Source organism: Propithecus coquereli, unplaced genomic scaffold (genome assembly GCF_000956105.1).
Source record: "Propithecus coquereli isolate 6110/MARCELLA unplaced genomic scaffold, Pcoq_1.0 Scaffold243, whole genome shotgun sequence".
Taxonomy (NCBI): domain Eukaryota; kingdom Metazoa; phylum Chordata; class Mammalia; order Primates; family Indriidae; genus Propithecus; species Propithecus coquereli.
Window position 1 is genome coordinate 4,854,123 of NW_012147986.1, and position 72,089 is coordinate 4,926,211.

At 39.5% G+C, this 72,089-nt stretch overlaps 3 protein-coding genes across 3 annotated transcripts in view; 2 read left to right on the top strand and 1 right to left on the bottom strand.

Moving 5' to 3' along the window:
* Positions 1-2,015, top strand: part of PPP3R1 (protein phosphatase 3, regulatory subunit B, alpha) — a 70,556-nt gene extending 68,541 nt beyond the window's left edge. Inside the window, exon 6 of the mRNA XM_012646501.1 lies at positions 1-2,015. This exon is cut by the window's left edge and continues 126 nt beyond it. The gene's annotated coding sequence lies outside the window, so the exon portion shown is untranslated.
* Positions 2,016-6,290: 4,275 nt separating this feature from the next.
* Positions 6,291-17,763, bottom strand: PNO1 (partner of NOB1 homolog (S. cerevisiae)). Its single transcript, XM_012646500.1, has 7 exons — positions 17,436-17,763; positions 17,070-17,219; positions 15,523-15,606; positions 15,264-15,324; positions 14,916-15,033; positions 7,818-7,888; positions 6,291-6,792 (listed from the first exon to the last, which is right to left on the bottom strand). The coding sequence occupies exons 1-7, from the start codon at positions 17,640-17,642 to the stop codon at positions 6,725-6,727; spliced, it is 759 nt and encodes a 252-aa protein (XP_012501954.1). The 5' UTR covers positions 17,643-17,763; the 3' UTR covers positions 6,291-6,724.
* A 294-nt stretch (positions 17,764-18,057) lies between these two features.
* On the top strand, positions 18,058-42,540 carry WDR92 (WD repeat domain 92). Its single transcript, XM_012646499.1, has 8 exons — positions 18,058-18,331; positions 25,660-25,760; positions 28,046-28,176; positions 31,296-31,397; positions 34,972-35,087; positions 35,794-35,928; positions 38,129-38,226; positions 42,031-42,540. The coding sequence occupies exons 1-8, from the start codon at positions 18,149-18,151 to the stop codon at positions 42,236-42,238; spliced, it is 1,074 nt and encodes a 357-aa protein (XP_012501953.1). The 5' UTR covers positions 18,058-18,148; the 3' UTR covers positions 42,239-42,540.
* Positions 42,541-72,089: the final 29,549 nt, after the last annotated feature.

Consider the following 72,089-nt stretch of genomic DNA (forward strand, 5'->3'; position numbering starts at 1 on the left):
GTGTATTTAAATGGAAGTATTTTTCTCTGTGAAGCCACATTTTCCAACATGAGCCTCATGAAGCCAACTAAGTGTTATTGAACTCTTACTCTCTCAATAACTCAGTGTAGCACTTTAAAGTCTGAAGGACAGCAACATGAAAAGAGCATATCAATGTGGTGGAGAAAGGGAAGGGGTTGGCTTTTTAATTTATTTTTCTTCATCTTTTATAACAAGAAAGTATCTATATATACATATGTAAATATTTATATATAGATATATGTAGCTTTCTATATATGTAGTAGGTTGGCTTTAATTTAATATACTTGATTCAGAAACAAAACAATAGAGTACAAAAGTGCCAAGCAGAACATAAAACATCCTTACTTTTATTTCACACAGTTTTATATATAGATAGAAGATTGTACAATTTGAGCCGGGTGTTAGGCCAGCTATTTTCCTTTCCTGTGCTTTCTCCTTTGAGAGATTGACAAAGCATTTGTTAATGTCCTATTATTTACCTTAATTACATTTTTGTAACAAAGGAGTCTGTAACTTTATTTATACTTATTATATTTCCAGGGACTACGTCTCATTGCTGAGCAGCTTTTCATACACCTCTGCTTGAGGAGAAAGTATAAGTTCAGTGCTACTGCCAAGAGCTAGTTCTTGTGTTCATATGGTAACTGCACAGTGCTTATGGCTGCTTCATTCTGTTACTTTGTAACTAGGAGCCATTGCATTTATTAAATGTCCCTGAGTAAATGTAAGTTACCAGTTGTGATTTTATACATAAAGGCCAGAAGCTATCTTAGGCAATCATGATTTATTGTATGCATTACTTAATGAAGAATACCTGAAGTAATCATGTAACTGCTTAGGATATCCATTTGTTTCATTATATGGGTAAATAATTTGTCATTAAACTCGTGTTTGAACCATGAATTTCCCTTCTGTGTTTCAAAAGACTTGCAGCAAATCTAAAAATCTGGTGATATTTAATGTGCATGTATGTATCTAAACACCCACATACATTTGTGATTTAAGTGGGAGAAGTCTTGCTAATTATATGTCACAGAAGAGCAAAATACTATTCAAATTTATACCTCTCCTTACCGTAAGGCATAGAGAATGCATGATGGTTCTTCCTTGATTTGCCCCTATAATTGGTCATGGATGATAACTTAATAAATTTGTGTGATATAAAAGTAGTGTATCATGTTCTACCACTTGATGTTATCCCTTCCCTTTTCTGCAAAGGTACTATTGGCTGGAAGAAAAACATTTTGGTTAGCTTTGTATGACAGTAGTCTTTCCCTACATAGTTTTTCTATAAAAACTGGTTTTATAATCACGGGTGGAAAAGGGCAGGTTGAATCAAGGTGAATGAATCTTAAATGAACACACCTGCCTGCCATCGCTGTTCCTTCAACTGAGTGCTGCACATCATGGGCTCTGTCTGTGAGAGAAAAATCCCGGTGCTTGGTGTCCTTGCATGACATGGAGTTTTGCATGTAGATCAATTTAAAATGTACCTCTTGTTTACATAATTTGCATAATTTTAAAAGATAATGTTGCCAAACTTTGGAAATGTTAATGTTCAAACTGAAAATCTCCACTACATGTAACTTTCTTCCTCTGGATCAGTACGTGGCTTATAATCCCAGCCAGTGGTTTGATCTGTTCCAGTGTCAACTGCCATGTGCTCTGCTTCAAGGGGGAACTAGTCTTTTGTGAATTTTTTGTACATAAGTATTTGTTACAAATATTTTAGCAAATGCTTTCTATTTCTCTTGCTTGTGCATATCTTGGCTGGCGTTACAGAAAAATAGTGCAAACATTATTTCCTTACTGGGGAATGAGGGGTTTTTTTTCTTTCCTTCTTTTTTTTTTTTTAGTTTGTGTGTGGGGGTGGGTAGGGGAGGGGGTGGTTTATGTTGAATGTTTAGTTTTTCTTCTGCATGATACGTCATGTTGTGGGATCTTTAGAAAACTTCATACTGTATGAATAAGAAAATAAAATATTTGAAACTTGCTTGCATGTATTCAGTTGTCTTTGATGGGCTTCCACAGCCATAAGATAGTTTTTATTCATTCTTTTAGGTTTTTTATAAACTGTGATAAAGTGATATTTGATCCTTCACTTTTAAGTCATGGGTAAAATAAATTTGCTTCATCACTGGGTTAAAAAACACAAGTCATACAAAAACATACAAAGCCCTGTAGGACTCTCTCCCCTGCCCCCAATTAGATGAGATTTTCCTGATCCCATCCCTTACTATTGACCCTTTCTCTGCTCCGGCCCTCTTAGCCTCCTTGTGGCACCTGGAGTCTGGCTGCTCCCATGTTAGGCCTTCCCACTGTCCGTCCCTCTCTGCTCCTCCTGCTCCCCCCGCCCCCCAAATCCCATAGCTAATGTCTTCAAGTCTGTGTTTAGTTATGTCCTGGCTCGAAAGAAACTCTCCTATTTAAAAATGCAGATTCACCTGGGTCCCTTTACCCCTATTTTTTTCCTTTACTGACACAATTTACTTACTTTGTCTTTCCTGGCTGTTGAATGAAATTAGTGCACCACTAATGTAGTGATTTATCTGTTGTCCACTGATAGCCCCGGTTGTCCAGAATATTTCCTAGCTGTTAGTATTTACTCATTATTTAATAAATGAAGTAACATGTGACAACCCATTTATGCAGGTTGTGATTTTATAATAAATGCTATTCAATACTTCGTCACTGCATAAAATGTAAAAATTGGCATTTTTTGAGACTCATTCAACTGTGATTTATTCAACAACTCTACAGTCCCTACGTCATGTCCAGCACTGTAATAGGCACTTGACATACTCGTGACACCCCTGGCCCAGATGAGTTGCAGGTTGTTGAGGATGTTTTATACCCAGAATACCCATATTGTCAGGTGTGCACTAGTCACAGGATATTATACACTAGGTTCTGTGGCTCCTTAAGAGTGTCCTACGAGTATAAATTTGTTAAGCCTAAGCAAGTAGATGGATAAGTTCCAGAGCTCCGTTTCTTTACCTACTTGTAACAGTTTTGAGAGTAGACAAGATGGCCATCCAGAGTGAAATGGCAACTCAATGGGGGAAAACAGTTGCAAATCATCTGATAAGAGATTGATGTCCAGAATATTCAAAGAACTGCAACTCAGTAACAACAAATCCTGATTAAAATCTGGGTAGAGGACTTGAATAGCCATTACTGCAAAAAATACACACAAGTGGCCACTAAGTACATGAAAAGATGTTCAACATCATTGGTCATTAGGAAACGTAAATCAAAGCCACAGTGAAACACCACATCCATTAGGATGGGCTAACGTGTTGTGGAGAGATTGGAACCTCTGTGCATTGCTGGTGGGAATGTAAAATGGTACAGCCACTGTGGAAAAGGTATGATGGTTCCTCAGAATAATCACCGTATGATTCAGGAATTCCACTTTTGGGCATATAACCAAAAGAAGTGAGGGAGTCCAAATAGGTCTTTGTACATCTGTGTTCATGGCAGCGTTATTCACAACAGCCAAAAGGTGGAAGCAACCCAAGTATCTGCAGATGAATGCATAAACAATGTGGAATATTATTTAGCTCTAACAACAGCAAGGTAATTTTGACACATACTATATATATAACATGGATGAACCCTAAAGACATGCTAAGTGAAATACGCCTGTCACAAAGGAACAAGTGTGTGATTCCACTTAAGAGTCCCAGAGTACACGGGCTGGGAAAGGGGGAAATGGAGAAAATTTATTGGGGACAGAGCTTCAGTTGCTGAAGGTTAACTTCTGAAGATGGATGATAGTGACGGTTGCACAATAATGTGAATGAACTTAATGTCACTAAATTGTATGTACACATAAAAAGAATGGTAAATTTTATGTATATTTTACATTTTTTTTTTTTTAAATCAGTCTTTCTAGATGGTTTCCAGGACTTACCCACAAAGAAAATGCTGTTCAGGCTCACACCTTCAAACATTAATCGTTGGTCTTCAAAAACTCCCATACATTTAAAATGCTCTCATTGCAGTAGCTGAAGTTTAAGTTAAAGTCCATTGCCATTTCAACCTTTCGCTTCCCTTGGGCATTAAAATCTGTGAGCTAACCAGATCAAATAGGTGAGTCCTTGCTCTCTCAAGCCTCCTGAAAACTTACTGGTTTCTTTGACCAAAGGAGTAATTTGTATTTGCGCAAGTATTTTACAAGTCGTAGAACGGCTGTGTACATGTCACAGCCTCATGTCACATATGCTTTCAGTAATGTTTTAAGCATGCTGTCCCAACCTAAACATGGTTAACATGGCTCTAGGATCAGGAGAATTGGTCTCTTTCCTACATGCTCAGTAAGCACAAGCTTTCTTCCCTACCATCCCAGTTCTAGGTGGCGTGGGAGTTGGAGTCCAAATCTTTCAGAGTGACCAGGAAGAAAACCCTACGATCTCCTCCCTTCTCAGCCACAAATACCTAAGAAAATACTCTTCTCTTAGGCTCATCCCCCAGGCAATGCACCAATGAATAGATAAGTGAACTGTTAGATGTCAGGAATGTACTAGATAGAGTATCCAAAGATCCCCGAGAGGCCTTAGAGTGGCAGGCAGATATAATAATTATAGCATGACAAATGCCACAGAAACATGGATAAGGTTTAAAATATTAGATTGTGTCTTGGTCACAAGACAGGTTTAATGAAGTTATTAACATTTGATCTAGGTGGTTAAGATCAACTACCAGTGCAATATAGTCAAATTTGTTACTTCTATTCCTTCTTAATCCTTTCCTATCAAGAATTATTTCGGTTCCCTCTAACATTTTCTCTTCCTTTCAAGCCCCAATTAGTACCACTCTCCAAGGGGGAAGGGGAGATATAACACTTAACTAAGGATAGGCCCAAAATAAGTCCTTCAACCAAAGTTCAGCATTAACAGCTGCCTGGGAAATACATTTGCTCTCTGGTATAGTTTTAACTATGTAAGAGAGCTTCAAAATGAAGTTAATTCAAACAATACAAAAATGTTAGTTGCCTTTAATACAGAGAAATCGTACTTTCCCAATCAAAGTTATGCTCTTAACTTTCTGCCTCAGTGCCTTAAAAATCAACCCAAAACATTTATGGTTAGCTAGCAACGGTTTCTTTCAGCCAAGTGTTTTGAAAACCTAATGAAAGCTGTGGACATTCCCCAGAAAAATACACATTAAGTAGTCCTAATTTTGAATGTACTTCCTAGGCAAAGGGTGAGGGTGGGCAAGTACATCTGGAAGCCTGGACAGACTGCAGAATGAAGCCCCAAATGTGAGTAAAGGGATCTGATAACACCATACACATACTTTCTCCATGCTGTTGTGTTGCAACAGGATAAAAAATTATTTGGGGCAGGATATTTTCAGTTGAATTCGTAGTTAGTACGTAAGTATATCCAATTCCATGTAATGTACAAACTAGCTGTGAACAGTGGCACATGTAGCTGATAAAAGCAAACAACAGCTTAATAAGAGTACTTTTTCTTTTAGTTCTTACATGAACTTTCTGATACTCTTCTTTAAAAGTTTTCAAAGAGTTTTAAAGATGTACAAGAGACTGCACTATCAAAATCATGTTTAATAAAGGTCCTTCCATTTAAAAATGCATAAAATAATCAGATAATAAATAGGCAGACCCTAGTTAAAAATCTATTGCACAATTTTTATTGGGGGGGGACATTCTTTTACCATTTCGTCTTTACTATGAAGAAATACAGACTTAACGACTTACGATGGTTCTACTTACGCTTTTTCAACTTTACAATGGCATGAAAGTGTTAGGCATTCAGTAGAAGCTGTACTTGAAGTACCCACAGAACCAGTTTTTCACTTTCAGTACAGTATTCAATAAATTATAAGATATTCAACACTGTATTGGCTTTATGTTAGATGATTTTGCTCAACTGCAGACTAAGTGTTTTGAGCATGTTTAAGGTTCAGTAGGTTAGGTGTATTAACTACATTTTTGCCTTATGATATTTCAACTTACAATGGGTTTAGTCAGACATGAATGTATCATAAGTTGAGGAGCATCTGTATACTCAATATTGGTAATGTCTGACTACTTTCACTAAACGCTTATTTGAAAAATAAAACTCTTTCCTCATATCAATCTTGTGACGACGTAGGTCTTTAATTTTAAAAACTGCAAAACAGGTATAAAAATTAGCCCTTATTAATTCATACAGTATAGCTAAAACTGCTATTTATGACCTAATACTAAAAAGCTCACACACCACATAGTATTTAAGAAGGGATGGGTTTCATAGAGAGGGTTTCTGAGATGATCCTTTTAATTACAATTTATAAAGAAGAAATGTTTATAAATTTATAACATTTTATAAATTTATAAATAAAAACTTACAAATTCACATAGAACTGTTTGAGCAAGAAGTTTCCTTCCAAATGAGAGGATTACAAACTATGCAGATCTGCTACATACAATTTAAAATGAAAAAAAATTATAAATTATACCTAATGTGTAAGTATAATAATGGTATTTGACTTTGATATTTAAATACTCCTAAAAGCTGTTAGGTGTGAATACTACTACACCTTTCCTTTCTGTTTATGCTCTGGCAGAGAATGGAAGAAGTGACCAAGGCTTAAAATGACTGAAATTCTTCACATGGTTTCTTGTGATGAGTTGTAGAGTGTAAGGTCTTTTTCCTAGAGTCCAAAGACAAAATAAAAAGTCTCTGATTTGAAATCAGAATCGGTCTGCTGATCTGCTAGCCACAGCTCGAATATTGCCATAAACTTTTGATGGAGGATTTCCTGCAAAGGAAAAAAAAAAGTAGTTCTATATGTATAATACATGTATACAAATATACTCACATAGACAGAAACTACAGTCATCCCTTGGCATCTGTGGCAGGGTTTCAAAACCCCTGCAAACAGCAAAATGCTCAGATGCTCAAGTCCCTTATTGAAAAATAGTATATGTGCATATAACCTACCTATATCCTCCCATATACTTTAAATCATCTCTAGATTACTTATAATACCTCATGCAATGTAAATGCTATGTAAATAGTTGTTATACAGTATTTTTTTATTTGCAGTGTTTTTTCTTGTGTTATTTTTTGTGTTTTAAGAATGTTTTTGATTTACAGTTGGTTGAATCTGCAGACGTGGAACCTGTAGATACAGAGGACCAACTGTACATGGAAAAGGGTCTACAACCCTAAAAAGAACAGGGACATTTTTTTATTGGCTCTACTTTAAACCAAAAAAGCTTTTAAGGAAATCATACCCAAATAGTCTCCAAAAGACATTTTAAATTTGTAAGAGCCAAAAGCACTGAGTTGTCAAAATACTTCGAAAAGAAGCCAGTTAGCCAGACCTGGGCACCAAAGTAAAATCCCCAGTACTTTCTGAGCAAGCTTTTAGGATTCTATGACTCTTATCATAAAGTACTACTGGCTTTGCTGCAGGATCCTGAAAATGGGATTAAATGGATCAATTGAATTGATCAAAGCTATTCAGCAGCTCCTTTTTTGTTGAACCTAAAATGTGATGTTCCCGGCTAGTCTGGAATGGCTCTGCTGTGTACCTCATTGGGAAAGCAGCACAGATCTAAGCAATATTACCCAGCAAACACTTTCTCTTCTCTAGCAGACAAATGTAACCTAAGCAAAAATATTTCTACTTTTTTCTCTAGGTCCACATTTGCCAACTCCCAAGGGTTTCTACTTGCCATCTTTAACATTACCCTAAACTGCTTTGCAGATGTGGTTTGCATCCCTAAATTAACTCCCTATTCTTTCCTGAGAAAACACCAAAAAATAAACTGCTATTACCCAGGATGAGGTTGCAAACGGCAGTTCTTGCCATCTTGATGTTTTGGAAAGAGCCAAGGATGTGAACTTTCCTGAAAGAGATAAAATGAGACAAGTTGGTAACAAAAAGCATTTCCTTACTGAAGTCTTATAAGCCAAAAACTGGAAAATGATGGATCCAGATTCCTAAATGAAGGTGGTAGTGACGGCTGCACAACTCTGTAAATATACTAAAGACCACCTTTAAGAATGGTGAATTTTATGATATAATGAATTATATCCCAATAAAAAAATATTAGAAAAGATAAAAAATAAAAAAACAAAAACAAAAAGTTCTTTAAGATTCTTGGTTAATACAGGCTGCCATCCAGTGAGTGCTTTCTCTGTGCTAGGGGCTTTATATACATGTTCTCATTTAATCCTCACATGACCTTTTTCATTATGTAGATGTTACTTCCATTTTACAGATGAAGAAAGAAGTTTACAAAAAGTTTAAAAAGCTGCCCAAGTTTACACACTGGCAAAGTTGATTATTAAACACTTAGAAATGCAAATAATACTGTATTCAATTATAACATATTTGGGTTTCAGCTGCAAAGTTTTCTAAAGATTATCTGAATTTAAGTACTCTGAGGATCATTCCAGACCTTTTAATGGGCTTTCCTTACTGAATTACTCAAATAAGATAGATAATCAGAATTTCGACTATTTGAGTCCATCTTCCAAAGTGTTTTCACTGTGCCCTCTACAATAGTTATCAGCTAAATCCTCCATATCTTCAACTTCTGTTAACATTCCCTTCACACCTTCTTACTTTAATTAAAACTCAGCTTTCAAATGGTGGCCAGTTTTTCCTTCACACACCACATACCACTGGTCCTGGAGGAGGGGCAGGTGCCTTCTGGCTCTTTATGCCACATCCAGACCAGCACTCCCCTCCTTCCTCCCTTAAAACACCTTCAGCTCTGAATCTGCGCTCGGCCCACATCACCTACCACGCCATCTGGTCCTCAGAGGCCCTGTGGATCATCCTCGAAGACTTTAGCTCCTGGCTGGCTTTCTCTCACTGTTCCCATCACCATTCTTGATAATTTCAATGTCCATGAAGGTGGTAATTCTAATGCCTGGTCTCTTGGTCCTTGACATCTTTTATACCAATATTGGATCTTGTTTTCTGCCCTACTCCAGCCTCTCACTGCCATGGTCACACCCTGGACTTGGTCATTACCAAAAACTGCAACTCCTCCACAATTTCAATTTCAAACATCCAACTCTCCCTCTACCACCTTCTGTAATTCCAATTCATACCACCTCATCTACCAACATCAATAATCTTTTGACCCCACCAGGACCTCCCAACTATTGACCCTACCCACCTGCACTGCCCTTCACATCCTGCCTCCCCCACTCAGCTGACAATTGTCCAATGACTTCCCATACTCTTGGAGTAAAAGCCAAAGTCCTTATGGTGACCTCAAGGCCCTGTTATTTCTGACCTCATCTACCACGCTGCCCCTTGCGTATCTTGCCAAGCCAGTCAGGCCCCCTCACTTTTTGCCAGACGTGCTCTCAGCTCAGGACCTCTGTGCTTTTTCTTCCCTCTGTAACGCTTTTCCTCAAGATACCTGCAAATGCGTTCAAAACACACATTTAGATATGCTCCTTCCCCAAACTTCACTAAAATAACAGTAAAGACATAAACTCAAAAGGAATAAGAGGAATCCAGAAAGGTGAAAAGCAGATAGATGGGCAGGAACTAACTTTGCAGACCCAACTACAACTGATGCATAATTTGGCACTGGGAATATTGAGAAGCAGAACTCCGAGAAGAGACTCCAAGAACCAAAGGATTCTAACAGCAAATGAGCTAAGGTGAAAGGTGAACCCACGATGGCCATAGTGTACCAAGGATGAAGGCAGAGAGGGCAGGGGTATGTTTGGAAGAAAATCCTCTAGGAGAGATTTCTAAAATGTCTGATACATCTTTAAGAGGACATAAAGGCAATGAATAGATTTTTACTGAATTAGTACAATGAAAATTAAGAAAGCACACAGACACACAAGAACTACTTCCACAAGCAGCACATTTTCTCAGGACTTCTTGAGGCCATGGGCTCCAGGCCAGTCACACACATTCAGCACAGAATAAACCTCTTTAAATTAAAATACGAACCAACCAACAAACAAAAAACAAAAAACTTCCTCAAATGAAAACAATATTGCAAAGGAAAGATAAAGTAATCACAGTATTTCACCTGGCTCAATTATAAACATACTGAGCACTGATTTTTGTTCGCAGGCAATATTGAACTCCTGAATACTGATCTACCAAGGGCACAGGTGACTATGGTGAAGACAGGAATCGGTAAGCTGGAGTGGTAGAAAGGCTGAGTGTATGTGGTAGAGGCAAGAGAGGGCATGAAAGAATGCTAAATCTTCATCTTTCAGGGTAGAAAGTCAATAGTGAATCTCAAAAATAAATCAGGAAGCTGTATATAAGCAAAGTATCTAGAAATAGAGACATAAATAATTTTTTAAAATTAGCTAAAAGAGTTGAAATTGGTTCCTCTAAAGAGGGTGAAATGGAGGCAGGTAGCAGAAACTTTTGTTTTCTTAACTATGTGTATGTCTTATTTTGATAAAAATGAAATTATTTAAAATAGAGCATGGAAGATGAGGAAATAAATACAACAAGAATAGATATTTAAGTGGGAGTAGTGTTGCTGCTAAAAGAACCTACTTTATAGTGCAATAGTTGGGAAAAGAATGCAGGTTTCAAGACACATAGGCAACATTACTTCCCATCTGCTACACTGAATATATCTGGGACAAATTGTTTTTAGTTTTATATCTTGCTCACAGTATAGTGTATTTTGGCAGGTTATTAGCAAGTCATCAAAAATAACACTTACAGGGTGGGCGTGGTGGCTCATGCCTATAATCCCAGCACTCTGGGAGACTGAGGTAGGAGGGCTGCTTGAGGCTAGGAGTTTGAGACCAACCTGGGCAACACAGGGAGACCCCATCTCTACAGAAAATAAGAAAAATAATCTGGACATGGTGGCATGCACTTGTGGTCCTAGCTACTCAGGAGGCTGAGGCAGTAGGATCACTTGAGCCCGGGAGTTTGAGGCTGCAGTGAGCTATGATAGGACTGCACTCCAGCCCAGTGACAGAGTGAGACCCTCAAGACCATGTCTTGGGGGGGAAAAAAAAAAGAAAGAAAGGAAATCATTGAGGAGAAGGAATATCTGCCTCAACAGGTTTTTAATGCAGATGAAAGCACTGTGTTCTGGGAAAAAGTGCCAGAAGGACATTTATTAATAAGGAAGAGAAGCAAGCACCAGGATGTAAGGCAGGAAGGGATAGGCTAACTGTTGTTTTGTGTAAATGCAATCAGGTTTATGATCAGGACTGCCTTTACCTACAAAGCTGCTAACCACCAAGTCTTAAAGGGCAAAGACAAACACCAGCTGCCAGTCTTTTGGTTGTAAAACAAGAAGGCCTGGACAATGAGGACCCTTTTTCTGAACTGGTTCCATTGAGGCTTTGTCTCTGAAGTCAGGAAGTACCTTGCCAGTAAGGCTGACTTTTAAAGTTCTTTTGATATTGGACAATGCCCCTGGGCACCCAGAATCCCATGAGCTCAACACCAAAGATGCCAAAGTAATTTATTTGCTCCCAAATACAATGTCTCTAATTCAGCCTCTAGATCAGGGAGTCACAAGGATCTTTAAGGCTCATTACACAGTACTCTATGGAAAGGATTATCAATGCTATGGAAAAGAATCCCCATACAGTTCAGAACATCACGAAAATCTGGAAGGATTACACCACTGAAGATGCCATGATTGTTATAGAAAAAGCCGTGAAAGCCACCAAGACCAAAACAATTAATTCCCACTGGAGAAAACTATGTTCAGATGTTGTCCATGACTTCACAGAATTTTTACAACAAAGCCAATCCAGGAAATCATGAAAGATATTGTGGATATGGCAAAAAAGGTGGGGGGTGAGGGTTTCAAGACACAGATCTTGGAGAAATTCAAAAAAGCTGACAGACGTCACAGCAGAGGAATTAACAGAAGACTCGATGGAGATGAGTGCGGTGAACCAGTGCCAGACGAGGAGGAGGAAGATGTAAAAGAAGCTGAGCCTGATAACAAATGGACACCAATCTGCCAGAAGGGTTCCGATTATTCAAAACTGCCTTTTGACTTCTTTTACAACATGGACCCTTCCATGACACAAGTATTAAAGCTAAACAAATGGTGGAAGAGGACTGGTACCACACAGAAACATTTTTAGAGAAATGAAAAAGCAAAAGTCAGACAAAAATTACGATGTATTTCCATAAAGTTAAACAGAGTTAACAGAGTTACCTGCCTCTCCCACCTCCCCTTCTACCTCCTCCACCTCTTCTGCCTCCGCCACCCGAGACAGCAAGACCAGCCCCTCCTCCTCCTCCTCAGCCAGCACTCAACACGAAGATGATGAGGATGAAGACCTTTATGATGATCCACTTCCACTTTAATGAACAGTAAGGATATTTTCTCCTCCTTACTATTTTCTTAATAACATTTTCTTTTCTAGAGAAAGCTAGAGCTTACTTTAAGAATACAGTATATAATACATTTAACATACAAAATACATGTTAATCAACTGTTTATGTTATCCATAAGGCTGCCAGTCAACAGTAGGAGTAGTCAAGTTTTAGGGAAGTCAAGTTGTATGTGGATTTTCGACTGTATGGGGAGTTGGCACCCCTAACCTCTGCATTGCTCATTCAGCAATAAACAGGAACTACTGACATACCCAAAAAAGTGGAGAAACTCAAAATAACATACTAATTAAAAGAAGTCATACACCCAAACCTACATACTATGCATTTCCATTTAAATGAATATCTGGGAAAGGTAAACCACAGTGACACATAGTAGAGCGGTGGTTGCCTGGGAACACAGTGGGGGCAGAGGACTGACCACAAAGATGCACAAGAGAATTTTCAGGGTGATAGAACTGTGTAAGTGTGGTAGAACTACAGGACTATATGACACTTGCCAAAAATTCATTGAACTAGATACTTAAAACAGGCAAATTTTATTGTATGTAAATTGTGCCACAGTAAAGCTATTAAAAATTGGTTCAACTTGTAAGCTAACACTTATAAATATACAAATTATAAATTTAATGACATAGTAACCCTAATCTCATTGCAAATTAGTTGACAGTTTTGGATTTCTAAAGTCACAAAAGCTTTTAGGGCTATTCAGCCAGTCCTGACTTACGATGATTCCGCTTAAGATTTTTCAACTTCAGGATGCCCCGAAAGTGACACACTTTCAGTACGCTCCTCAACTTACAATGAGGCTGCCTCCAGACAAACCCATCATGCGCTGAAATATCCTAAGGCAAAAACACACTTTGACTTATGATATCTTCAATTTATGACGGTTTTATCGAAACACAATACCATTGTAAGCTGGGGAACATCTACATATAGTATTTTAAAATGTAGTGTACATTTCCACATTTTAAAAACTTCCAGTTCCAAAAAGCTTTTCACATGGCTCCATATTTCTAACTCTAGCGGTCAATCCATAAAATAAAAAAATATTATACCCTAGTTTTAGGTAAAGAGGACCATCAACATAGTATTACAATTATCCTTAAAGTATAAAGAATGTGTAAAATACAGATTCTAAATAATGCTGTGCCTTTCAGTTTAGAGCAAAAATGAGATGATATTAAATGAAATTATTTCTGGATTTAATCTAAGTCAGAGCCCTCCTCTCAGTCAACTGCTTTGTTTCCCAACTTCACGGCATGGCATTATATCCTCTGAGCCATCTGGCTGTAAGACCTCCAACTTGGAAACAAAACAGTTCCAACCTCAGAGAGGGATAATCCCAGCTTTACTTCTGTTACCCTTATTTTAAGCCAATATCATCTTATTTACATTCACTCATAACTGCTCTCTAGTTTTTTTTTTTTTTTTTGCAACAGGGTCTCACTGTCACCTGGGCTAGAATACAGTAGTGTCATCCTAAGTCACTGCAACCTCAAACTCCTGGGGCTCAAGCCATCCTCCCGCCTTAGCCTCCCTAGTAGCTAGGACTACAAGCGAGTGCCACCACGTCCGGATAATTCTTCTATTTTTTGTGGAGATGGGGTCTCACTACATGGCTCAGGCTGGTCTCAAACTCCTAGCCTCAAGTGATCCTCCTGCCTCGGCCTCCCAAAGTGCTAGGATCATAGGCATGAGCCACCGAGAGTGGCCCATGTTCTCTAGTTTTTTATCCAATGTGCAATAGTCACCTTTCTTTTATATATGAAAGCTGTTAACATACATATGTATATATACACCTATATGAAAATACAGATATATAAGTAAAGCATATATTTTTTAAAAGACTCACAGTAGCATTTGAAACACCCATTGTTTGGTCTCCCTTCTGATTTATTAGATTCATCTGAGATACTATCTAAATCTTCATCAGTAATATAATTTCTTTTAACAATGTTTCTAAATATTTCCCTTATTGCTAAATGAGAAAAAAAAATATAATTTCTGGAATTTTCTCAACTAACTTAATCTCCTTTCAGATCAGGTGATGATCTAGTCACGCAGAACCATATACAGACAGTCCCTAACTTAAGATGGTTCAACTTACACTTTTTTCACTTTACCATGGTACAAAGGGGATCTGCATTCACTTTGCTGTACTTCAAGTACACAAATAACCATTCTGTTTTTCACTTTTAGCACAGTATTCAATAAATTACATTAGCTATTCAACATTTTATCATAAAATAGCCTTTGTGTTGGATAATTTTTGCCAACTATAGGCTACTGTAAGTGTTCTGAGCACGTTTAAGGTAGACTAGCCTAAGCTATGATGTTCAGTAGGTAAAATAAATGCATTTTAGATTTAACAATATTTTCAACTCATCATGGGTTTATTGCAATGTAACCCCATCATAAGTCCACGAGCATTTGTACTAACAGAGATTTAGTGGCAACACTGTACATAAAATACCACTGTTACGACTTTTTTTTAAAAACTAACAAGATCAAATACAAATTATGACAATATTTTATCAAGAGCAGATACTTACACATCAGCCAAAACTATCCGAGTCCGCGTCACATTCTCTATGGTGAATTTAGTTTTTCCTCCTTTACCAGCAATTCTTCCTATTGCTCTCGACAGATGGTCTCCCTTTAGTGGCTTAACTAAATGAGAAAAGTAGACCTCAGAAGGCAAGCTATTCCAGGGCACCACCCACTTCCACCAACAGTTGAATCACCAAGTACATTTACCTATAAATGACACAAAATACACATTTTTTAAAAGTTGCTAATAATATAGCTCAAGTGATGCTATTAGACAACTGAGAGTCCAACATAACAGAAAGTCAGCAGTACAAAAAGAGTATTTCACAGGAAAACACCATCACACTCACCATCTGTAATTTCAAAAGACTCTAGAAAGAGATCATCCAACCTGATGAGGGCAAGTGCATCCTATAATATAAAAATGAACATTGGGAAGGTCCTTCCATTTAGACACCTGAGAATCAGTGAAGTAGAAAGCATTGTGAAACTAAAATTTATAAACTCTAGAGCTAAAAAGCTCAAATTTTTAAAAAATGCCCAATCCGCTGAAATGTTCACGCTGAATATTTTTCAAGTCCCCATTTAAGGTGTTATGAAATCACTCACCTCCACCTGAAACCCAAGAATAAAGGCTTTCACAAAATCAGCTGCTTTTGTCAGAGCACTAACATCCTTGGTTTCTTTACAAGTCTGTTAAAGAAAAAAAAGGAGGGGAGGTACAAATTATAGCTGGGAATGAAACAGAAAATGTCCTAACAAAATAACAGGAATGACCTTTCCCCAGTATATTATATATGACCCAGGTTTGGGTGAGACAAATCCTGTATTTCGTTTACAAAACAAAACCTTTCCAGCTCCAGAGCTGGGCAGTTCCACGCAAAGACTGTCAAATGACTGACTGTACCCCACCGTTTGACTGATTAGACTCCAGGGCTAACAAGAAGACACTCTGGCACAGCCCAATCATGCACACTCTGAAGGACTTCTATCCTTTGTTCATCCCTTCAAGGCCCAACCTGGTCCTATTCTCTTCTCCCTCAAGGCAGTCTTCCCTGGGAGTCTTGACCTAATCTTCTGACTTTATCATTTATATGTTGATGTTTTCCACATCAACAACCCCAGTCCTAACTACTTGCATGCCTGGTACTGAAGGAGAAACCAAGAATGGTTTAAGCAGGGATCTGCCTTGAAAGGAGAGCGAGCTACAATTTTCCATTTTCCCTATGGACGGTGACTTTTGGGACATCCTGTATTAACAGAGATGAGTCTACAACAGTCTTGATGATCGTATAAAAATCCTTAAAAAGGAAAGTATAATTAATTTTGGTCATTGATTCTGGTATAAAATTGGCACCCAGAAAAGAAAGCCCCAAGTCAATTAATTTTAAATGTCTAACTCCTGGATTGACGCTATGGAATAAAAACATATATGTATGTAATTTATATTTATTCTTAAAATAATAACATATTTTTTCCCCAAAAAGAGTACCATTAAAACACAGTCATGCACCGTGTAACAATGTTTCAGTTAAAGACCCACCACATTTGTGACAGTGGTCTCATAAGATTATAATGCAGCACATACAGAAACCTGATAAATGGTACTAGATAGCAGAATTGCAGATCAAGTAGGAGAAATGATTGATATTCAGTAATGGTACTGGGAAATTTGTTTTCCATATGAAAATATATGTAAATAAATATTATACACCATCTAGGTTTGTGTAAGTACACTCTATGATGTTCACATAATGCCTAAGGATGCATTTCTCAGAATGTATCCATGACCCTTGACTCTATACAGTGTTTCTAAAACACCGAGTACTTATGTTCATTACTTACATACTTCTGTCTAAGACAATCTCTTTACTTGGCCTTTTCTCAATTCAACACACAACATTATACAAGATACACACAAACATTAAGCCAGTATTTAGTATAATTTCAGAACCAACTTAGGAATTCAATTAATATTTGTACTGAATGAAGATTTTGAAAGCATTTGGGAAGTTCAAATTCACTGTGATAAACTTAAAAACTAGAAGGAAACCACTTAACAGAATAAGTCCCATTAAGGAAAGTCTACTCATGCCTTTTCATCCCTGTAGGGGAGAAAACCTAGTATATTCGGATATGGTTGAGATTCTCCTTACCCTGATTTCTACATTCCTTGATTTCAAGTTAAAGCGTATCTGAAGTCCCAAATGTTCTACTATAGGAGTAAATATCTTCATCCAGTTTTCCTTTAATGGTGTGTATCTGTTCGCTGGGACTGGAATTTTCCTTGTTTCTTCTTTCCCACTCTGCAATAAAAGAACATACAACTCAGGAGACGTACGGAGGAATGAGAGTGGAGTTGTAAAATGAAACCTGATCCACAGAAACTAGTTCCTTTCACTGAACTAAACTTCAGAAGAATCACAGAACAGTCCCCTGCAGCTTCAACAACACCCAGCGGCCACCAGCTTCAACCGCCTCTGGCCTTCCACTCGTCCCTGTCCCAGGAGCCCCTCCAGTACCAGGAGCCCGTCCCCGGACAGGGGCGGGAAGACGGGCCTCTTCGCCGGCCGAGCCTCCTCTGTGTCCATGCGGCCCGCGTCCACGCCCTCCCCCGCTGCAGACAGCTGATCAGCCTGTCGTTTCTTCGCCCGCCGGCCACCCTTGCGGGTAACCTGGGTGAAGCCGTCCTCGGCCCCAGCGCTCTGCGCCTCCATCTCGCCTTCCATCCTCAGAGATCTCTAGCTCCGCCGGGCGCTTCCGGCTTCAACACGTGCGCTGCTGCACCGCGCAGGCGCGCCGCGCAGGAGCTGGGTTTCGCCAACCAACCTCAGGGCTCCGCCCCCTTCCCCGAGAAGTCCCACGCCGGGGACCTGAGGCAGGATTTGGTGAGGGCTGCGGGATATCCTAAAATATGCCTGATTCCGATGGTCTTCCTTCCGCCGCGAACTCACAGCCAAAGCCTTTTGCAATCCCGAATATGTACGTGTGAGAAAGGCAGTGGGTAAAGAGGCGATAAGTGAATTGGTGCCCTCTGTGAATAAACATCTTTGCGCTCCCAGGAGCGCATCTGGCATTATCGGAGTTAACTAAATCCAACTTGTTAGGGCGACTGGGGTTAGAATACGGAAAGCGGGAGGGTCAAACTGTCTCTAACGTTTGGAGTTTGGTTTCCAGGTTGGTGTTTTGTCGGGGTCTGGGAGGGGCGGTTGCCGGAGGTGAAATCGGCTGGACCATGTCGGCCTTCGAGAAGCCTCAGATCATCGCCCATATCCAGAAGGGCCTCAACTACACGGTGTTTGACTGTAAGTGGGTGCCCTGCAGTGCCAAATTTGTGACCATGGGCAACTTCGCGCGGGGCACCGGCGTCATTCAGCTGTACGAGATCCAGCAAGGGGACCTGAAGCTGCTTCGAGAGGTGGGTGTCGGGTCGAGACGACACAGTTCCAGTATCTGGACTGCCGTTGGGGGCGAGTGTGGATCCGGGGGTCTGCATTCCTCTGCCAAAGCCTTCGTCCAGCATTCCCTAAAAGCATAGCTTGAGCTGCGCGGGACCAGAGAAGCTGATCGCAGATTGAGGAATGCTTCCGATTTAAAACCTTATTTTCGAGTTCTGAATTCTCATCCGCGGGCTAGTTCCTCCGCGCCCTGCCGGCCCCTTTCTCCTGCCACCCCCAGCGCAGTCCCGCGCGAGGTTTCTGGGAAGTGAAGTTAAATTTTTGTGTCTCGATTCGAGGACCTTTTGGGCATTCCGCAATTGTTTGTGCAGAGTCTTGTTAGTATGCCCATGTTAGTAAATGCCTTCTCATACAAGCAGAGACAGAGCAGGCAGCAGGATGCCCGCAATGTAGTGACAACCTGACACATTAATTCTTTCGACATGTATCAGCTGAGTGCCTGTACTCCCAGTCATAGGAATGGCAATGTCGCCGATCTCATGGAGTTTTCTAGTGGGAGAGATAATCAGTTCAATAAACAAACCAACGATGCATAAATACAAACCGAGATGAGTTGTTAACAGAAAGGAACACGGTTCTGTGAGAGTAAAAACAGAGCTGGGGTAAGTAGAAGCTAACTAGGCCAAACTAGGAGCAGAGTATGAGGTTTCCAGAGGAAACAGCATGTGCGAAAGCTCAGTAATGGGAGAAAGTTTATCTCCTTAAAAAAACTAGAGGGGTAAGCAGGAACCAGACATTGGACGATCTGTCGGACATTTAAAGGATTTATGCCTTTTTTCTAAGAAAACTGGGACATCATTGACAAACTTTAAGCAGGATGTGGCAAGATCAGATTTACAGGTTTTGTAAAGATCAGTAGTGAAAGAATTAAAGGAAATGATAATAGCTAGCATTTTTACAGGTGTTTATAGTTTTTAAAATGTCTTGATTTGGGTTGCCTGAAAAAATGGTCATGATCAGGTGTTCAGGGTTGTAATCAATTACAAGTGCTGGGAAGGTTGAGAACTCCAAGGGATCAAAAGCCATAGAGAGACTCCACTTGGAGGAGATAAAGGTTAAACTGGTAGATAAGAGATGAATACAATTTAGATAGGTAAGCCTAGAATAGAAGGTGTGTAAGGGCCTATCCCACTTTAAATTTCCCTGAATGCTCCTTTTCTTATTCAGTTTGTTTTCTTTAGCCAGCCACTCAGTGTTTCCAAACAGCCTATTCTTTTCTACCTTTCCTTATGTTTTTCATCACTTACCTCCCAGTCACCTGTTGCTATTCTAATGTTCAGTTCAGATTATCTGATATATGACGTCCTTCCTGATTCTTACACAAAGTAATTTTTCTTTACGTTACATTCCTATAGTACTTACTATCTGTGCCAGAAATATACATCTTGTCCCTTTGTTTATCACTAATTAGATTGTAAGCTCCTGGAGAGTAAGGACAATGCCTTTCTTTAGTGTGATTTGTAAGGAGCAGCCACTCAATAAATTATGTGTTAAAAGAATGAGTGAATGTATGTCTGTAAATAGCATATAACTTGGGAAATTAAATATTGGTTTTTTAATCATTAATCAACTTGGGATCAGGGGTTTGAACAAAGGTGGAATATTAGAAACAAATGCCAATTGAAGGTCAACAAGAGGGCATCTGTAGGTTTGTGTTTTATGATGGAATATATTAGTTGTACACATTTCAGGAATACACTATTCCACCAAGTAAAATAGTGCTCTTCGTCTGTTGTAGAGATTCTGTAGAATTCTAGCACTTTTTAAAAAATAATTTTGTTTTTTAGCAAAAGTAATATATGTTCATGATAGAACATTTAGAAAATACAGATAGGAAAAAAAGAGAAAATATCGCCCATAATCTCAATTCCAGGAATAACCAACCACCTTTTGTATTTTCACCTGGGTCCTTTGGGTCTTTTTTTCTACCATCAATTATCTACTGAGAACATACCAAGGTACTGTGTTAAAAAAGGACCAAAGATACATGAAGGCTGAGTCCATTCTCCTAAAAAGAGGGAAAAACAGATACAAAAATACATTTAAGAATTTACATTGTATTTGGCTGTGATGATGCAATGGAAAGGAATATAGATTAAATAGAGGTTCAGTGATTCTCACCCCTTACACAGTGCATCGTGATCACGTAAATGTATTTTATTGCTGTTGTTTTTGTGTGTGTATGCACTAAAATATTAATGCCTTGTTCCCACCCCTAGAAATTCTGACACAGTGGTACTTAGCTCCATCTAGACTAGAGTAAGGCCCGAACATCAGTATTTTTTAAAATTTCTGCCAGGTGATCTTTATGAGGCCAAGGTTGAGAACCATTAGGCTAGATGGATTATTTATTAAAATATTAGGAAACAAACTTGCAAACTTGATTTATCATTATAGAACCACCCCGAGTCATGTGCTCCAAAGCCCATGCGTCTAAGGAAAAAAGGTATAAAGGAAGGAGATTATTGTGTTGATGTTGCTTCCTTATCACGTTGCTAAAAGTATAGATAGGGAATGGCAGGCAGGGCCTCCGTGTACAGTTGAGCAGTTTGTTGCACCACACAAAGGTGTCTGGCTGAGTGTTCAGGTGGGAGCTGAAATCTCTCCTTCATCAAGCCTTACGTGTGTGAGACTTCATCAGCCTATACAGGGCAACTTTTTTCTAATTGGCACAAAGATACCATATGGACTAGGGACGATCCTGAAAAATGGAATCACCATTGTAGATGTTTATACTGTGAAAATTAGTAATAAGCTGATAAAATTCTGCTTTTTTAGCCCCTGTGCTACTGCATTCACTGCTTGTTAGCATTTGGTTGACTAACTCTTTTAGTGTTAATTAAGTAGTGCCAGGATGTGGAGGAGGAGATACTGACAAGCTGTACTAGACCCACCCGCATACAGAACAAAAATAGCTCTCACAGGAATTATTGATCGTGGGCTTCTTTAATCTTGTTAACTTCTTATTGTAGTAAAGAAAACTAAGAGCTAAATCACGTACAGCCATCATTGATGGTCATTTTCAGTATCATATAACAAAAATTGTTATATATTATTTTTCTTTGTGGAGCAATTTTTGCAAAATAGATCTTCATTTTTTTAACCAGTTTTCTAGCAAGAAAATTTTTAAGTTACCACTGAATTCTTTTCATCTTTTTTTTTCCATAGATAAAATATTTAACAGGGGCAGAGAGGGACCCCTTTTTTGTGAACTATAAAAATTTAGCTTTAGTAGTGTCTTCTTTTAATTTAGCTGCTGTTATAATTTCCATCAATGTCTGAGGAAAGAAAAAACCCAGCTTTTATAAGTCCATCTGCCAGCAAAGTTCAGCCCTTCTGATCAAAGTACAGTCCTCACTGAACACAAATGATAAGGTGTTAAAACATTTGAGTTTAATGTCTTATATTTTGAGTTTAATTTGATTCTTGTACAAGATACCACTAGTATCTATAAATATCTAAATATCTATGTTTCTTTGATATAAGAAGAGAAAAGAGAACATGAGGGAAGCATAATACCATCTATTCATATCTTGTAAAGATAGGAGATAAAGGTAAAAACTAAGGGACAGAAATCAAAGTAGGTTTAATTCATGCCTGTACCATTTACCTCACCAGTCCATTTCAGAAATGGAACATTTCTTTGGTACTTCTAATGACACTCAGATTTACAGAAGGGCTACATAATAAAGTGTTTGTTTAATAGATTTACACACGGGCCTGGAGGCAGCCTAGTTTAGTAGAAAAAGCTTCAAGTCTACCTGTCTCATGGGACCTTAGACAAGTCACTCAGTCCACTGAACCTGTTTCCTTATCTTCAAAGTGGAGTTCCAAACAGTTTGCAGTGTTGTATGTATTAGAGCAGGGATGGTCTAGTCTGGAAGAACATCTAGAACAGTATGATATGTAGGTGTTCAATATATGAAAGCTATTTTCATGATCACATGTAAATGACACTGGAAACTGGACTGTGTTCATCAGAGCCCTGGCATGTGAAAACGTGGTGGAAGAAAAGAGACAAGAAGGAAAGTGAACTCCAGCACTGGTTTCGCTCTCCCCAGCACTAGGGCTGAGCGATTCATAGATGTTCATTTATACGTTCATTCAACAAATGCTGAGCACCTTCTATGTTAAACAAATGATTAATAGATAAAGGCTTGTTCTCATGGTGCTCATATTCTAGAAAGGGAGGATATCAATAATTGAATGAATAAAATAATGTTGATAAGTGCAATAAAGAAGATTAAATAGGACAAGTGATAGCGATTTGGGAGTTCCACTTCAGATTGGAGGGGCAGGGAAGGCCTCTGAGGATATGGCATTTGAACTGAAATCCGAATGAGGACGATGGAGGCCTGGGAAGTGGTAACCACAAATGCTAATGCTCTGAGATGGAAAAGACCTGTGTGAGTCTAAAGAACAAAAAGAAAGCTGAGTGGTGTGGCTGGAGTTAGAAGAGAGAAGAGAAGCAGGAAATGGAGTCAGAGAGACAGGCAAGGCCAGATTTCAAAGAGCTTTGTACATTTTGTAGACCATAGGCCTTTCTACTCCCGTGCATCTGTGCCTCTAAATGCATATACCTTTTACATCTTTATTTTATGTTTGTAATGAAGACACATTCTGAGAATCCACACAATGACAAATGTGCAAATATCTAGTATGGGGACTATCATGTAATAGGCTGGTTCTCAGTTTGGTTTCTTTCCTTCGAAGGTAGCGATTCTCAGATGTGTGCGGGTCTCAGAATCTGCACATCATACTGCTGTTTTGGGAGCATGATGAAAATTGGAGTAGTCAGTTTCATTTCTGCACAAGGAAGAGTTTTTCAGCATAAAAAATCTGATTATATATATTCTGATCTTTACATCACAAGAAGTAACCATACAATTTTTTAAAACCCTCATTTCCAGGTTTTCTGACTGGTATTCATTTGCTAGTATTTTCTAACAGGCAAGCTAAGACAATTATTTGAAGAAAACTTAAAAATTTGAGAAAAACATATCTATTGACTTCTGTTTTTGGTGAACTTTTTCTGGTTAGTACCAGAAGATCAGTGTGTTCCAGGAGCACAGTTTGAGATTCTCTATTCTGAAGAGTCTAAAGGCAGAAGTTGCTAAAGGACTAACAGGGAAGAAAGTTTTGCTTCCAATTTTTTATTACCAGCGGTGAAATCTTAGAAGAGCTGGGTGCTTACTGAGGAACTGAAAAGTGAAGGTTAGCTTTTACGTCTTCCATGGCCCAGGAAGAAGAGAAGCCCCCTTGCCAGAGGTTCCTGGTGATAGCAGTGGGGTTATGGGCAGCAAAATGCTTTAGCTGGTGGCAGAGAAGAAAATAGGCAACCAGTCTTCCCAGTGCTTCTCTGAGAATTTTCGCAGAGGATTGAATCAGTAAATGATAAAACTCCCCTGCATCTCCTAGTCCCCTAAGTCTCCCGGTACCATATTCTTATCCATCAGGACGCCCTGCCTCTTCCCTCAGAGGCCTGCCTTCACCCTCTGCCTCCAAACATGGACGCCATTCTCCATGGTTGAGAGCTGGGCGAGGCCCAGGCCTGCTGTGAGACAAAGGGGAGGGAGGGCCAGGTAGCTGTTACACCAGGTGGCATAGGTTGGAATGCTGAATTGATTTAACCATAGAAATTGTGACCTAATAGTGATTAAGTATTTTACCACTATTAATGTATTAATATTATTTCAGGTTCTTTTATTTGGGGAGAGGGGAAAAGTGGGGAGAATGTAAATGGTCTGGAGTTGGAAACTGTTAAATTGACAAAATTTTGATTCTCCATGTTGCCCCATTTTAAGATATTCTTTTTCATAAAATTGGAAAAATAACTGAAATAAATGACTATTAATTTTCTGATACAGTGAGTAATTGATGACATCTCAGACAACCTATACATCAAAAAGAAAAACTTTCTGTAGTTCTGTGCTTCTCATCAATATGGTCTTTTACAATCATGTTACTATAGATGGCTGATTTCATTTTCTAGACAATTCCAAGGAGGCTGTGAGTGCTTTATTTTTAGACCTGTCTACATAGTAACTGCTAACTTATCCAGATCCCTAACAATAAGAAAGTTCAACGATCTGCGAGTTTCCAAAGCCCTATTCCATATAGTATCTTTTGAGTCAGAAAAAAAAGTTCAGCTTATGATAAGTGAATTTTATGTTCTTTTTTGAAAATTGCTGTGTATACCTTATAGTATGTGAATCTTATACCGTATATGGAAATGCCCAGCTAAACATTGAAAGTTGCAGGTAAATTATTTTTAAAATTATCTGAAAGAGGCCAACTTGGGAGGGCTGAAGGTTGGCCGAGGAGCGGAAGGGTTGCAAGGGGAGATGCCCTGGAAACTGGAAAACCCTGCAGAGGGGAAAAAAATTTATTCTGATATTGACTGTTAAGTGAAAGGAATCAAGTCAAAGGACAGTGTAGTGTGGTCTGCCTGGTATTGACACAAACCTGTGTGTGTGTGTGTGTGTGTGTGTGTGTGTGTGTGTGTGTGTTCAGTGGCTTGCATGTAATAGCAACTCATTAAAATATGAAAGTTGCATGAGTTGGGCAAATCTGTAAGCTCTAGACTTCAATCTTCTTCTGTGACAGGAGGGTATTGTATTAGATCATTTCCAAGGACCTTTTTGGCTGTAAAGTCTTCTACACCTGATTTTCATAAGCCCCGTATCTTAAAATAGTGCATTGGTATGTGGTTGTTTTACTAATGTGATTATATGCAATACTTGGAACAGTACCTTTTAAAATTATATAAACCCCAGAAGATTGGCTAATCCATACTTTGGTACACACAGGTTTACAAATCTCTATGCATTGAAAAGGTCTCAGAGAAAGTAGGACATAAGCATCTTCAGTTTATAAGGTTCGGCAGGGAAAACTATAAAAGACTCATAAACATTTTTGTTCCTGTAGCCATCTGGAAAGAATAATATCTTCATTATGCTCTTGTTTCTATTGAGGATCTTAAAGAATATCACATTACATGCTGAAACTTTCATATTTGCAAACCAATGGAGATGATAGACTTGTCGGCTTTTGAGTGTCTCATTAGTGAGATGAGAGGAAAGCCAAATTAAATTTTTTTTGACAACTATATACTTTTAAACTATAGAAAAATGCCTAAAGGAAAATTGTGAACATTTTTATCAGAAAATGTTTTACTTGCTTTTCATATTATGTGTCATTTAAATCCCATAATAGAGCCATAAATATTATAGATTATAAATATCTGCTTACATAAATAACATATCTTCTCTTCCTCCCTTCTATCAAGATTGAAAAGGCCAAACCCATTAAATGTGGAACATTTGGTGCAGCATCTTTACAGCAGCGATATTTAGCTACTGGAGATTTTGATGGAAACCTTCACATATGGTAAGATTATTTAATCAGTATTCAGATAGATGAGATAAGCAATTTGATAGTCATATTACTCATCTTCTGAAAGAGTTCAAATTTTAAAATGTTTCTTTCCATGTTCAATTTTAACTATTAAAATATGAGAATTCTTTTAATATATATTTCTAGATTTCATATTCAAAATCCATTTTAAAATACTGACCTATATTACTTCATGCTCACTAGGTTAAAAATAATAAATGGAAAAGATAATAAATATTTAAAAAGAAAAAGAAAAATTAAAAAAATACTAACCTATTTTTCTTTAGATATTTTGGATAATATTATCAATACTTATTTTTACACATGCCATTTAGCATTTAATGCCATGTAAATAAAGGTCTGTTCTCCCTCCACCTTTAAGGATACAATATATAAAAATGCATATGTATAACTGAAAAATGAGATATTAATTGTTTACATTTCAACAAGAGATTTGGCATTACAGAGTGATACACTGAGTTTTTGTTGGTTTTAATTTTTTAATGTAGAACTCCCAATTCATTTAGTTTGTTTTTTAATGCTTTAACTAACATCTAAGCACAACTTTTTAGGAAAACATCTGTTGAACAAATCAAGTAAACCTGTTTTGAATGAGCAAATCACAATTGTGCCAGATGCCTTTAATTTTCATGTTTTATCTAGTTATTTCTTCATAGAGTTGAATGAATTGAAATTCCTCTTAATTACTTTCCAAGAAAATCTACTATTTTAACCTTTAAAGTATACAGTAGTGTTCTAGAAAGTTCTAGGAAAACTATTTTCCCTATGTTATGTTTTCTAATATGCCTTTCTTGATTCTCACTTAGAATCTGCTACTTTATAATTAAATTACTTTGACATATTTATCTTAGAACCATAATATAAAACAGAATGAAGCTATTTTAATTTTTCCTTGCTTTAACTGCTTAATAATTAAATTAGCATTTATTCATTAGATTTTACATGCTATATCATATACTTTCAGAGACATTGAGAGAGAGGCCAGTCTAAATGGGGTGTTTTTTGTTTTGTTTTTTGAGACAAGAGTCTTACTCTGTTATCTGGCTAGAGTGCAATGGTGTCATCATAGCTCAATGCAACCTCAAACTCCTGGATTCAAATGATCCTCCTGCATCAGCCTCCCGAGTAGCTGGGACTACAGGCATGCACCACCACGCCTGGCTAATTTTTCTATTTTTTGTGCAGATGGAGTCTCGCTCTTGCTCAGGCTGCTGTCAAACTCTTAACCTCTAGCGATTCTCCGACCTCAGCCTCCCAGACTTCTAGGATTACAGATGTGAGCCACCAGCACCTGGCCTGAATATTATTTTTTTTAATAGATATATTTCAGTGCAAGAATATGCAACAAATATAACGGTTGACCATCCTCCTAATACATTTTCCTAGTATAGTGCATATATTACCAACTTATTTTCATTGACACATCGTGTAATTTCATGTTAAAAAAAGGTAATCTTTTAAAGTCTAAACATAGTAAGACAGTTCTTTTAAGTAGAACCACAATCCTGTTTATTTTCTTGATTCTTTCATAATGAAGATAAAAAGATAAACATCATCTCTAAACTAGGTTGAAATATCTCAAATTTTTGATTAGTGAGACTTTACTAAATAAATCCTTGAATTAGACAAATTTCAGCCAGGCTGGAAGTAATATTTATTGTGACCACTATGATGATACATTGAAAAATATGTCACTAGATGAAAATCAGTATGGAATTCAGTGGGAAAATAATACATTATAAAGGAAGAAATGCATACAAAGTCAACACTACTCATATTTTATCTTTTAAAAAGGTCTCAAAATCAAACTACCAAGGCCTACTTTAGAAGAATTCCAAATCACTTTGAATTTACTCTATATTTAAAGCAGTGGTTAGATATCAGTGTACAAATAGCAGATTTGGGGACCCATCTGAGATTCTGATTCATTATGTCTGGGGAAGAGCCGGTGAATCTGCATGTGTTAACAAGCACACCTGGTGATTCATAGGTGGAGGTTCTTGGTAGATCATCTTTGAAGAACAGTAAGTAAAGTGGGCTCAGGAATTTGAATTCCAAGTTGAATATTGACATTTCTCATTGAGGGCTTGAAAGAAGCTGAAGTGGAGAGAAAAATTTAGAAGTAGATGTATAAATTATCTTCATAGTAAAACTTATTTTTAAACAAAAAATCTAAATATTTACATGCTTAAATTTTAGTGGCGGACTTAAATGTCTGGGACATGCGGTGTAAGTAAGAAGCTGTGTTTGTTGTTTAGGAATTTGGAAGCTCCAGAGACGCCAGTGTATTCTGTAAAGGGCCATAAAGAAATTATAAATACCGTAGATGGTATAGGTGGGCTAGGAATCGGAGAAGGAGCACCTGAAATTGTGACTGGCAGCCGAGATGGTGAGTCAATGTATTCTGTGTATTTTTAAAAAATTTTTTAATGGAAACCTCTATGCAACAGTACATCCTCTCTACATAAAAATCCCTTTCGGTTGCCTTGACCACCTAAATCTAACAATCTTGGTGCTGCTTTTTTAATGGCAAATTTGATTGCACATCCCTCACTTGTTTTAGGCTTTTGGGTATTTTGAGATAGAGGCATAGCAGTTACTATTTTAGTGTTGAGCTAATTCAGCTACTAACAATGATGGTTTCCTCCAAACCTTGAAGGATTTAAAATGTCTTTACAGGTTTTTGAGGCAGATGATGATATAATGTGGGTGGCAGCTTTTCATTTTCTTTTTTTAAAAGGCAGAATTAGTACTTGTGAAAATTGTCATATTGACAGCTGGTTGAAAATTGAAGTTCTGTGATCCATCCACTGAGCATTATAGAGAGTTCCAAGGGCACCAACTCAGCTCCTCTATCCTGCAGTAACCAACAAGAGAGGGTTTCTGGTGTCCAAAGCCATTCTGAATGACTCTTCACAGAGTCAGAATTTTCATTGCTTCATGAGGGGTACGTGAGAGATTTGGTACCTTAAATGATTTGGCTAGTTTTTTAATGGCTGCTCAAGACCATAAGGAAATTGTTTTAAAAGAAAAGTGAGATGTAATTTTCTAATAAGTACTCAAAAAGCAGCTGTGTTTTAGAAGTCACTTATTTTTTTCAATCATAAAAGCAATATGGAATATAGAAGAAAAAGTAACAATCTACCACCTCAGGCTCCCAGAGTGCTAGGATTACAGGGGTGAGCCACTGTGCCCGGCATCTACAAAATTTTCTAAAAAATTAGCTGGACATGGTGGTGTCCAGCTAATTAGATTTTTTTTTCCTTTCTGTCTTATGTGTAATTTTGCATAGTTATCAGTATGAATATGATTTTGTATCTTTTTCATTTAGTGTTTTGTCATATGTAACTGTTGCTGTTTCCATATAGTTTTCATAATTATCATTTTAATGACTATATAAATAATCCATCATATGGCTATACTTAACCATGCCCCTGTTAATAAGCATTCAGTTTGCTTTAAGTTTTTTGTTTATTGTTTTGGGATAGTGGCTTAAAAATAATGAAAAAATGAGTATTGTCATGTTTGCAACTCTTTTGGAATAAACATATTTTATGATTCTTAAAATTTATTGGCAAACCTTCCAAAGTACCTATTTATACTGTCAGCCACAATGGATGAAGTAGATTTCCATTCTGCCAGCATTGATTTTTCTCTTTCCCTCCCCTTATTTTTGTAGATAAAAATGGCATTCCATTACAACTTATAGTAACTTCTTTCTATGTTTGTTTACTAGTTAATTTTGTTTTATGAATTGTCTGTTTATGTTCTTTGCTCATTTAACTATTGCAAAGTTACTGCAAATATTGTCAATTTGTATAAATCCTGTAGAGTAAGATAATAACCTTTTATTACATTCATGGGAAATTTTTTTCTTCTTAAAGCAGCTTTTTTTTTTTTTCTGAAGACAGAGTCTTCTGCTCTTGCCTCGGCTAGAGTGCAGTGGCATCATCATAGCTCACTGCAACCTCAAACTCGTGGGCTCAAGTGGTCCTCCTGCCTTATCCTCCCGAGTAGCTGGGACTACTAGAGTCACACACCACCATGTCCAGCTAATTTTTAAAAAAATTTTTAGAGGCCGGGCACAGTGGCTCACCCCTGTAATCCTAGCACTCTGGGAGCCTGAGGCAGGAGGATTGCTCAAGGTCAGGAGTTTGAGACCAGCCTGAGCAAGAGCAAGACCCGTCTCTACTAAAAATAGAAAAATATATAAAAAAAAAATTAGCCAGGCATGGTGGTGCATGCTTGTAGTCCCAGCTATTCAGGAGGCTGAGGCAGTAAGTAGGATTGCTTGAGCCCAGGGGTTGGAGGTTGCTGTGAGCTAGGCTGACGCCACGGCACTCTAGCGGGGGCAACAGAATGAAACTCTATCTCAAAAAAAAAGAAAAAAGAAAAAGGCTGGACGTGGTGGCTCACGCCTGTAATCCTAGCACTCTGGGAGGCCGAGGCGGGTGGATTGCTTAAAGTCAGGAGTTCGAGACCAGCCTGAACAAGAGAGAGACCCTGTCTCTACTAAAAAATAGAAAGTAATGATCTGGACAACTAAAAAATATATAGATAGAAAAAATTAGCTGGGCATGGTGGCGCATGCCTATAGTCCCAGCTACTCCGGAGGCTGAGGCAGGAGGATCGCTTGAGCCCAGGAGTTTGAGGTTGCTGTGAGCTAGGCTAACGCCACGGCACTCACTCTAGCCAGGGCAACAGAGTGAGACTCTGTCTCAAAAAAAAAAAATTTTGTAGAGACAAGGTCTTGCTATGTTGCTCAGGCTGATCTTGAACTCCTGGCCTCTAGTGATCCTGCCACCTTGGCCTCTTCCCAAAGTGCTAGGATTTACAGGCATGAGTCATTGCCCCTAGCCATTAAAGCATTCTTTTTAATGATCAACTTTATTTTATCCCTGGAGATAAATCTAGTGTGATACCTCCATCTTTCCTGGGTTATTAGTCCTTTTAAGGATTTTTTGTTCTTTTCCTAGTCTCTCTGAGGTACTTGCCTTTTAGGCATTTTATTAAATGCATTTGCATTTCTCCTAGGTAGTGAACCATTTAGTTAGTAGTCTTGCAGCATGAATTAAAACAAAGGGGTTGCGATTAAACTGAGAAGAATTTTTTGTTAATTTTATTTAATATTTCTATACTATTGCCACAGGAAAATTAAACTTAGTGGTATATGAAATAATATTCTAGAATGCCATGTAAGAAACTATTAATTCAAAATTAGAGTTTATTTATGCCAATGGTTATATGGGTAGTAGGAAAAAAATAATAAAATTTATTCCTAATAAATAACAGTTTTAGGCTCATGTTTTGAATTACATAACATTTGTGTTTGCCATCATGCATAACTTGTAGATAACTTAGGAACAGTTGTTGGCTGTTCTGTCTATTAATTTAGAAATCAAGTCAGACAGTAACATATGGGTTATATCTCTGCTATCAAATACAACTTACCCAATTAGAAATCAGATGCACTATTGAATTTTGCCAACTCACTTTTATTCATGACAGGAACTGTGAAGGTGTGGGACCCAAGGCAAAAAGATGATCCTGTTGCTAACATGGAACCTGTACAAGGAGAAAACAAGAGAGACTGTTGGACTGTGGCATTTGGTAAATTACTGAAGAATTCTTGTATTTGAAGTATTAGATGGTAAAAAGCATGGTGCTTCAAGAAATTTCTGATAGTTTCTTTATAGTCTGTTTTGTGGATTATTCTGACAGTTTATTGAGGCAAGTATATGTGGTGGTTAATGTCAGCCTCTAGAACCTGGGTTTGAATCCTCACCTGCCACTTACTGGGTGTGTGGCCTGGGGCAAGTAACTAGAGTTCTCTGTTCCTTGGTTGCTTCGTTCATAAAATGGAACTAATAATAGAATTTACTTAATAGTGTTGTTACGAGTATTCAATGAGTTAATACATGTAACGTGCTGAGAATTGTACTTAGATTAAGTGCTCAAAAATATTTATTATTATGTGCTTCTGTTTAATTAGATAATACTGACTTAGTTTAGAATCAAATGCATTAATGGGGCTAAGCAGAGCCTCAAATGCAAATGGTAATGTAACAAATCTTGTATTACACTTGACACAGAGTATGTTTATTTTCTGCAAAATAGTTTGCCATTATAAAATTATTTCTTACAAATTTGATAACTTTGTTCCTTTGTTAATATACTTAAAATGAATATTGATTTTGTAGGACTGATATTTGCCCTTGAATCTCTTTCTTAGCATTGAAATTAAATTAATTTTTGCTACTAAAAGATATAGGCCATAATTAGTTGTGGGTTTGTTTTTTTTTTTTTTTAGTGGGGAGGGCACAAGTGCAATTTCATTACAGGCATAAATTGTGTGTGTAATGGTCAAGTCAGGGCTTTTAGACTATCCATCACCTGAAATACTTAGTTTTAAACCTCTGTTTTCTTTCCCCTTTTTCTTAGTATAAGCCTGTGTAGACAACAGGTATTAGAAGTGGGATTTAACACATTAACTGCCATGTGAGTTATATTTAACTCATGCTAGTTTTGAGCCTGGGGCCTTGTGAAGCATATGTAACTCATGAATCTCTTCACCTTGGGAGCCGAGAGAACTATTTTTCAAGTTGCATATAACTGATGCACAGAAAACAATAAAAAATAACAAATTTTTCATTAAATTAGAAAGGATCTTTTTTCCCCGATGTTTTTATTCTATTTTCGTAATAAAACATCATGGCCCCAAGGAAAAAATTGTTTTTTCTAGTGTGGCAGTCAATGTGTTAATGTATACATGAACTATTTAACTTTTTTTTTCTTTTTTTTTTTATTTCAGCATATTATGGGGGTACAGATGTTTAGGTTACGTATGTTGCCCTTGCCCCCCCGCCCCAAGTCCGAGTTTCAAGTGTGTCCATCCCTTGGATGGTGTTAACTTTTTATTTTATGTTTAAATGGGACTGTTACTTAATCAGAGGAAAGTTTTATATTGCCAATTTTTCAAAGAAATTGTTGTACAGGAATTACTATGTCTTTGTATACTATGAGCAATAATATAAACTTAAGATATGTACACTTTGGGAAGAAATTTCAGGATTAGTATTTAGAATGATACTTTTTAAATTGGTATCATAATTAAAAAGTAATTATTTTTAGATCTATTAAAGCTTTTACATCATTGATCTCAGGGACATAATTTCTATTTAAAATATAGGGCATTAAGTAAAAAAAAATTTGTCCATTGGTTTGACAAATTTTTTATGAATTCTAAGAATGTACAAAGTACTGTGGGCATGCAAACATGAAACAGACTCATATTTTAGCCTTAGGAAGCTTACAATGTAGTAAAGAAGGCATGATATCTGTGTTAGTTATAATACAAGATAGGAGTGATAGGTCACAAGAGGCATGGATAAATGCAGAGGGAATCCAGAGGAAGAGACAGCTGGAGAGGAAGAGCATTTTGAACTCAGATCAACGATACATAGGATTTCAACCACTGAAACTGGGAGAATATTTCAAGCATAAGGAATAATTTGAAAGTGCTCAAGAAAGTACAGTTGTCCCTTGGTATCTGTGAGGGATTGCTTCCAGGACCTCCCGTGGATATTAAAATCCGTGGATGTTCAGATCCCTTGTATAAAATGGCATAGTATCTGCTTCATGCCCTAGAAGAAGTCAAAAATATCAACATAATAAATAAAAAAATAAAATGGCATAGTATTTGCATATAACCTACATATATCCTTCCATATACTGTAAATCATCTCTAGATTACTTATAATACTTAATGCAATGTAAATGCTATGCAGATAGTCACATTGTTTAGGGAATAATGATAAGACGAAAAAGTTTGTACATGTTCAGTACAGATGCAAATTTTTTTCAAATATTTTGAATCCATCGTTGTTTGAAACGGTGGATACAGAACCCATGAATATGGAGGCCAACTGTATAGAGAATGGAATAATGATAGGAATAGCCTTAGAGATGTCTCAGTACTGCAGCCAGAGGTGTTTGAATGGTCTAGAGGTAGTTGTAAGCCTGGAAAGGTTTTTGCAAGGAAGAAATGTGATCTGAGCTTCAGGAGAATTACCTGGTGGTGTGTAATGGGGAGAGATGAGTGGCACAGGGGATGTGAGTTCAGGAGCTCTTTTCAATCTTCCAGGTAAGACATAGGTTAGAAGCATTGAGAACAGAACAGAGCTGATGAGTCAAAACATAATATTGTGGCAGAATACATAGAATTTGGCAACTTTTTGGATATGAATAACAAGGGAGAGGATTATGTCCAAGATGACTGAGTTTTGAGGGTGCTTGTGGGGTGAATGATGTTATTACTTGAAAAAGTTCCTCAAGGGGTGGGATGGTTTGTAAGGGAAGATGGTGAGGTCAGTTTGGGACATCATGAATTTAAGACGCTGCTTTGCCATGTAGGTGGAGCCCAGGGTGGATGTGCGGGGCTATAGTTTATGAGAAAGAGGAAGCTGGAGGCAGTGGAGCATGAGGGCATTGGGGTAAGATGCCCAGATAGCCTAGCGCAGTGGCAGGGGCCTCATTCTTACTTAGCACTCTTTCCTCAGCAAGAGGGACTCGGGAAAAATCCCTGCATCCCATACTTCAGGTATGATCATCCATACTACTAAAGATATGTAGCACAGTGTGCTGCAGCTTACTTCATATTTCCTTGCAAAGGCGGGATCACACCAGAACATTTTGCAAAATACCTAAGTTTTAAAGTAGCTTCTATTTGCATTCAGATTTAGTTACTGCCAAGGGAAGCAACAGAAGCGTAGTGTATTTATCCTCGCAAACCCTGCTATGTTTGAACTGTAGTTGGCCTGCTAGTCTTTGCAGAGAGAGCATTTTCTTTCAATTTAGAATCTGGTGGACACTTTCACATACCCCTTTAGTATAGAATTTCGGTGAATGAGCTTTCTTTTTAAAAAAATAATAGATACCGAATTAATAATCTTGATGTCCTGTCAGAATTAATAAAATGGGATTCCACTCAATGTGATTTTTAAAATCTCATTTGGTATAGGTTATATGTGCTCTAGATATGGAAAAAACAAAAGAAAAAAAGGAGAAACAAACAAAAATAAATAAATAAATGGTGTAAGTTATATGTATAGTTTCATAAGATGTTTTTTTAGCAGCCTTCAAATTAGCATTTATAGGATATGAAATGTTGTATCTTGATTTTCAGGCAATGCTTATAATCAAGAGGAACGTGTTGTTTGTGCTGGCTATGACAATGGGGATATCAAGCTGTTTGATCTCAGAAATATGTCATTGCGGTGGGAGACAAACATAAAAAATGGGGTAATGTACATTCTGATGCTTTTTGGTTTCTCTGAGCATGTTTCCATCCACCTCTGAGCTACTACAGGAAAGCACTTCTATTAGCTCATCTCAATCAACCCCTCTCCCAATGGTTCTTAACCTTTTGGAGCCAAACGCCTTTGGGAAACTAATGAAAATCACGGATCCTCTCTTCAGAAAGTGAACACACACCCACATGTGGTATGTACAATGCCTAGGGAATCACCAGTCCCTGAGGCCCGTCTGTGGACCCCTGTGGGCCATGCAGTATGATATCACAAAGAGCAAGTAAGAGGCCTTTTGTCTGCTAATAACAGAAAGCCCAAAATAGTAATTATCTCCCCTCGTACCCTCAGGTTTTTGGTTCCTGAGTTGTGCACCTTTAGTGAAGAATGTGGTTCCCTCTTGTTTTCTAAAGCCAGCCTTGACGTCACTGTATTAAATCACGTCAAAGGTTAAATGATGGCTTTCCAAATGCATCCACTGAGCGTGGGAACCCGAGATGGTTTGTTTGGTTGATCTTATTAATGGCGAAGAATTTTTTTTTTTTACAGGAACAGTATTTGATGTATTGATGCAAAAGATAAAATGATTGTTTAAGTGCTTTCACAGTATCTGATCATTTTAAAGCTGTTTTACATAGTTTAAAAGAGCCTCCTGAGTTATAATGGTGAGATTATCAATAATAAATATTCTCTATCTTCAGGTGTGTAGCTTGGAATTTGACAGAAAAGACATAAGTATGAATAAGTTAGTAGCCACATCTCTGGAAGGAAAGTTTCACGTTTTTGACATGAGAACACAGCATCCAACCAAAGGCTTTGCCTCTGTTTCAGAAAAGGTAAATATATGGAAAATGTCTTTCCATGAAGAGGAATGATAGCTTGTTTAAGACTAATAAATAGAATTAGTCACCAAGGTTCCTTCCAGGTCTTTATGTGAAGGGAGCTATTTTTGATATATTATCGTGGGATCTTGACAAGTTTTTCTGTGCAAAGAGTACTTTCCTAAAGTTTATCAACCTTAGACTTCTTTATTATAATAAAACTCTCAGTTAGCTAGGAATCTTATTTTGTAGTTTAGGAGCAATCACAAGAAACCTAGCTGATGTTAGAAATTTGATTGACAAAACCCAGCCTGGTGTTTTCTAATAAATATATGATATTTGTATTAATATCTAATTATATACTGTCAAAATATATATCTCTATATATATCATTTCATATTTTATTTTATATCCCAGTTTGCTATATTAAATGAAATTATTTTAAACAATGATTGCTGTGATTAGTACAAAGTATGTGTTCAATAATGTTTATTTATTTATGTGTTTATTTGTACTTTGTATTTGAGGTAGCTGAGAGGGAAACATGGTATTACAGCATTAGAAGAATAAATGAGAAAAGCAGGGCAAAGGGAAAATAATGGTTCAAGAAAAAAAGATAATGTCTGGAATGGAGGATTATATAAAATTCATGCTGAGACATCCTGTCATTTACAGGAGATGGGTTGGAATTGTGACTCTGAGATTCCTCAGGTATAGAAAGAAAGAAAGAAAGATCCGTTACAGATTCATAGTTTCCATAAGATTAAAATGTACAAGTTGCTCAGGAAATAAGAATTTATTCCCTTGCTCCCTCTCCCTCCACTGTGGATTCAGTAGGATTTCTCAAACTTTTCTATTTTGTCTCATTTTATTATTATTATTATGTGTAAATCACTGTCACTGCCTGATGTACTAAATTCTTAACAGGTAGCTCTAAATTATAATATTGTTTTACCTTTGTCATTTCAGAATATATTAAGCATCAACAACATATAACGCTTGACTAAATTGTTTCATATATAATGTGCAACATATTTCTCATCTATAAATAACAATGTCATCTCCAAAATTTTTTCGTTATATTTAGTTAATCCTGTTATTGCTAACTATGTCAAATAAATAACTCTGATATATTTAAAGAGGTCATTTTCTCTCTTGCTTTTTGTGTTTTTCTCAACTTCTAAAAGAAAAAGAGATGTTGAAGCTACAAAACAAATTTTCAACAGCTTGAATTTGATCACTTGGGGACTCTCACACACTTAAAATGTGTGTTTTGAGATATGTGGTTTTATCTGCTAATGGTAATTCTCTCAAAAGACTATTAAAATCAAATGTCAAGACAATTCACTCACTAAAATGTGACGTGTGCTGTGTTAGCCAGCCCTACCGCTTCTACAAAGCAGATGTCATTATCTCCTTCTTCCTTTCTCTCCCTACATCTCTCTCTCTCTCTCTCTCTCTCTCTCTCTCTCTACCCCCCCAAGTTCCCCCACAGTGAAGAAAGCACTGCCAAGGGGGATTTACTGGCTGTTGTTGAGGTGCTAACAAACTGCTAACCTTCCAGTTGCCTGTTTTTTAGTTTACTGTGACTGATGAAGGCCTTGGCTTATTATGACTGTACATACTGTCTATAAGTCCTCATTATTTTGAAGTCCTTCCTTATTTTGAAGACTGGACAAGTCAAATGGCAAGATAAGGCTCTGGCAGCTGTAGGTTAAAAAATTCAATCTGTAAATGGGACCTCTCTATATTTTCTGCTCAGTTTTGCTGTGAATCTAAAATTGTTCTAAAAGCTAAAGTCTTTTTTTTAAAAAAAAAAAATATCAGTCTATACTTTTTCTCCCCTTAGGAAGAAGTATTTATTTTTGTATTTCAAGTGTTTTTTCCCTTTAGAATGAACTAGAATATTTAAATGTATACAATCTATTGTTATAATTTATATGGTACAATAAAATTAAATGGACTGTTAATCTAATACCTTTCTTTTTATTTAAATTGGTAGAACTTTGTTTTGTAAGGCAATAAAGAAAAATGTTGCTTTTCTAATTTCTTATGGGGTCCTGTAAATCTCTGGAGCCACTATAAAGAGATGTGCCGAAAATAACTTTGCTTTGATAACAGTTGAAATTGTAGTGAAAATTTTTTGTTTGTGGGGTTTCTCTTCCAGGGTCCCATTTAGCGTATAAACCAGTTGTGTACCTCTCGTCCTATTTAGGCTCATAAATCTACTGTATGGCAGGTCCGACACCTGCCGCAGAACAGAGAGCTCTTTCTGACAGCTGGAGGCGCCGGCAGCCTTCATCTCTGGAAGTAGTAAGTCTCTCCCGGTGCACACTGCTCCGTTTTCGGTTCCTTGTGGGTGTAAAGTAGGATTAGATTGAACTTTTTTGTCTTTTTTTTCCTGCTTTGACTTCGTTCATTTTGATATGATTTTAAATTTCATGGTGTTATGTAACTATTGTTTTCTAAGCTTTTTTTTTTTTTTTTTTACTAATGTACCTATTTTATACTTAGTAAATATTAACCTTTTTTTGGCACACTAAATATATTTGTCATTTTAGTTTTGTCTGCTATATCCATTAGAGTAGCCTAGGAACAGTTTTTTTCATAGATTTGAAATTACAGTTTTTGCTAGTTTAAGTATGAAAAAGTTGGCCCAAGACATTTATCAAATATTGTCTTCTAGTCATTAGAACACTACCTCTAGAAGATAGGAAAGGATTGGAATTCTTAGTTTTAGATCCTGATAATTCACTTGCCTAAAATCAGATAACGTCACTGTGATAGAACCAAACAGAGCCCGGCACTGCTGACTGGTCTCCAGGAAAGACACTGTCCTTGAGCTTGCTTTCTGCATACCCGGGCAGGGTGAGCTACGGTGAGAGTTGTTACCATACGCTGCTGAACTCAGTGAATCCCGGGGGCCCTAATGTGATAGATACTAGGTCAGCTGCTCATTTAAAAGGTCTGATAAAAAATTAGGAGTTAAGGCCGGGCGCGGTGGCTCACGCCTGTAATCCTAGCACTCTGGGAGGCCGAGGCGGGCGGATCGTTTGAGCTCAGGAGTTCGAGACCAGCCCGAGCAAGAGCGAGACCCCGTCTCTACTAAAAATACAAAGAAATTAATTGGACAGCTAAAAATATATAGAAAAAATTAGCCGGGCATGGTGGTGCATGCCTGTAGTCCCAGCTACTCGGGAGGCTGAGGCAGTAGGATTGCTTGAGCCCAGGAGTTTGAGGTTGCTGTGAGCTAGGCTGACGCCACGGCACTCTAGCCCGGGCAACAAACAGAGTGAGACTCTGTCTAAAAAAAAAAAAAAAAAAATTAGGAGTTAATGGTGTGTTTTTGAATCCTTTATTAGCTAAGCAATGTATACTTGGAGGGAAAAAATGAAATCTTTCCATAAACATCACCAGGAAAAAAAAATAACACAAGCCCATGAATGAAGGATATTTTAAAAACTAAGTTTGATTAATAATACAAGAAGAAAAACATCATCTTCAATATGTCTGGGACTTTCACATTTACAAAATCCTTCCCTATTAGCTTATTTTATCTTATTTTTTTGAGATGGGGTCTTGCTCTGTTGCCAGGGCTAGAGTATAGTGGGGTCATTATAGCTCACAACAACCTCAAACTCCCAGGCTCAAGCGATCCTCCTGCCTCAGCCTCACAAGTAGCCGGGACTATAGGTGAACGACACCACACCCGGCTAATTATTCTATTTTTTGGAGAGACGGGGTCTGCTCTTGCTGATGCTGGTCTCAAACTCCTGACTACAAGTGATCCTCCCACCTCGGCCTCCCACAGTGCTAGGATTACAGGTGTGAGCCTCCGTGCCCAGCCTGTTAGCTCCTTTTGTTCATAGAAGCTGGAAGGGATTCTGAAAAACAGGGCTACAATTGGAAAGTACTTGGTAAAGTACTATATTCAGGGATATAGCTGGCAAAAAACGGAGAGTGAATGCTTTAGATCAAAACGATGTGGTTTCTGTGAGGAGAAAAACAGCAGAAAAGTTCTGGGAGTTCTGGGAGAATATAGGGCAGATAGATCGTTTGGCAGTTTCTCCACCCGGCACCTTTGCCTGTTGGGCTTCCTGATTCTTCCACCCTAGACCCCACCACAGAGGCTCTGCCAGTCCCACATCACTATTTTACTTGATGATCAAACTTTAGGCTGCCTACTCGAAGAACTAGTCCCAGTTTTCTTTGTAATCCACACATGGATTTATATCCCATGTGTCATGCAAACACGTTTGCAGCTAGAATTTGACTATAATGGATTTAATTATATCAGCAAAGTTGAGTCTGTATGCAATTAGAAACTTGACCTGTATCTCAGTGTGAACTTTAATCTTTTTTTTTTTTTGAGACAGAGTTTCGCTTTGTTGCCCAGGCTAGAGTGAGTGCCGTGGGGTCAGCCTAGCTCACAGCAACCTCAAACTCCTGGGCTCAAGCAATCCTTCTGCCTCAGCCTCCCGAGTAGCTGGGACCACAGGCATGCGCCACACCACCATGCCCGGCTAATTTTTTCTCTATATATATATTTTTAGTTGTCCAGATCATTTCTTTCTATTTTTTAGTAGAACCGGGGGTCTCGCTCTCGCTCAGGCTGGTCTTGAACTCCTGACCTTGAGCGATCCACCCGCCTCGGCCTCCCAGAGTGCTAGGATTACAGGCGTGAGCCACTGTGCTCGGCCTGAACTTTAATCTTTACTGTAACAGAGGTCTAGTCTAATCTTCCAATTGGTTTGGAGCTTTGCTGTCAAGTATTCTACCAGCAAAGGGAGTTGGTTTAAGTAAAATGATATTTAGCTTTATTTCCATTTGCCAATCTGCCTTGGTAGTAATGCGATTAAATTGTAAAAATATATTGAGCATTTAACCAAGAGTTCCTCAAGGAATTCATCTGGTTATTCAAAATGGTCTTTTTTTTTGAATGAATAGACCCCAACTTTTTTTGATTATTTGAAACACACACACATATGCTTTTAAAACTTAAATAAATAATATGGAGGATTTTAAAAAGTCTTTATCTTTTAAATACTAAATTACTGCAGTCTTTACCAAGAGACATATGAAAAACGTCTGTATTTAAATTATTTATTCACCTGAATGTTTTATTCCTTTTAATTGAAATAATTTGTAAGGTCTAAAAGGATAGTTGAAGAGAGAATAGTAGGTTATCTACCTATAGCTTCCTTCACTTTTGCTCTGCCTATCATTTGTTTTGTATCGCTTAAGCTCTTGGCCTTTATTAGCATTTATGAAATAGAGGTAATGTCATAATTGATACTTAATAGGTTTTAAAAGGCCTTCTGAGGAGGAATACCTCTGTATTTCACTAGGAACACAATCTCCATAGGGGGAGCGATGTTTCATTTTTCCCCCTCTCAAATCTAGACAAAGTCATATTTATGAGTTGTTAACCTTCAGCTCTTCTGACTTTATAAATTTATATTTTTAGCTGAAAAAAAAAAAAAACAAATGTTCTCAGAATCACTTTTTTCTTTTTTTGAAGCAATAATGTTTAGATCTAAAAAATCCACCCAGTGGTGCCTTCCCATAGAAATGGTACACAAAGGTCCTTAGGCGTGGAGGATTATATATATAATATATATAATGGAGCTCTAGGGTTAGAAACTGGTGTCAGTTCTCCATTCTAGAAATGTTTGGACGAGGTTCTTCAAATGCTACTTACAGCTATTGCCTTTGCGCATTGTGTTTGCCTGTGGAGTCCAGCAACCTGAATATAGAGAAAAATTACAACAAAGGATTCTCAAAAGCACCAAGTAAATTTATTAAAGAATGCTAAATCAACCTAAAACTTCCATATTAGAATAGAAAATACAATACATGCTGAACAGAAATGATATTTAGAAGTTTTTAGTATTAGTAGAGCTAACCCTTCTTTATGAGGTGTTGGGGGGATAGGGTTGAGGTTGAAATCATGTCTCTTTATTGGCATACAATTCAATATTAGAAAGATTGTTTAAGTATTTATTAGTTCCAGTAATGAACTGAGAAATAAAAATAGAGCCATTGAGGTATATGTATAGAAATAAAATGGTAAATGCTAAGATTTACGTCCTCTTACCTCTTTGATCTTGTTTTCAGCGAGTACCCTGTTCAGCGGTCGAAGAAAGATTCCGAGGGAGTGGAGATGGGAGTTGCGGGTTCCGTCAGCCTTCTGCAGAATGTTACGTTGTCTACCCAGCCCATTTCAAGTTTGGACTGGAGTCCAGATAAAAGGGGTCTCTGCCTCTGTAGTTCATTTGACCAAACGGTAAGAGTACTGATTGTTACAAAACTCCATAAAATTTGATCTGAAGACTTTGGACTTGAAACCTTCCAGAGGAACACTCATAGAACTTAAGATATGTTCTGAGATCCTGTAACCTTCATTGAACAAAGTTGGATTTGGCTGATGAAAAAAGGCCCCAGATGCAAACCTGCAGGCTAGCTTCCAGCTTCTCCCAGGGTGTGTTCGCTGACCTGACTGGACGCTGGCTTGCTGCTATGCGTGGACACCACTGTCTCCAGGGCAGGCTCTTGTCCTCTCCCTGCCATTTCAAATACAAAGTCAATAATTGCTTATATTTAAATATATTTCAAATTCATTCTGCATCCCCGAAGTTCTATGTTTTATCTTTTACACTTGTGTTTTAGTGTTTATAATGTTGTGGTAGGAATCACTTCATTTGGTTTAAAATAGTATCCCTTGGAAAAACTACTGTGTGTTAACCTTCATAAATACATTCTGAGAGATTTGAGTGTCAGTAATTTTCTATACAGAATATTATTTTATAAAACACCAAAATGGCACTGTTGGACTAGATTTGGGTAACTGTTTTCAGCAATTTCATTGTTCATAAAACAAAATACTATGATTTACAAAGACCTCTTTTTTACTTAAAATAGAGGAATTGGTGAGACTTTTGGTTACTGATTGTGGTAAGTGGTGGTGAGATGTACAAGACTGGGGGGGGTTTGTAGTATTTTTTGTCAAATCTTTTTAATGTATTTTGTGAATAAACTTATGTTTTTGAAATCTATGGAAGCTCTGATTCTGTTAACAGTAGTAATAAAGTCAACACCATGACTTCATTTTGCTTTATAAATGTTTAATACGTACTTCTTCATTCACTCTGTTTCTCGTATCTTTAGCTTTAGAAGTATTGACTTAATCACACTTTTATTAAACCTATTCTCCCCCCACTTCCGTTCAAGAGAGCAGAGCCACCTAAAACTTTCATAATATGTAAAATTTATGTGATTTCAGGGGTTCATGGAGAGTCATTTGTTTGGAATATTAAGTCCAGAAAATCAACCTTTTTCAGTTTCTAAATTGTTTTATATAACAATGCTGTGGACAGAATTATAAAAGTAAAAATTAAATTGAACTTAAAGCTTATCCCTGCTGGGTTTTTTTTCAATTTTCAAAGAAAAAATGGAAAATTTATAAAAATCTCTCTTAGAACACTTGTATTTGGTGGTATAATTAGAAAGGTTTAAGTCAAGAACAATAAATCCTGCATTGCATTAAATCTAAGATGTCATAGATTATAAGATTATCTAATACCACTGATGATATGCTGGTATGATATGCTGCCAGTGAAACGATGCTAAAATGCTATCACTTAGTGTTTGTTTTATATTCGTTGACTGTTCTAGTAAGTTTATTTAGACATAGTTTTTTTCATTATATATCTACTGTTGGGCATCCTTACAAAGGAAAATATATGCAAAATAAATTTGTTATCATATTCCTCAGATTTCTTTATACTCAGAGTCTGATCCTTCTAGATCTCTTTTTGAATTCAGAGTCATCGGTGTTCATGTTTTTCATTACAGTATTGTCCTTTGTACATAAAGGCATGGTGATTGCAGCATTTCTTTAAAACATGTTCCACTATTGTCTTCAGGGTTTTCTTTCAGTTAACTGACACTCATTCTACAAGTCTTGGCGTACACATCCGGGCAATGAAAATTGTCATGACCATGGCCTGGCTGACTGTGACTATTGCAGTTGTCTGTTGCTGTATAACCACTGCAGAACTTTGTATTTTATAACAGTAATGATCATTTACTTTGCTAGGAATCTGCTATTTGTCAGGGCTTGGCAGAGAAGGCTCATCTAGGCCCCATGCTGCTTCAGGCAGGCAGCTCTAGTTAGGGCTGTGGCTCTGCTTCCAAGACGGCCCTCGCTCACATGATTGCAGGCTGGTGCTGGCTGTCAGCTAGGACCTCATGAGCTCCCTCAGAGAATGGTGGCCAGGTTCCAAGGATCAGCATCCTAAGAGAAGGTCAGGGAGAAGCTATCTTGTTTTTTAATGGCCTAGCTTCATAATTCACTAAGCATCACTTTACCACACTTTATTAGTTGAAGCAGTCACAAAGACACCCCCTGCCCCCAAGTTCAAGGGGAAGGGACGTAAATTCTGTTTCTTGATGAGGGCTTGTCTAGATTCTGGAAGAGCATGTGAGACTTGAAATCGGGTGGCCATTTTTGGAAAATACAATCTAGCACAGTGATTATAAGATGCAACCCAATTTCAAAGATGCAAAAATGGGCAGGGGAATGTGCTCATTAGAATTGATGAAATACCTTACTTGGAATGCAGATACTCCTATCCCACCCCTCTGCACACACCCCTCCCTGCTGCTAATCTAGTGCAGACATGACCAATCAATCATGGCACTCAGTTTTTCCTGAGTCCCACAAGCTTTATCACACTTCTACTAGGAGCCACTACCAACTACTGGCAGGTGAGCTAAAACTTATATACTGACCTGACTCTAGAGAGCAGTGCCCTGTGCAAGCCAGCTAGGCTCCTGGGCCAAGAGTCACTGGACACCCCTCTCCCCAATACTTGGTTTTTGTTTCAGTACGATAAGAAGTGAAGAGGCTCTCCAGCACTAGACCATGTAAACCAAACTGATTCCAAAACCAAAATGGCACTTTGTTTAATGGAGGCATGTGCCCTTTAGCTACCAAATGCTTACTTAGGTTTGGCAGCTGAGCACCTTCTTCGTGTCAGTTTTTCTGAGGTGCCGTATGACTGTCCTGAAGGATTCCTGAGTGCAGAATTAGAGACAGATGTTGACAGTATTTAAAAATAATTCATCCAGGCCTTCGTGAAGCCTAAAAAAACCCATCTCAGAAGAGTGAGACCCTAGGCTATTGTGCACATTTTTGCTGCAAGCTTGTTTCCATTCTTCTTTAGCATAACATATAGCACTTTGCTAGGTGTAGTGGTAAATTAGTGTTTTGGGAAGGGATCCCTGGAATAATTCTCACCGTGGGGCCTAGGACCTTCCAGGTAAATGCTACTTTGTAAATAATCCCCCCCGCCCCACTTGGCCACCAGACTGTCCTGTAAAGTAGGTGAAGCATGTAGGCTTTGGATATAAAGCTGCCTTGTGCAACCTTATTATAATATGGCAATCTAAAATCGGGTGCTATGAGTAATTTGAAAATATGTGGGCAATTGGCTTTTAGCTATGTTTTTTCAAAAGACTGGTTGGTTATTTTTACCCAGGAAGTCCCATCTCTGAATGTCACCACGCAGTGAAGCAGGAAACACTGAACTCGGTGCGACGAGACACCAAACCCCCAAGCCGCTAAGAACTCCCCCTTGAAGTTGGGCCGTACCCAGTAGTCCCAATTAAACAGGGGGCCCAATGCTGCTCTCCTGAGAGAGCCTGGGGGCCCTGGGCTTATGCTGCTGGGACCTGCTGAGACCTGCTGACAGAAGTTCTGTCCCTGGTCCAGCCGGCTGAGGACTCAGGGTGGGCAGGACAACATCCTCTACCCTGCTCCACCCTGCACCCCTGAATGCCTCCTGACAGTGGTAAGAAATCCTTTGGCCAGTGGATTCCTCCCTCCATCTTCCCTACTGGGTGTAGGGTGAACAAGTGGCAGCATGAAAACTTCATGAATCTGTGTCTAGAGGGATCTAGAGGGAAAAGGACCTGCTTTTTCCTCAACCCCAGAACCAGAAAAGTGGTTATTAATCAGAACAACACAGAGGGAGCAGATGCAGATTGTCCTCGCGATGCCAAGACCATTAATGCAGTTGCCTGCAGGTTTTGTCTAGATTCAGGATAAACACAACCTCTGTTCATAGGGAAAACAAAGATATCAGAAACACCTATGGCTGTGACCAAATACAGCTGCACATTTATACAGTGGAGCCGGAGCAGTTTTCATGAAGGATTCTTTAACAATTGAACTTTGCGTTTGGTGTCCTGATCCAGCTCTATCCCTAAGCCAGCTTCAAACCAGATCACTCAGTAGTGCCCTTTACACAACATTTAGTAAATGTTGATTGGTGATAAGAATGATAAAATAATGACAAAACAAGTAATTAGAAAAAAATAAGTCCATCTTACCTCTGGCCTGTTTTCTCAAGGTCTCTCAATTGATTTGGTTCAGATGCAGATAATTGAAAACCCAAAATACAGATTTTTTTTATTTCTCTCTCTCATCATAATCTAGGTAGGCAGTCCAGGCTGCTGTAGTGGCTCCACAATGACCAGGAACCTGGCTTCCTCTCTTGTTTCTCCACCATTCCCATGATGTATCTTTTAACTCATTTTCCAGTGTAGCTGCTCCAGCTCTAACCATCACATCCACGTTCTAGCTATTAGAAAAGTAGGAAAAATAAGAAAAGGAACACCTTGCCACTTTCAAGAACACTTTTGCTTTTATCCATGGGTCATGATTTATCCATGTGGTCACCCCTATCAGAGTAAGACTGAGAAAGATGAACTTTATTCTGTGCAATGATACACCTGTTAATATCCAAGAGTTCTGGTCCTGAGGAAGATAGAGAATGGATATTAGGAGACATAAGTGGATTCTGCCACAGTGTGACTAACAATCAAGCATAAAGTCTCCCTGGCTCAGTTATCCCAGGAGGTTAAAAACTAGGGCGTGATCAATTCATGCCTCTTTAGGCCAGATCTGGGTCTTGGCGCCCAACACTACCCTTTGGCGATTGTATCTTCTCCGTCAGCTGGTATAAACCAGACACAGTAGAATCACTTGTTTCTTCTTGCTCCTCGAATTACTTTTATCATCCTTTAGGTACAGCAATGGAAGCCCAGTAAAAAAATATGAAAGGAAAATTCCCCTAAAAACTCAAATTGATCATCTATTATGAAATTCTTTTCTTGGGGAATTTATTTTTACTTAATAATAATTTCTTTCGAATCCTAAATACTTTTTCCATTCAGAAGCAGTCCAAAGACAGTGCGGTAGAACGTGAACAGAGAAAGCACTTTACCTCGTGCATTTCCATAAATTCACAAGAGAAACTTGAAGGCAGAACAGCATATACGTGATCCAGAGTGTATTGGTACCTGCCTAAAATCACTTTTGTTGGTGATTTAGGTGGATACATTTTGTATTTATATAGGAAAAATAATTTTTTTCCCTGTGAATGTCTTAAGGACTGCCCAACACAAAATATCATTCCGTCCTTTTTCTGCATAGAACAGACAAAAAGTTTCTAACAAATACTTAGTGTTTGTGAGACATGAAATTTAATTATGCCTGGACACTATCAGATCTGCCTCTTAACGACGCTCAGTGAACCGTCTTCTCCCCGGGAAGGAGGCGCTCTCTAAACTGCACATTCTGCCTCCCAGGCCTTTGTCGTAACTAAAGACCCAGTGACGCTCTGTCCCCTTGTGGGAGATGTGAGCATTGCAGACTTTTCATCACCAAAAAAAATAAGGATTTTGCCTTTCAAAGGCAACTGGAAAAATCTACACTGTTTAATTCCCAGAAGGCACCTAAGTCAAATTGGACCTTGAGAAAGACATTATCTTATAAAAATTTATCCCCAAAACGTGAGTGTATTTATGGGAAAAAAGAAAAACAAAACCATTTGTGAATGACAGCACTGCATAGCCTTGCTAAGCTTGTTTTCATATAATGGGTTTATTAGCCTAAAATTGTATCATTCGTTTTATTATAGTTTCAGTTTTATTCTTAGGACCATGAGAGCTGACTTCCAAGAGAAGAGAATTGGCTTTTTATAAAGTGAGGAATTATTTTGTAAATAATATATGCCTCCACCTCCCACCACCAATTTATTCTGTTAAGTTCTGATTTTAATGAAGTAGTTCTCAAAGTAAGGACTGATTTATACCATCACTTAACTTGCTGCTGCAATTCTAGAATTTCTCCCACCTTTCTTGCCCCAGATTTGCATGGGATATAGTCATTGTTCTTAAAAGCCATTTCTGCAGTAACAAGTTAGTGAATTGGAGCCCTGTGCCTGCCTACTTTGGCGCTATAGACCACACGGCTAACATAAGCAACACAAAAAGTGTGGTCTAAAGAGACTCACAATTCTCCCTCACACAGGAGGCTGAAGACATTCACACTTCCTCCTTTTGTGTCTTCAACTTTTCTTCTTTATCATACCCAAGACTTTCATAGCCGAGCAGAATGTCAGCACTGGAAGAGGCCTTCGAGACCTCTGCACCCCATCCCTTCATGTGGAGACAGACCCCGGCCCTGCGTCTCCAGACCCTTGGTCCACCTCCCCTGCAGCTCCTGAGGAGCCCGTCCGCCCAAGAAGCCAGGGCACCTCTAACCAGAAACTGAGAACAGGTGCGCAAGTACCACCACTGTTGAGAGGTGATGAGGGTAAGCAAATACACCACTGGGGAAGAACAGAAGCAGAGTTTTGGCTCTCAGCACCCTGTAGATAAACAAGTGTTTGATCCAGGCTGAGCACATCCCTTATTGGGTGACAGATAACACACTCAGAGGGACCCTGTGCTTGCAGTGGACAGGTTTGGAACCCTACTGAGTACTGGCCGGGGGGCGAGCCGCACCGGGACTGAACCAGGGCTCCCAGGCTCAGGAACAACGGACTAGGGGAAATTGTTACCCATGGCAGGAGGGTGGGGGGTCCTGAACTGCTAAGAGATCTCAGGCCGTAGAGCCCCAAGAAGACGGACAGAAGCCTCGGCAGGGAGTCCTGACGGCCACAGTCCCTGCTAATCCACTGAGGGCCACTTAGGCACACTGTGGGTTTTCCAATCTGCTCTGTAAAGCTGCTTAGACAGGAGAGTTGTTGGAAGCCTCCTTCTCTTTCCCCACTGTCCAGGCTACTGAAGCTACAGAAAGCAGTGAAGAGTCAACTTGGAGGGAAAACCATTAGGATGTCTCTGGAAAGACTTGATCAGATCACCTTTATAAAGATAATACTGTTATCTCCAAATAAGGTCACGTTCTAAGGTAAAAAGATGAAAAAATAGAAAAAAGATAATACTGTTGACAATAATAATAATAGCTGCTAATATTTATTGAGCACTTACTGTGTGCCAGGTATTAAGTGTTTCTCATGCATTATATTCTTGTATCCCCACCACAAAACTCTGAGGTAATACTATTGTGTTGACATTTGCAACTGAAGAAACAAGTTTCCAGAGGTTAAGAAACCTGCCCAAATTTCCACAGGCATCAAGCAGAAACTCCAGGAGTGGAAATGTGGTTTGTCCATCTCTGGACTCCAAACTCCTAACCTTGTCATTTTTACATATAGGTAGAGATTGTTTGCTGTATTTCGGGGGGTCAATTTCACTACTTTGACTTCATGTCAGTCCTATCACAAACCGCTGTCACAGGGAACGTTCACTCCGGTGGATTCTGGGGAGAGCACGGGACCACTGAAAGGGGAGGAGGCGAAGGCACTTGCCGCTGGTTTCCACACCCTCTCCCCGCAGCCCTGCTGCTGTCTCCGCTGTGCAGGGCAGCAGTTTGCCTCCCCATGCTCACTCCTCCCTCTGGCCTCAAGCACAGGAGCCCAACTTTTATTACAGCACATAATGAAGACTGCATATGCCAGCCCCCATTTCAGCGAGGTGTGGCTACTGCGGACCATGAGGACAGGCCTTGTTCCAGGGGTGGCAGGAACAAGAACATGAGGTGCCTGGTATTTGGTGATTCTGGAGTCACCATCCCTGCCCTAGACCGTTTACCTCCACTGCTTCTACATGAGAGACCAAAAAACTTGCTTCTTGTTGGAGTCAATGATAGCTGGGGATTTTCCCTTGTATGCTTATCCATTCTGCATTGCTGTGAAAGAATACCTAAGACTGGTTAATTTACAAGGAAAAGTTTATTTAGCTCATGGTTCTACAGGCTGAGAAGTTCAAAGGCCTGGCTCTGGCTTCTGGGGAGGGCTTTTGTGCTGCCTCACAACGGGGCAGAGAAGGTCAGAGGCGAAGTGGACATGTGTGAAGAGAGGGAACCCTGAGGGGCGGTCTGGCTTTACAACAACCCACTGAGAACCAAGCCAGTCTCACAAAAGCAAGAACTCACTCACTTAGGGAGAACCAGCCATTCATGAGCGATGCAGCCCTGGGACCCAAACACCCACCTCTCAGCACCACTGCACTGGGGATCACATTTCAACATGAGCCTTGGTGAGGACAAATCCACTCTCTCAAATCACATCCAAACCCTAGAAGATACCTAATCCTAACTACTAACTTTTTGAAATTCCTACAGAGGGGGAAACAGAGTCAGATAGAGAAAGTTACTTTGTCCAAAGATAGACAAAGACCTGGCAGAATTCAGTTTTGTATCTGTCCCTACTAGCAAATGCATGTATTTGGTGCTTTATGATTTGGAAATATTTTCATATACACTATGCAATGTGTACACTTTGGAATTTCTTGGGTTGCAAGCCACAGAAATAGACTCTGGATAACTTATACCAAAGAGGAATCTATTAGGAGGATTTAGGATAGTATCCTAGTCAGGGTTCAGTCAGACGTGCAAAACCACTAGAGAAGCAAAGCACCAGAGATTTGTTGCAGGGGTTTGATCTCACCCAACCGTGGCAGCTGGTGAAGCCGTGACGGTAAGGCATTTGTCCTCGGGTCTGATGCTGGAGCTTGTACTTGCAGGGCAGTGGGGCTGGGTGTAAAGTGACGGAGAGCAAGAACGAGCTGGAACACACCAGCTAGAGACCTTGAGGGTGGACTGAAGCTGTGCCTCTGACTTTGGTGGCACGGGTATCCTGCCCAAGTCGGGATCCCTTATCACAGAGCTAAACACGCATACCTGGCTCAGAAGTTGGCGGAGCTGAAGAAGGACCCTGGGGAAGGTAGAGCCGTTGCAGGCAGCAGATAAATGGCAACACATGTGAGCTACAACAGCTGCTGCTGCTTCACCTCCACCCTTCAAAACTCACACCAGAATCTTGTGTGCAGCCAACCCCAATGGGAAGGGTATCTTGGGAAAGGTAGTTCAGCCTCGCCAGGTCAGCACATTATAGCACCACCTCAGGTAGCACACCGATCTGAGGGAAAAGCTCAAGGACCAGGTCTTGGACAAGAAAGAAAGCAAAGGCACTCAGGGGATCTGGGTGGCAGATGGACACTCATACTCTCTTTAAGTCTCTGAATCCCCTCCAACTGAATTCCCTCCTTGTGTTGCTCAAATTCCCAGGGCAGAGTCCAGTTGGTCAGGTGCAGAGGGTGGACACTGTGGTTGACTGTGCAAATAACATGATATGCAGTGAGCGAGGGGTGGCCCCCCCAAAGGGGACCAAGAGTGAAGTCAAAGTGCTATGACAAGAGTGAGGGAAGTGGATGCCGAGCAGACAGGAACAAGGGCTGCCCTCTGCTCCTGGGAGTGCTGCAGGATGAGGGGACAAGAGGCACCGGATACAAGCTTCCTCCTGCTCAGGTCAGCCGCCAGCCTTTCTCTTAGGTCAAGCTTTTGAAGAGTAGGGACATCTTTCTCATACTCTGTGACATCCTTTCCCAATACTGAGTCATAGCAAAGGACTGAAGTTTAGAGTGAGGATGTCAAACAGCTCCAGAATGAGGGCCCCAGATTACCACCCTTTGTCAGGTGTGCGCGTGTGTGTGTGTGTGTGCATGTATTTTCTAGAAGGGTATGAAACCTGTCAGAAGTTAACAACTGCTTTAGGTTTGGGGTAACTCTGCAGTGCTATATGCTCAATCAGTTGGTATTTGTCAAGGGTTGTGTAGTAATTAGGCTTGTGGGCTCTGGAGCCCAGAATGACTGGGTTAAAATCCTAATTCTACCACTTCCTAGACAGTTGACTTTGAGCAAGTTCCTTAACCTTTTTGAGCTTGGCTTTCCTCATACATAAGGTAGGGGGTAATCATAATAGTTACCTTGTAGGTTTGTTGTGAGGTGTTAATGAATTATTAACAAGTACACTGTATGTGCTCAACACAAATTTAGTTATTATTTCCAAACATTGCTCTAGGATTTGTGGAAGTGTGAGACACAATCTCAGATCTTAAAGAACTTAAAATTTAGTTGAAGAGACAAGATCAACATATGGAAAGAAGCCAAAGACCCTGGCATTAATTGTTAAGTTCTGTGATGCCAACTTGTGCAGAATCGGGAAGAGGGAAGAGTAATGATGGAAGTGAAGCCAGGGAAGGTTGGGCGGAAGGGGAAGAAGCCCTGACTGGGGCTTGAGGGGCAGCTGGGCAGGCCAGGGAGATCACCTGGAGCAAAGGTGTTGATGACGGAGAGGTGCATGGCGTGGCTGGGAGAGAGAGAGACAGCATAGTATTAATAGAACAGAACAGACACTGATCATGGAGGCAGAAGGCTGTGGTTGTGTTAGTAATGCCTTTCTGGGTTCAAGATACAGGAACCCAACTTGCACTGGGTTAATACAAAACAGGGAGATGTGAAACTGTGAAATGCGGAGATAAACTACCTTCTTCCGTGGCTGGACCAAAAGTGCAAAGTTCAAACCATGCCACCAGGGCAGTGTCTCTTGGAGTCTTGGCGCTCTTCCCTCTGGGTTGACGGCATCCTCAGGCAGGCTCTGTCTGCATGGTGCCAGAAGTGATGGGCCTGTGTCTTCCCAGATGAGCAACCCCAGTGGGCAGAGGGCACTTTTCCCCCCACAGTGCCAGCAACGCCTTGGTGCTCTTTGGCCTGTTTGGGTCACGTGCCCGCCTCTCAGCTGATCGTGATGGTCAGGGAGAATGAGGACTCTCGTAATTCAGGCCCAATCACGTGCCCACTAATTCCAAACGACACAGAGAGCACTGGGGCAGTTCCCACAGCAAGCGTGGGCTGCCGTCGTGAGAATAAAGGCAACTGAAGCCGAGCAGGCACAGCCAGCAAGTGCCTTTAGGAGGCTCAATCCCAGCCCCGCTCTTCATGAGCCCTAGGTCCTTGGACAAGTTATTTGACCTTTGCAGGCCTGCACCCGTAACCTGGAAGATGGGGGCTAGAGAGCCTGCCAAACAGCATGAGGTCTGCAGAAGCCCTCTGAAGACGATGGAGCCTCCCTCAGATCTAAAGGGCCGTTGCTAAGAAGAGACCACCCTGATCCAACAAGACAGATGAACACTTAGAGCACATATATGGGAAAGAAAGTCCCAGAATGGGTGTGGCAAGTCCCTGACAAGGACATAGAAACAAAGACAGAAGACTCCTCAAGGGTGGGGGACTCTGCCCCGTGGTGCGATGTTGGGCACCCCATGTGGATGCTGAGTGAAGATTTGAACGCTAGGGCATACACTACCAAAGGATAAACAACTTGCAAAAGAGTCAACACAGTAACAATTGCGGGCCTCGGCCCACCGGGACTCTCGTTAGTAACCAGCAGGGGAGCCCAGGCTTCAGTACAGGGCCTGGGCCTCCCTCTCCTCACAGTTCTGTTATGATCAACCTGGGAGAGGGAGGAGAAAAATGGGACATGTTAATTAGTGCAGCTCATGGCTAATGGCCAATCTGCCGGGGAAAGGGTGCCCTGAGAAGAGCTGGTCTCTTGGGCTGGGCTGTTATTTACAAGGCCCCATGAGGCCCTAGGAAGGTGACCCTGGCGCTGGTCCCCAGGGAGTGGAGATCCCTGAAGTCAAGCTGGAAGGCAGTGGAAGCCCAGTGAGTCAGGTACCCGGTGGCAACCACGAGGCCTGCTCAGCACACAGTAGGCAAAGCCCTATTCAGGTCCATGTGCTGGTGGTGCCCCCACCTCGGGTGACCTCCTGTCCTGGGAGGCTACTGGACTTTTAGTGTGATATCCACAAAATCCCCAGGGAAACTGAGATGAGTTGGTCACCCTACTGCACCTTTAGGGCTGGAGTTGTCCTCTGACCTCTCTGGAGCCTCCCTGGCGGGGCCCAGGGTGTGTGTGCCAGGGGTGGCAGGTAGGGAGGAAAGACAGCGACGACTCGGACCTTGCCTGCCCGTGCTTTGGGGGCATCAAGCAATGAGAGAAGCAAGTTGTCTGCCGTCTGGTGGTTTGTCATTCCCTTCGATGGGGGTGAAACCATTTTTGGTCTCAAACACAGAAGATCTGCAAGTAGGAGATGTCCCACGGCAAAATCAGAGAAGGAACAAAAATGCCACCCATTGATGATCACGGGCCCAAAGTAGGTATTTGCAATAAGGATAAGGAAGACAACCAGGAATTAAAGGCTGTCATGGGAGGAGAAGGGGAGGCTCTTACCCCTTCTTTGAGGCATAGGGCTTGTTGTGTCAATGTGCTCAATAATTCAGAGTCAACTAATCTTTCCTGAGTATCTGCCATGTGCCAGAGGGATGAACATATACTTTTATTATGTATAATAATTATTACAACTCTAGAAAGTAGAGATTATTATCCTCATTCTACTGTTTAGGAAACCGAGGCTTGGAGCAGTTAGGTGAATTACCTAAATTACCTAATGCTGCCAGACAGAGTGGATCCAGGATTCCCTCCGGTTCTGACTCCAGAGCCGGGGTTCCTTCCCCTAGAGCAGGCTAAGTAACTCAGGTATCATCGAGGTATTACTCACAGCAGAGATCCCTGGATTTGATTGACTGGACTGTGAACTTCTACTACACTTAATTTCCCCTTGACAAGTCCTACAGGACTTCACATATACTAAAAAGGAATTTTACTTGCTGTTTTTATTTACCAAAGTGGGATTTGGTTTGGAACTCAGAACTTAACTTGTCAGGCACTGTCTGCAAAACCCATCACCAGCGGGGTGGGTGTTCCCGACGTGGAGGAGGAGAAGACTCTCGGGGGTCGGGGGTGACAGGCCAGAAGGATCCTTCGAAGGAACACATGAGAGTCACTCCTGTCCAGTCCTCACCAGGGACAGGAGAAGGCTCAGCTGCCAGTAGAGGTCCATTCATCTTTGGAAGCCTGCAGTCATCACATTTGTTCAATAGCAACTGTGGATTGTTAGGCCAAACAGACCATAACTTAGAATGGTAGTCTCTCAATTGTACCATTGGTATTCATCACTGTAATAAAATTGTCTAATTGAAAAAGCCTATACTGACAAACCAACAAGGAGTACATTGATTTAGTAGTAGTTTCGAATTATTAAGTCTGCAAATTTTTTTTATTCCATAGAACTGTTACATTTTTAATCAGGTAAGCCTTCTCTTAAAAGGGGCTGAAGGGTTATTCTGGAACATTCTCAAGACTAAAATAAGGACTGTTTCAAATACAGGAAGCTTTGTGGATGTTGTGAGAAGCCATTTGGTTTTCTGTATTCACTGGAGTGTGTGTGCGTGTGTGTGTTTATGTGTTTGTGCATATGTGTGTGTCTGTGTAGACTGATTTACTTAGGTGATCTGAGCCAAAGATGAAAGTTTAAAGTTTGCTCTATCCGTTCTGTGGATGGGGAGTCAATGTACAAGACCACATGTCTGGTTGCACTCACCCACCCAAGGGTCCACTGATTTGGTCATGGGCAAGGGCACTGTGGTGACAGTCTGTAGCACGTGAGTGGGGTCACAGCAAGCACTCAGCAAGACTGGTTTGTCAGTTAAGTGGTTGAAAGGAGCACTGTGTCATTTAGGAATTGCATTTGGCTGTATGTAACAAAGGCCTGGAAATAGCGGGTTTATTCTCCCATATAATGAAAGTCAAAATATAGGTAGTCTAAAGTTGTTTGGTGGCTCTGCATGATTCAGCCTTCTTCATTCTTTCTTCCCCATAACCCCTAGGGTATGGTTTCCATCTTCAAGATCACTTCATGCATGGTCCAAGGTGGCTGCTGGAATACTAGCCATCAAACCACTGAGCAGGTTTGAAGAAGGAATAAAGACAAAGGGCAGAAAGTGGCCTGCCTTCCAGTAAGCAGCATTCCAGGATGCCCCCACACACTTCCACTTGCAGTTCAGGGGCCAGAAGGTAGTCCTGTGGCCACACTTAGCTCACAGTGAGACTATGAATGTTGTTTTTGGCTAGGCAGACCACAACTCTGACGCAAAACAGGGATTCTTCTGCTAAAGAGTTTGGGAAAATGGATATTAAGTTGGTATTAGCAGTCTTGATCACAAACACATTTCATTAGCATGGCTTTGGGGGGAGACAAATTGGCAATATCCATTAAATGTTAAATTTTCCTACCCTGTGAACCAACAAATTTATTTTTAGAGATTCTTTCTGTAGATTTATTCACTCCTATGTACATACATACAAATATATATGTGCTTATTACAGCACAGCAGTGCTTATAATATCAAAAAATTGAAAACATGCTAAATGTCTATCAATAGTAAAATTGTTTAATAAATGGTGATACACGCCATGAGATGTTATTTGGCTATGAAAGAAGAATGAGGTGGCTGTAAATACTGAGATGCAATATGATGTATTATTAAATAAATAAGCAAGTTGCAGAATAATAGCATAATATTATTCCCTTAATAGAATTTTATTATACACATCCCTGGTGATGTATCGGCATCTTTGCAGATAGAGGAGTGAGCCCTTATAATTAGAATGAACTCCCAGAAACTCTAAAAAAGAAAATCATAGTTAATAACTGTGAGCCAAACCCCTTGTGCAAATAAATGCATGAAGTTTATGGCCAGAGAACGTGGTATTAGTCTGGTTTTCAGAAGAGTTCTGCTTGTACCGAGTTTGCACCAAAATGTCGGATGGGCCAATCAGATGTAAAGCCTCTGTAGCATATCTAAGGGTGAAACTTGGTGGGAAGGGGGTCAATTCTACTTCTAGCCAAATGGTGAACAAGATACTCTGAAGTAATACTCCACTACAATGACATTCGATCCAGATTATAACATACTTTTTAATACAATGAGCTCTTACAAGAAACAAAGGGAACTTTCTAATGACAACAAAATGAAATAAAACAATAGCATTCAAACATGCATTGTGAGCTGAAGCTACAATCGAGAGAGGTAAACAAACTGCAAAGCTTGGAGGATAAATGCCAATGCCAGCTACAAATGCAGGGATTGGAAGCTAAGCTCTGAGCCTATTGCCAGGGACTGTGCTCTCATTAAGGAGGCTAAAGCTGTCCCCTGTTGTTAGCACATGTAACTCCAGGAACATGGAAATGCAAATCTCTTTTGGAGGAAGGTGTCATTAATTCAGGCTTTCAGAATTCCCACAGGTTATGTAAAACCAAATGAAAGAGCACAGTAAAAAATTACCAAACACACAAGGAAACAAGACATAATTATTCGATCAGTTAGACTAAGTTTAGCCTCATGTGACAGACAGAAAAACCAAATAATAGTGGCTTAGATATGCTCAGTTTTCTTTGTTTTCATGTAAAGGAAACCAGGAAGTAGGTACCCAGGGAAGGTTCATCAGAAACTCATCAGGGGCCTTTACAGTTCATGAGTCCTCCCAGATCTAGGTTATGACCCTTCGTCTTGGGAGCTAAGATGGCTGCCAGAGCTCCAGACACCCGTGTTCCAGCCCCACTGTGGAAGGAAGGGGATGAAGGGAAGGGCATGCCTACTTTCTTTAAAAATATTTTCTGGAGGTTGCACAAAGCATTTCCACTCTCAACTTACTGGCAAAATTTTAATCCCAATAGTCATGTCTAGATATCAAAAAAACTAAGGAGTTTTAACTGGCCAGCAATAAATCTGACTAAAAATTAGTATTTTCATTCCTAGGAAGGGAGTAGGGGCATGGATACTTGTTGGCAACCAGAAGTCTCTGACACAATGAGTGTGTGGTAAGCTAAATAATGGCACCCCAAAATATCTAAGTCCTAGTCCCTGGATCCTGTGAATATCATCTCATATGGCAAAAATGACTTTGCAGATATGATTAAATTAAGAATCTTGAGGTTAGGGGATTATCCTAGATTACCTGGATGGACCCTAGATGTAATCACAAGCATGCTTACAAGAGAGAGGAAGAGGGAGACGTGACTACAGAAGTAGAAGATGTGATGATGGAAGCAAGAGGTCGGAGTGTGGAATGATGCCAGGAAGGGGCCATAGGCCAAGGAAAGAGGGCGGCCTCTAGAAGCTAGAAAAGGCAAGGAGACAGATCATTCCCTACAGCCTTTAGAAGGATCCACCCTTCCGATACTTGACTTTAGCTCAGTGCTTCTGGATTTCTGGCCTCCAGAACTACATGAGAATAAGTTTGTGTTGTCTTAAGTCACCAATTTTATGATAATTTGTTATAGCAGTCACAAGAAACTAATATATTTTGAAAGTTGGCAGAAACCAAAAACAGATACAGACCTCCACCCAGACTTCAGATGTTGTAATTATTAGGCACTGAACATTTTAAAGAAAATTTAAAGATAAAAAATATTTACTTTAAAAATGTGCATAGAAGAGACTATAACAAATGACCTGAAAAATCAGAAATGGAACTCATTTTCTGATTTTAAGTGAAATAAATAAATGAAAATGTATAATGTAGATATTCATGACATAATAGATGGGTTAAACAGCAAATTAGAAAAATCTGAAAAGAGAATTGGTGAACTATAGAAAAGAGCTGGAGAAATTATTCATAGCACTGAACAGAGACATGGGGTAATAAAAAGTATGATAGAGAAGTTAACCATGCAGAAAATAGAATGAACAAATAGAGGAAAGAAAACATTTGAAGTGATTGTGGATTATAATTTTCCAAATATTATGAAAGCCATGAATCCATAGCTATAGGAAGAGTAACATATACCAAACAGACTATAAAAATTCCATACCTAGACACGTCTTTGTATAATACAACAAAATAGCAAAGACCAAAAGAAGACCTTAAAAATATCCAGAGAAAAAGGATCACCTACAAAACAAATGAAAGTTGGCTGACATCAGACTTCTCAACAATAAGAGAAACCAGACAACAGTAGAATATCTTCAAACTGGTTAACATACTGTCAAAATAGAATTGCATTCCAGGAAAGGTATTTTTTATCAAGAACGAGGGCTAAATAAAGACATCTTCAGAGCAGCAAAGAATCAGAGCATTAACAGCCAAGGGATCTTAACTAAATGAATTATTAAAGGCTATAATTCAGGAAGAAGGAAAATTATTTCAATAAGAAATACAGAAATATAAGCAGCAATAATAACAGAAATACCTGGTAAACATGAAGTTTAAATTGTGGTAAATGCAAATAAATGTTGTCTGGATGTTATTTACAAGAACAGTAATAATGTACATATACACATTAAAACCAAAAGAGATAACATTTTACATCCACTAATTTATCAAACACCAAGAAGCCTGACAATATCTACTGTTGGTGAAGTTGTGGAAAAATAAGAACTCCTACACATGGCTGAAGAGTGTGAATTGGTACAAACACTTTGGAAAATAATTTAACATTATCCCATAAAATTGAGCATGCTCTACCATCATGCAATGGCCAAGAGAAATTGTTGCACATGTGCACTTGATGATAAACTCAAGAATATTTATAGCATCATTGCTTGTAACAGCAAATACTGGAAACAACCCAAATGCTCCTCAATAGGAGAATGGATGAATCAACTGTGGCCTATTTATCCAAATGGAGCCTAACAGTGAAAATGATGAAAGTACAGCTAACTGATACAATAGGGATGAATTTTAGAAATATAACATTGAGTTTAAAAAAAGATAAATCACTGAGATTGTATATTGAAGATTGATTCCATTTTTTTAAAAGCTCAAAAAGCAAACTAAAACTCTAATTTTAAGGATATTAACCTACATGGTAAAAGCTATTTTATAAAACCAAGAGAATGATAAACATAAAATCCAGAATGATGGATTTTGCTGGGGGTAGGCAGGAGATGGAATGAGTAGAAGCATACAGGTCACTTCAAAGATGTTGGTAGTGACAGCTCTTAAGTTGTACGATGGGTTTGTGGGTGTTTATGTTATTTTTATGCTTTATAACTGCTATGATTTGGTTATGGTTGATTTGTCCCCACCAAATCACGTGTTGAAATTCATCCGCAGTGTGATGGTGTTGGGAGGCTTAATGGGAGGTGTTTGGGTCATGGGTGGATCCCTCATGCCCTGCCTTGAAGGGAGTGAGTTCTTACTCTGTTAGTTTCTGTAAGAGCTGGGTGTTAAAAAGAGCCCGGCACCTCCCCCTTCTCTCTCTTGCTTCCTTTCCCGCTATGTGATCTCTGCACCTACTAGCTCCCCTTTGTCTTTTGACGTGAGTAGAAGTAGCCTGAGGCCCTCACCAGAAGCCTAACAGATGCCAGCCCCATGCTTCTTGTACAGGCAACAGAACCATGAGTACATGGTTTTCTTTGTAAATTACCCAGCCTCACGTTTTCCTCTATAGCAATGCACAATGGACTAAGACAACATATGTGTCTTATATATACATTGTATGTATCAAGTATTACATAATAAAATAGAAAACAGTGGGAATTGTAAGGCTGGCTTCTAAGTCAGATTGTCTGGGTTTCAGTCCTGGCACTACTATTTAACTGGTTGTGCAACCTTGGGGTAAGTCACCTAACCTCTTAAGTTTCAGTATCCTCGTCCTTAAAATGGGGAAAATAATAGTTCCAATTTCATAGTTGTTATGAGGCTTGTATAAGATTATACTCATAGAGCACTTAGTAAATGCTCAGTAAATGTAAGGAACAATTATCATTATTACTTTTACTTCTGAAGTTACCCTCCCTGTGGTCACTGTGTAGTCAATGTCATAGTTTATCATCTGTCAGATTGTCAATCCCTTCATCTTCACCTTCACTTCCCCAGGGCATCTCACCTGTTTTGCTTCATCTATACCTTCTCCCCTGCACTCCCCCCTCACTAGTAACGTCACACAGATAAGCATGACCAGCATCCAGGGCTTGTCTGACAGAGCATTTAAAAGCACATATGTGAATGACAAGAAGGGGATCTTAAGAGTGAAGGGCCAGAATTTTCCTCATTTTAGGGCTGGCAGATGTGGCTTTTGCTGCAGAATGTATTTGGATGATTCTCTTGGGTCCTTCATGAAACTCTAAGTAAGTAATGACTAAGTGATGCATCCTTAGGGCTCCAACCAGGACATTCAACTTTGGTGAAATAAAATCAAGAGACATCCCTCTAGGAAGATTTGGATGCTGACGGGATATGAATGGGTTGTGAAAATCCTCCCTCTGGAACTGGGATTCTCAAGGCATAATGGATGCACATTTGGCTAGGACATTTTGACAAAACCTGCTAGAATCCTGGCAGCAAAATTTCAAGCTGAAAATGTCTGTTGTCACTGGGCCCTTGTGACAAGAGAAAAATAAATACACAGTTGCATTTCCTTTCTTTCTTTTCTTTCTTTCTTTCTTTCTTTCTGTCTTTCTTTCTTTCTTCTTTCTTTCTTTCTTTCTCTCTTTTAGCTGCATTACAGCATAGGCCAATTGCATTGGGCTCAGGATATAGGCATTTTGCTGCATGTTTTGGAGTGCTTCCCTTTGTGTTCTTTAGAATTACAGCTGGTCTCCTTGGCTGGAAACAGGGATAAAAGGAGATGCTCATATCTAGCTGTCTTACTCCCCACCAAACCCCTAACTCTCAGTAAATAGAATCCAAAGCATGATGCCTAATGTGGTTCTTCTGTCCATGGCTGCTGGCTCCAACTCTTCCTCAGATTTTTGTCTTCCTTGGCTGCTATCATTGGATCATATTTAGTGTAAAGGTTGAGTTATATCCCCCCAAAAAGATATGTTGAAGTCCTAACCCACAGTATGCCAAAATATGACCTTACATGGAAACAGGGTCATCACAGAGGTAATCAACTTAAAATGAGTCATTAGGTTGGGCCCATATGACTGATGTTCTTATAAAAAGAGGAAATTTGGACATAAAGATATACATGCATAGAAGGAAGATGATGCAAAGACACACAGGGAAAAGATGGCAATGTGAATATGGAGGATTGGAGTGAATAATATACATAAGCTGGAGATGCAAGATGGTTCAACACACAGAAATCAACAAATGTGATACACCACATTAACAGAAGGAAAGGCAAAAATCATATGATCATTTCAATAGACACAGAAAAAGTATTTGACAAAACACAACATCCCTTTATAATAAAAACTCTCAACAAATTAGGTAGAGAAGGTAGGTACCTCAACACAATATAGGCTGTAAATAACAAACCCACAGCTAACATCATACTGAACAAGGAAAAGCTGAAAGATTTTCCTCCAAGATAGGAACAAGACAAGAATGCCCACTCTCATCACTTCTATTCTACATAGTACTGGAAGTCCTAGCCAGAGCAATTAGACAATAGAAAGAAATGAAAGACATCTAAATTGGAAAGGAGGAAGTCAAATTGTCCCTGCTTGCAGACAACATGATCTTATAATGTATCAACGCTGTCTGGAAAGTATCCAGCCATGTAATATATTCTTGTTATATTAACGACGGCTGGATAGTTTCCAGACAGCCCTTGTATGTAGAAACCCCTAAAGACTCCACTAAAAAACTGTTAGATCCAATAAATGAATTCAGTAAAGTTGCAGAATACAAAATCAATGTATAAAAATTGGTAGCATTTCTATATATTAATAGTGAGTTATCCAAAAAAGAAATCAATCCATTCTACTAAGGGAAGTATCCCAAGAATGGAAAAACAAGCACCACATGTACTCGCCATCAAATTGGTATTAACTGATCAACACTCAAGTGCATATATAGTAATAACATTCATCAGGTTTCGGGCAGATGGTGGGGAGAGGAGAGGATGGGTATATACACACACAGTGGGTGTGTGCACACCGTCTGGGGGATGGACATGCTTGAAGCTCTAACTCAAGTGGGGTAAGGGCAATATATGTAACCTAAACATTTGTATCCTCGTAATATGCTGAAATAAAAAAAAATTAAAAAAAGAAAATAATTCCATATACAATAGCTACAGAAAAAAACCCCTAGAAATAAATTTAACCAGGGAGGTGAAAGATCTTTACATTGAAAACTATAAAACATCGACAAAAGAAACTGAAGAGAACACAAATAAATGGAAAGATATCCTGTGTTTATGGATTGTAAAAATTAATATTGTTAAAATGGCCATGCTACCCAAAGCAATCTGTAGCTTTAATGCAATCCCTGTTAAATTGCTAATGATATTCTTCACAGAAATAAAAAAAAACATATGGAACCACGAAAGACCCCAAATAGCCAAAGCAATCCTGAGCAAAAACAACAAAGCTGGAGGCATCACACCATTTGAAGTATCAAATTATACTGTAAAGCTATAGTAATCAAAACAGCATGGTACTGGCATAAAAACAGACACATAGAACAGAATAAAAAGCCCAGAAATAAATTCATACCCATACAGCCAACTGATTTTTGACAAAAGTGCCAAGAATACACATTGGGGGAAAGATAGTCTCTTCAATAAATGGTGCTGGGAAGATTGGATATCCACATGCAGAAGAATGAGACTAGACCCCTTTCTTCTCACTGTATATGATAATCCACTCAAAATGGACTAAAGACTTAAGCTTAAAATCCAAAACTATGAAACTACTAGATGAAAGCGCAGGGAACATGCTTCACAACATTCAGCTTGGCAAGGATATTTAAACCAAAATCTCAAAAGCACAGGCAACAAAAGAAAAAACAGATAAATGAGAATACATCAAACTAAAAAGCTTTTGCACAGCAAAGGAAAAAATTACCAGAGTGAAGAGACAACCTACAGAATGGGAGAAAATATTTGCAAACTATACATCTGACAAAAGGTTAATATCAAACTATATAATGAATTAATAGCATAACAGAAACAAAAACAAGTAACTCCATTAAAAAATGGGCACAAGACCTTAACAGAATGTCTCAAAAGAAGTCATAAAAATGGCCAGAGGTATGTGAAAACATGCTCATCATTGCTAATGATCAGGAAATACAAACCAAAACCATATTGAAATAACACCTCACTCCAGTTGGAATGGCTATTATCAAAAAGACAAAAGAAAACAAGTGTTGGAGAGATTGTAAATTATTATAGTACAGCTATTATTAGCCGTACATGGTGGTGCAAGCCTACAGTCCCAGCTACTTGGGAGGCTGAAGTGGGAGGATCACTTGAGCCCAGGAGTTCGAGGGTGCAGTGAGCTATGATCGTGCCACTGCACTCTAGCCTGGGTAACAGAGTGAGACCCTGTGTCTTTTAAAAAAATTAGTACAGCTATTATGGAGAACAGTACGAAGTTTCCTTAAAAAATTAAAAATAAAACTACCATATGATTCAATAATCCCACTACTGGTATATACACCAAGGAAATGGAATCAGTGTGTTGATGAATCTACACTCCCATGCTTATTGCAGTACTACTTATAATAGCCAAGACATGGAATCAACCTAAGTGTCCAAAAATGGATAAATGGATAAAGAAAATTTGGTCTATATACACGATGGAATACTATTTACTTGTTAAAAAGAATGAAATTCTGTCATTTGTGACAACCCAGATGAACCTGGAGGACATCACGTTAAGTGAAATAAGCCAGACACAGAAAGACATATACCAAATGATATTACTCATAGGTGGGGAATCTAATAAAAAAAGTTAATATCATAGAAGTAGAGAGTAGAGTAGTGGCTACCATAGACTGGCGAGGGGAATGAGGAAGGGGTAGATTGAGAGAGGTTGGTGAATGGGTACAAAGTCACAGTAAGGTGAGAGAAATAGTTCTGGTGTTTTGTTGCACAGTAGGGAAATCGTGTTTAACAGTAAGGTATCGCATATTCCAAAATAGCCAGAAGAGGGGCTTTAGAATGTTCTTACCACAGAGAAATGATGTTTTGCATAAGCACAGAGGAATGCAGAGCAGTTTTTTTCTTTGGGCTTCGGGGTGTGAGCTTTTTCAGCTATAGAGAGGAAATCTACTTGATTCTACAATATCTACTATAATCTTTTAGATGGCTAGCCACACAGCTCCAAAAAAGAAGAAAAAAAATTGCCCTTCCTTTGCTGAAGTGTCATAGATTTAAAATTATAAATGAGGAAACCCAAGTTCATGTTTTATTTATACCTATTGCACTTGATTTATGGTGTTGAAAAAACACATTTAGCTTAATTTATGCAGGAATTAACTTTGGTAGAGATTAATTTTGAATCTACAGCTTCCTCCCGATGTATATCATCTCTATTCAGAATCTTGGCTTGCAGACAGAGATAAAAGTGAGTAAAAACAAAAACGAAAGCAAAAAACTTCCAAAGGGAAATACTTTAAATCCTTAAAGTGAGGACAATAAGATTTTTTAAAATTAGGATGGCTCTAGAGTTCACTATAGAGCCAGAATTTTGAATGAATTTAATGGTCTTTTCCATTGAGTTTGGACATTTGGTAGAGAATTTTATGTGAAAATACATAAAATAGAAGAAAATTAAAAATAAGACCTTGGCACATATTAATACAGTACTTCATAATAAGGACCTAAGAACTCTGGAATATTTAAACCAGTATTATACTTATGTTACCTATGTCACATCTTTATAGACTACCAGGTAAGTGTGTTTCTGTGTGTGTGTGTATGTGTGTGTGTGTGTGTGTGTATGGGAGAGACAGAGAGAGAAAAAGAGAGAGAGAGAGAGAGAGAGCTTCAAGGCGGTTAAGATAGGGCTCTGGATCCTGATATTTTGGAGCTTTTTCACCCAGGCATGGGTGGAATCCTGTAGGTCTTGTCCTCAGCACCCCTCTAGTAACCAAAGTTGAAATTTGGTCCATGTTTCTAGGTTGTCTGTGTTCCTTGGCACCTAACTGGTGTGATATTCTCATTAAAGAATTGGAAACATCAGCCTCCTGAGTATAGAAAGCATTCATTTTATTAATTTATTACTTTACTTTGCACACTGTGATTAGGATTTGTGATAAAACTTACAACAAAAAAGACAAATGCAATAAAACCAGGGGTAAAAATAGAAGAGCCTGTAACTCTTGTATCTGTGTGTTGCACGTGTATGTGTGTATATCATGTGCGTGTGCGTGGATGGTGTGTGTGTGTGCATTGGGAGAGGAAACAGGTGGGAAGGAGAGAAAGATAGCTGTGTCTAAAAAAATCAAAGGGAGGCACAAAATATAGCTTTGAGTCTCTTGAAAGTCGAGGGAAAAAGGGAACAATAGATCTTGTGCCTAACACAAGAAAGTATATTAGCTTGCCAAGAGGAACTAATTTTGTTTTTGTTTCTGAATGTTATCTTTATTTTTTAAAAAAGAAAGTTGTTATTATTAAAAAACAGAAACTGTGCTCGCTTCGGCAGCACATATACTAAAATTGAAATGATACAGAGAAGATTAGCATGGCCCCTATTAAAAATTAAAAAAAAATAAACAAATAAAAAAACAGAAACAAATAACATATTGGATGATGTCTTTCTTCTTCTTTTCTTAGATGCCAGCCATCTTTTTGCCTTACACCTTACCTGCCTGGCCCGGCTGACACTTGTCTGTGGCCCCTGGTTCAGGGGGTACTGTTTAGAGCTCTTTGCTCCTGCCTCTTCCTGTGTAAGCCTCAGGCCAGTCAGAGTGTCACCGGTGAGTAGAGGAGGATGCAAAGGGAGTTGTTCCCCACCCTTCCTATGGCAGATGGCACTGTCTGTCCGCAGCCCCCAGCACCACCTTCACCCCAGCAGCCAACCAGCCCCTAGGACTCCAGGCCATCTCTGGTGCTGCGTCATGGGTGCCAAGGGAGGGTGTCTGGGGAGAGGGCACCAAAAAAGTCTCCCTTGTAGATGTGGTCTTTGTTACTTTTTACTTGAAAACAATTGCAGGAGCATTCTACCTAGCTATGTGTCTTACCCGACAAAAGCAGAGAGTCTAATATTAAGTCGTTGTTCTGTAGATTGTGTGACCAAGTGAGTGATTCCGGTTTGCATCTAGACTGCGTCCTTGGCAGTTGCATGATTTAGTTCTGAAAGGGAAAACAAATCTCTCTCCTTCGCCAGCCCTCCACAAAAAGCAAGGCAGGAAGCTTAGCCAAGTGCGCAAATCTCTACTATGAACTTTCCTGCCGCATGTAGGGAATTACTGGCCCTTGAAAGCCATCACAGACAGATAAGAAGCAAGGTGATAACATGATTTGACACGGAGGTTTGAAGGGTCCCACTCAGAAACGCGGAAAGAGCAGCTTTGGAGGCACCGTTTCAGGAGATTAAGATTTGAAATTGTGTTGCTTTATCTTGCCGTTTTCTTTTCACAGGCTTTTCCTGAAGCTTTGCTGTGGAGTTCTTTTTTTTTCTTCTTTCTTTTTCCAGTGTACACTCGAAGGTTTGCAACGCTTCACGCTTGAAGATTTGAGAAAAACTGAGTAAATTCAATATGACCAACTTCATAGTCACTGGCTTCACATGCATTTGCTCACTGTGAAAAGAGAAGCATGTGGAGAAAACATATTGCCACTGAAGGAATGAATCTGTCTCAAATATAATCGCTCATTTTTGTCCATCCCTTGTGCACAAACCCCTCCCAGCCACAGCTCTTCGGAGCGGGCCGCACCCTCCGCCCTGGCTCTCCATTCCGGCCGCGCCAGCAGTGGCTGTGCCCATGCCGGCTTCCTGGGTCTCTCCTCAATTCCCTGAAACCTGGAGCTGCTCACAAGCCTTGAAGCCCGGGCTCCTGGCAGCGGAAACAAAACCTGAAAGAAATCCACCGGCTCTGCAATCAACGTGCTGAAACAGCTCCGCGGTGCGGAGCCAAATCATCCCATTCCAGTCACGTGGCTGTGGAGCCACCGCGCTCATACCCCTGGGTTCACGGTCCGGGAGAACTTGAGACCAAACTCTGGTCCAGAGGGAAGAGCAGAGTCAGTTGTCCGCTTAGAGCCCCTTCTGTTTCCTGAGAAGACACGCGGAAGCGACTGCTAACCTCAGACTTTCTGGAGCAATCCTGCTTTTGAGCATTCCTATTTTGTGGTCTATAAAAGTTCTTTTGTCTGCATTGGAGCATGTGTTCTAACCGTGGCGAGGTGGGAGGGAGGAGGTGGAGCAGATGCAGGTGCAGGAGCTAACAGGAACCGAGGTTGGAGAGCTGTTCGTGCTGCTTCTGGGGGGCCCGCTGTAACTGCTAGGGTAACGTGTCACTGAGGAGGGCCGCTGACTGGAGCCGCAGTCGAGACTGGTTTATCTGTTTAGCCCTTTCTCAGTCTTGTCATTGAAACAGAAATCGGGCTCTGGTGTGTTGGTGGAGGAAGAAGAATGGCGGAGTCTGGAGCTGGGGGCATGCACGAGGGCCTGAAGCTTTGGCAGCCTTGCAGGGGGCGTGACGCACAGCCTGAGGCTTTCAGATGGCACTGGGGAGCTGGAGTGGAGCTTAAGGGGCAAAGGAAGATGCCACAGAAGGAAGAATTAGGACAAACTTCACCTGTTCCACTGTTTTGCTGAGGCCAAACTTAATCCCTCAGATTTAACTTCGGAATAATGAATTAAAAATCTGACCAGGAACAAATAATGACCTACAATATTGATGTCAGTGGCGTGACACATTGCTAGGGCTTCGGTCACGTCCTAGCAGTTTGACTAGCATGCATGTTAGCAGGCGAGATGGCAGCCACTGTGGTGTGACCCCAAAGGCTTTTGGCAGTCTGGCCCCAGTCTGTCTTTCTGAGTTCATTTTTCCACTTTCCCATCCATCCCATGCTCTTGTCTTTCTGAACTCTTCTCCATTCCCAGACACCCTGCATTTATGCCGTTGAGCTGAGAGTTTTCTCACTGCCTGGTAGAAGACGTTCTCTTCCTACTCTCTGGAAAATTCTTATTATCCGTTCTTCATGTTCCCTGTCAAGCTCCTTCTACAATGATTTTTCCATCTCTCCAGACAAAATTAATCTTACCTTTCTCTGAACTTCCATTTTTATGCTATTATAGTACATGCAGAATTATAATTATTGCTTCATTGCTTCATGTATGCCTTAAGGGAGGAGACCATAGTTAAATTGAGTGGCCTTGCCTTGCATTAAATTCATTAAAATTCTGAGATATGAAAATACTCTCTCAGTTTTTGGTAGGTGTTTATAAAAGGGGAAGAGAATGGCAATAAAGAGGCTGTGTCTCTGCTCTCAGCGTTGCTTGCTGGTATAGACATATGCTTATTTAAAATACACACACATACAGAGATACATAGAGTAAAGGTACTTACTATGTGCCATGTACTATGCTAAGTAATTTGTCATGGATGTTTTCATTAATCCTCACGAGGGCCTCTTAGGCAGGTAATGGCATTGCTTTTATTTTAAAAGTAAGGAAATAGAAACCAGGGTTTAAGTGATTTGTCCAAGGTCACACAATAGAGCATGGATTCAAATTCAGATAGTCTGACTCCGGGGCCCAAGACTTCATCCATTGCTATTAATTACCTCCACTTATCATACCTGTAGTGGAAGCTGCCTGTCTCCCACCTTAGGAGCTGAAAACTTTGGACATTTTCCTAGCCTGTCTTGCAGCTGGGATGCAGGTGTGTGACCAAGGCTTGGCTAAACGGATGCACCTGTTAGTGACTTTTAAGTGGGAACTGGTGACACAAAGAGGCAGAGATAGTGGGGAATCCAGAGGCACCGAGGTGGAGCAGCACCGTCCAAAGTCTGGTGTCTGTGGCTGCCGGGTAACGGTGGCAGCCATTGTTCAGGGCGGGGGCAGTAGTGGTGGTTTCCCCCTTTGATGGGTTTGGTGGTGTGATTTTGGCCATGGTCCATCTGCTGCCTAGCTTCCCTCGTTGGTGCCTTTTTCTAAGCCTGGTTCCAGTCATGTTGGAAACTCCTTGAGCTTTTCAACAACTCAGCAACCAATGTTTTTCTCTATTTAAATCCGCCAGAGTTATTAATAGTTCCTGTTGCTTGCAGTCAACAACTCTCACTGGTATAATATCCAAACTCATTATCTTGAATGTAAGATGACTCCCACATACATCATTCCTACCTGGAAGAAAAAACACATGAGTACTCAGAATTGTATGAACATTCAACAGAGTGGAGGGCGAACGTGATAGATTATCACTGGGGATAATTTCTAGCTCATCCATCCAACTACATGTTTATGATTCATATGGCAGTTTGCATGGATGGTTATGAGACTTTTCAGCATATTATTACAAAACTAGTGTCCAAAATGGACTTTCACCTGCTAGTGAAATTTGATTTCCAGCTCTAACTCTGGTCTTTATAAATTTTGTAATGAATTTGGCCTTTGAATAATAAAAAAGAAAAATAGTAAATATCTTTCCTGCTCATTATAGGCAAAATGGCTTCCCCAAATTGTAGTATTTAAAAAACTAAGATCACAGAAGAAGTTGAATTACAGAATTATTTAATATATTTTGACTCATTAGCGCCTTAGCTTCTGAGATGGAAGCTACGATGGCTTACATAAAGGTTATTGATAAATTCCAAGATGCAATTCACTTTGAAGGAAGTAAAGTGTGGTTAGAGGGTAACTCATCCCTGTGGCCTAATTAATGAGGGAACTGGAGTTACAGTTTGACAAGGGAGTTATAATTACAAGGCATCTCTGAATTGTGGGAGAAGCTACTGCTTCAGATGGCCAAGTGGTCTACTGCAATGTCAGATAAACCTAACAGAGGCTAGGGTTTGACCTCAGTATGTCTAGACATGCTAATGTGATTATCATCATTCTAATCAGATTATAAAGTAAACACATGCTCTACAAAGCAAAGAATCTCATGGAGTTGTTATTTAGAAGATGATGAGAAGCTGCTTCCCATCTCTCTCGAGGACAATGAGAAGAAATGAGGTGGTTTGTAGCATGAGGAACCTTGGTAAGATCAGTGGCTGTCAACCAGGGATGATTTGGCAACATCTGGAGACATTTTGGGTTCTTATAACTGTGGGGGGTGGGGAGACATCTGGCATTGCTGCTGGCACCTAGTGGGTAGAAGCCAGAGATGCTGCTAAAAATCCTACAATGCATAGGACAGGCAGACTCAATAACCACAACAATGAATTATCTGTCCCCAAATATCAAAGTGCTGAGGTTGAGAAACCTGAGTTAAAGTAAGAAAGAAAAATTTGAATCTGAAATTATATAAATATTGGAATGAGGTTATAGGCCCGGGGTATTATAAGACAAGTGAAGCAACTGCTTCAGGGTACAAAATTTTAAAAAGGGCCAAAACCCTCAGTAATCAAGAAAAATTATATTTAAAAACTCAAAATCAATGCCAAAAAATCCATGATGAGCAATCTATCAAAATTTTAAATAAAGACAGGATCCAACAGAGATAGGATTATAGTCTGGGAAGTTAAAATATTATTTATCTTGATTACTGAAGTTTTGGCCACCCCCCCCACACCAAATTTTGTGCCAAGGAAAGTACCTCAGCTGCCTCATGCTAGTCCCGGCCTGCTGGATCATCACAGATATGAAATCATTTTAGCTCAAAGGTGATTTGACTTGATTATTACTAAGCTGGGGGTGGCCAAGCCTGGTGAAAGTAAATGAGAAGGTTCAGCTCTAGAGTTTTAGATTTTCTTGAATACGTTAAGTAAGGAAGCAATCCCGTGTTGAATGGCATAGAAGTGCCCTAACATGGGTTTTTAATCTCTCTGATTTATAGGCTGGCCTTGATTATCCAAGACTGTCTTCATTATGAGTGGTAATGTATGAATGGCGTCCCAAAGAAACATATTTGTTACTGGTGGTCTTCATAACACTTTCCTGCTGCAACTCAGCCTTCCAGAAAAATAACCATTATATGACTCTTCCATTTTACTTAGCAAGTCAGCTGTTACTCCTTCTCTTCCTGTCCTCTCCCCAATCCCACTTCACCTCAATACCAATTTAGCATTCTTCTCTGGGCTCATTCGAAATTGACATTATCTTACATTACTTGTGCCTTTTGTCTCCTAAAATGCCTTAGATGGAATTTTTTTAGGGGAGGATTTTAAATATTTTTCCTTCTAATAGCCTTAGGGAAATAGGCTGTCTATATTTAAATTATAAG

What these genes read in the sequence shown, in the direction of transcription:
- PNO1 (XM_012646500.1), bottom strand. Translation starts at nt 17,642, where the DNA reads ATGGAAGGCGAGATGGAGGCGCAGAGCGCTGGGGCCGAGGACGGCTTC. An exon ending in TTCTTGGGTTTCAGGTGGAG is followed by an intron (nt 15,325 to 15,522) that starts GTGAGTGATTTC and finishes TTTATATTATAG; the next exon opens with GATGCACTTGCCCTCATCAG. An exon ending in CGTTTGCAACCTCATCCTGG is followed by an intron (nt 6,793 to 7,817) that starts GTAATAGCAGTT and finishes TTTCCTTTGCAG; the next exon opens with GAAATCCTCCATCAAAAGTT.
- WDR92 (XM_012646499.1), top strand. Translation starts at nt 18,149, where the DNA reads ATGTCGGCCTTCGAGAAGCCTCAGATCATCGCCCATATCCAGAAGGGC. An exon ending in GATGGAAACCTTCACATATG is followed by an intron (nt 25,761 to 28,045) that starts GTAAGATTATTT and finishes TTTGTTGTTTAG; the next exon opens with GAATTTGGAAGCTCCAGAGA. An exon ending in TGTGACTGGCAGCCGAGATG is followed by an intron (nt 28,177 to 31,295) that starts GTGAGTCAATGT and finishes TATTCATGACAG; the next exon opens with GAACTGTGAAGGTGTGGGAC.